The sequence below is a fragment of the Macadamia integrifolia genome, unplaced genomic scaffold, assembly GCF_013358625.1.
Source record: "Macadamia integrifolia cultivar HAES 741 unplaced genomic scaffold, SCU_Mint_v3 scaffold1881, whole genome shotgun sequence".
Classification (NCBI taxonomy): Eukaryota; Viridiplantae; Streptophyta; class Magnoliopsida; order Proteales; family Proteaceae; genus Macadamia; species Macadamia integrifolia.
In genome coordinates, this window is record NW_024868402.1 from 73,614 (window position 1) to 145,702 (window position 72,089).

The following is a 72,089-nucleotide window of genomic DNA, read 5'->3' on the forward strand; positions in this document are numbered from 1 at the left end:
AGATTGGGCCGAAGTGCACGGGGCATGGCCAGTACGGGAGGGAAGGCAACATGCACAAAGTATGCGGGAAATGGCAAGAGTGTGCGGGTACTGGGGCATAAGTGGGCATAAGTTGGGCATATAGGTGGGCATAAGCTGGGTGCAAAGGGGGTACGGGTAGTGGGGCATAGGTGGGTAGAGGCTAGGCACAAAGGGGTGCGGGCAGTGTGACATAAGTGGGCAGAGGTTGGGCATAAAGGGGGTGCGAGTAGCATGGCACAAGTGGGCACAGGCTGGCCTGTGCGTGCACATGGTGTGCATTAGTGGTGCGCGTGACGTGCAGCAATGGTGCGTGTGAGGTGTAGTAGTGGTGTGCGGTGGCTCACACAGGGGTGCACAGGGGAGCGGGCAAGGGTGCACGGGGGTGCCCGGGTGTGTGGGGGGCGCGTGCAGGGGTGTATGGGGGTGCGGGCAGGGGTGTGTGGGGGCATGGGCAGGGTGAGCGAGGGCACGCGAGCATGCGACGGGGGCTCACGGGCATACGACGGGGGTGCACAAGGGTGCCTAAGGGTATGGGCCAAGGTGTGTGGGGGCACAGGGTGCTGGGCTGCATTGCTCATGGCTAGTCGGGTGCAGGCTGGGTGCAGGCTGGGTGCATGGCAGGGGTGCAGGGCTGTGGTTTATGGCTAGCTGGCACCATATGCTGTAGTACATGGGCAGTAGCCATGTGCTACAGCCATATGTAGCAACCATGGGCTGTGGCCATGGGTAGCAGCCATGGGCAAAAAGCAGGCACGTGGGATGGCCAGCTGGCTAGCGCGAGCAGCGTGCACGCGATTAGGGGTTTTTTTGGTGACAATTACTAGATATCTGTTGGTTTGATTTTGGCATGCCATTTATCATTGGAATCGTATTTTCGAGCACTATCCATCTGTATGATCATCTTGATTAGATTCCTTCGTATATAAAAAGTAAAAATTAGACCATCTTTTCTCCTGCGCATGGGTTTCTAGGGTTTCAGGTTCGGGAGTGTTTTTGGGTTATCTGGATAGGTAGGGGATGAATTTTAGGGTGTTTAGGGTAGGTAGGGGATTTTTCCAGGTTTCCAATGGGATTTTTCCAGGTATCCTGCTGGAAAGTGTGATTTTTTGGGGATGATCGCGGGAGATCTATTGGTTCGATTTTGACGTGCCATATATCGTCGAAATTGTATTTCTGAGCACTATCCATCTGTATGGTCATCTTGACCAGATTCCATCGTATATAGAAATTCAAAATTGGACCCTCCTCTCTCCCACTTGGGGGTTTCTAGGGTTTCGAGTTAGGGGAGTGTTTCCATCATCATCTCCATTGATTGAAAGTCGAAAGTCAGAAGTCACATCTAATTTCCATATTTCATCATAGAAGGAGGAGGGTGACAAAATTGGGTGTCTACAACACCGGAACCAAGCCACCAAAAACACTGAGCCTGCTTCTGGTGGGCTATTTTCGGTGAGCCCCTGAGCCCTAGGAGCTCTCTGCCACCATCAACGGAAACAACACTGATATTTCTGGTGAGAAGTGTCTATTTTCGGTGGGTGTTTCCAGTGACATTACTGTCACCGATGGATCTTGTCTGTACCCTTTGGGGGTGACCCATATGGGCCCCTCCCGACGTTCCTGACATGTATTAATGTACAATTACCTTTGTATCTAGGACAGTGACGCACACGTACCCTGGTGTCGAAATTAAGTTAATTGACTAGTGGTCGTACTTGAACCCTAACACACACAAACATAAACCAAGTGAGAGATGGTTGCTTTATTTTTGGGATTGTTTTATTATTATAGAACTGCTCACATGTGTAGAATTATACATGATTATTAATTGCTCAAATGATAATGGTATGCTATCATATGTTACATTTTTACTGAATTTATATGAAATGTTGTGGAGATGTATGGCAGGATCCGGTGTGGCCGAGGTGTTACCGGTACCGTGATAGTCTTGTGTTTGTTGTGTGTATGAGACAGAATCCGATATGGCCGAGGTGGTATAGATACCGTGATTGCTATATACTTGTTGCATTCATGCATTGATTATGTGCATTAGATTCAGTTGTAGTCACGAATTATACGTTGTGGCCGATGTGTTGCCGGTATAGTGTACTCTGGGACTGCATTTGAAAATGGATACGCTTTGTGGCCATGATTGTTACTAGTGTTGTGAAGTCCATACTCAACTATTATATATATGCTAGATTAGGTAAAAGGTCATGGGTTACACTTTGTGGCAAATGTGTTATCGGTATTGTGTACCCGGGACTATATTTGGAGATGGATTACACTTTGTGATCGAGGTGTTACCGGTATCGTGTAATTCATACTAACTATATCATTATGAAGGCATATAGCATATATGTGGTTAGGTATCACTCCCTATGCTATGAACCCTTGCCAACATGGGTTAAGGTGTTGGATAACCCATTATGGTATGTTTGATGTCCTTTCTAGAATGCCACACCTGCGGTATGATATAATTGTTACCGGAGGCGAGAACTTGTTAGGCATGGCTGATAATTGGTACTGATGCCATGACAGCCAGGTGGGGCTTATCAGGGGTTTGCTGGGTGACCCATAAATGTATATTGGGACTGACAGACTTCTATTCTTGGCTAGGGTTTGGATCCCTGCGTAGTCGATGGCGGTTCCAAGACAAGGGATACAGCCTAATGTGCCCTAGTAGCATTTACCAAACTTAATTGTATTGTTAAGTGGGTAATAAAATAAATGAATTGCATCACGAGCATCATGGACTATGTGTTTAATTTCTATTTTCATACATCATAAATTATTACTGCGATTATTTTGCTTGGGTGTGCTTGAAACCCAGCCCTCACTGAGCGAGTTGGAAAGCTCACCCCATGTATACACACTTTTTAGATGATGATGCAGGTACGGTCGTGCCAATGACTAGTGACTCTCTTTCCTCCGAACCCGAGTACGAAGTGAGTGACTGGAGGATGCTAGAAGTAAAGGAGCATGGCCAGGACTGTGGTTGTGATTTCTGTGCATACGCGGTACCATGAGGTGTTCAGCATATTTTTTGGTGATTTTGATACGAGTTTGAAGATGGTACACTTTTGAAATTATTATATATAAGTCATGGATGTTTGTAACAAAATAACTCGGTTATGGACAATATTTTATCATTAGACATTTCCCCATTTTATTGATGATTCTGCTATTATACTCTGATTTTGCTACTTTTAGTTGGTTTCTGATGTGAGATTGTGAAATGTTAAGGTACTGCTATCAGAGATCCTGGTAGGTTTGTAAGACAGGTACATGTCTTACTCACACCACCGGTATTCCTAATGGTAAGTTAGATCTACTGGAAGTGGAATGTGACAGAATATATTATCCATATAAAGTTAGGCTAACTTGTCCATAGAGTAATTAGTCCTTATCGGAATAAAATGAGCAGTCTTGGTAACCCTATCAACTACCTCCCAAATTGCATCCATTCCCTTGGGTGTATGGGGTAGTCCTGTAACAAAATCCATGGTGATCCTATCTCACTTCCACTCCAGTACAGAGAGTGGCTGTAGAGTACCATACAGTCAATGCCGTTCTACCTTGACCTTCTGACACATGAGACATTTTGCTACATATAAGGCAATAGTGGTCTTCATTGTTAGCCACTAATAGTTGTGCTTAAGATCTTTATACATCTTCATACTTCTAGAATGAAGTGAATATTCAGAACTGTGTGCTTCCTTCATAATCTTATCCCGTATCTCTATGTCCTAGACTAGTAATGCCCCGTCATTGGCTAGTGTGAAGTCAAGGTCATTCATTGTCTGCTCTTGAATTTTTAGCATGATCCTTTGTAGCTCCGGATCCAATAATTGTTTCGTTATCACTCTTGTCTGATGGATGGATGTACCTGCAAGGCTGACAAGGATATAATCAACTGCTTAACATCATCTGGCTGATGCTCAAGCTCCAATGTTGCTCCCTCATATAGAAGAATTTCATCCATCAACATCGCCTCTTGTATCAGTTGTGGACTGACAGTTAAGTACGAAAATGAAACTGTCTGAGCCTTCCTACTAGGAGCGTCAGCCACCACATTAGCCTTCATAAGCTCAAGCCATTTTCTTTGCCTCATATTTAAATCTCATTGGGTGAAGAAATATTTAAGACTCTTGTGGTCACTGTATATTTCACACTTCTCCCCACATAGATAATGACATTAGATCTTCAAGGAAAAAATGACTGCTGCTAGCTCTAAATCATGAGTGGGATAATTCTTCTCATACTCCTTGAGTTGCCTAGATGCATATGCTACCACCTTGACATGTTGCATGAGAACACAGCCCAACCCTATTTGGATGCATCAGGATAGACTGTCATTCCACCTGTATCATTTGGAATGGTCAATACAGGAGCTGACACCAACCGTTTCTTCAACTCTTGGGAACTACTTTCACACTCTTCTGACCATTCAAATTTTACACCTTTCCTGGTCAACTTAGTTATTGGCGCAAAAATACGAGAAAAAATTTCAATAAAGCACTGGTAATAGCCTGCTAAACCCAAGAAGCTTCTGATCTTTGTTACATTTTTGGGTGCTTCCCACTCTACGACAATTTTTACTTTGTCTAGGTCCACCTCGATCCCATTCTCCGACACCATATGTCCTAGGAATCCAACTTGCTTGAGCAAAAATTCACACTTGTTGAACTTGGCATATAACTATTGTTCTCTTAGTCTTTGCAGTACCATCCTCAAGTGTCTTGCATGTTCTTCTTCCATTTTCGATTAAATCAAGATGTCATTAATGAAAACAATGACCCACTTATCAAGGACATCATGAAATATCCCATTAAATCCATGAAGGCAGTCGTTGCATTGGTTAGCCCGAAAGATAGCACCAGGAATTCATAGTGACCATATCAGTTTCTAAAAACTGTCTTTGGTATATCACTACTCTTTATCTTGAGCTGGTAGTAACCTGATCTAAGATCAATCTTTGAAAACACCTTAGCACCTTATAGTTGGTCAAATAGGTCGTCGATGAGTGGTAAGGGATACTGGCTCTTAATGGTTAACTTGTTCAGTTCCTGGTAATCGATGCACATACGTAGAATACCATCCTTCTTTTTGACAAATAAGACTGGTGCACCCCAAGGTGAGACACTTGGGCTTGTAAACTCCTTTTTCAAAAAATCTTGCAACTGTGTCTATAGCTCTTTTAATTCGGCTGGTGCCACACTATACGGAGCCTTAGACACTGGAGAAGCTCCAGGAATTAGGTCAATGGCAAACTCCAGCTCTCTGTCAGGCAGAAGCTGAGTTAGATCATCTGGGAGGACATCAGGGAATTCCTTGACTACCTCTAATTCCTCCAATGGTGTAACCTTTGCATCCACATCTAGTACTGATGTAAGGTAACCCTGACATCCATCTTTTAAAAACTTCACCACCTGCAATGCAGAGATGACAGTCAATCTAGGTCACCTTGACCTTTCAGCTTGATACACAAACTCTACTCCTTCGTCATCCCTCATCTAAACTTTCTTCTCAGCACACATCACATTTGCTCGATGAGCTGACAACCAATCCATGTCCAGAATGACATCAAAATTCTGTATATTGAATTTGATAAGCTAGGCATCCAGTTTCTTTCCATTAATCTCAACTAAACATGGCCTACACACTTCTTCCATTAATCCATTACTTTGTCTTAGATGGCATATCAAGCTTTCTAGCAAATCCTTAGACACAAATGAATACGAAGCTTCGGAGTCGAATAAGATATATGCAGGTATACCTGATACAGATAAGGTACCTAGCACTGCATTGCATATAAGTATAACAGGTTACTCAAATTTTTTGCATCACAAGGACTTTTAATTAAAGTATACCTGCTGTAACTTCATTACTGGCTTCAGCCTCCAAAAGCTCTTAGGGCATACATCCTTCCCTGAGGCTGGTTTCCCTGAGTCAATGCAGCTCTCTGGATAGGGGGCCAAATAGGTAGTACCGCTCCTGGGTACTGGCAATCCTTGGTGAAGTGCCCGTATGAATGACAATTATAACATCGGCTTGGAAATGTCTAAGCCGGAGCGGGAGCTCTCTGTACTGATCTGGTGCAGCTGAAGGATGAGGGGGTCTTAGAGTCATAGGCACCACACTAGTATTAGGGCAGAAAGATGTAGTGCTTGGTCCACTAGCGGGTCATGAAGGACAACCCGATGGCCTATAAGGCTGCCGATAGGAGGGACCATAATAGTATGACCCACAAAAGCTCTTGCTCGGGCTACCCAAATCAGCATATGGGTTTTCCCTCTTCCACAGTCCCGATGTAAGGGGTGGCCTTCTTTCTGCTTTTCTTCCATTGTCTTGGCTTTTTGCACAATCTGTGCATATTCAGTTAGGTCCAACACCTCCAGCACTGTAACAATAGATGTCTTCAGCCCCTTCAAAAATTTTTGGGCTTTTTCCTCAGCCTACTTCATATGGCGATGAGAAAAATAAATTAAACTTTCAAACTATTACTAATACTCCAGAACAGTTTTGCTTCCTTGAGTTAGTGCCATAAACTCCGCTTCCTTGCGGTCTCTGAAACCTTTGGGATAGTAATTTGATAAGAACAATTCCTTGAATTGTTCTCAAGTAGGGTCTGGGTGAGTTGCCATCAATATAGGCTTGGAAGCTTTCCACCAACAATCAAATTCATTTATAAGTTGCAACCCAGCACACATAAGCTTTTGTGCTTCTGTGCACTCTACAATATCAAATACTTTCTCCAACTCTTGGATCCACCGTTCCAGCTCTAATGGGTCATTACCCACCTTGGTAAAGATGGGTGGCATATACTTCTTAAAAGACTCCACCACCTTTGTCGTAGTGGTAGATGGCGGATGATAAGGTGGATAAGTCGGTAGTATAGAGGCATCATAAATGGTAAAGTGCCATATGGTGGAACCGAAGGGATACTTCCCGGTTGATCTTGAGGTACAACCTCAGGCGGTGTTCCTCTGGATTGCACTCCAATATCTAACCCCATGGGAGTATCCTGTGGAGTAACCCCTCTAAGAGGCTGACCCTATAGAGTAGGGTTCAAGTATTGTTGCATAGCAGCCATGAAAGTTTGTTGCTACTGAAGCAACTGTTGTTGGAAGGCCCCTTGCGACTGTTGTATAAGGGTTGCCACATCACCAGGAGTGATGACATGATCCACTTGTGGTAGTGGATGTAAGGATTGCCCCATGGGTCGAGGACCACGGGAAATGGGTGGTCGACCACGAGAGGTACCATAGGCACGACCACCGGATCTGGTGCATACCATGGTGTTTTGAACCTAAATTATTCCAAAATGTAAGCATTGATTGATTGCCAAAAAATTTGTATATATATTCACAATGAAATGCATTTTATATCACAGGCTACATTGATACACCACACCACCTAATCCAACACACCTGTAATTATTTATTCAATAAATAGTCGGGTTTCCTAACATTGACTAACTATACGGCGAAACACCCATAATGGCACCTAATTGGGGACCACTAAGCACGAAACACTAAAATTTTCAAACACAGACCATTCTGGGCCTTGGTACACAAATCGGTGGGCAAAACCAGTGGGCAAGGTCAGGCAAGGGCCCACCGATCAGCAGCCCCCCCGGTCTCATCCGAGACCATTTTAAAAAGGGGTTTTAAAACCCTTTTTCCCACTTCTTTTCTCTATTCTCCCCAACTAAAGGCTAGGGCGATTTGAGGGTCCATTCCAAAGCTCCAACCCGTGATTCTACTCAACAACTCACCATTTCAACTCCGCTTCATCTCCTCAAATCCACAAGTAAGTTCTCTTTCTCTCTCTTCTCTTTGAGAATGATGTTTTTGGTGTTCTCTCATGGTAGAATCTTAGAATCTTGGTCCCATTTTCTTCATGGAATGTTTGTTTCTTGCCAATGTGGTGTTTCGTTTATGCTTTCCATGGTTTATTGGCCTTGATTGACCGATTGTAGAAAGGAATCTCAATTTCTTGCCCTAATTTCTCTATTTTAGGGTTTTCTTCTCATTTTTTTTTCTATATTGCAAATTGATGGTTCACATGCTATTCTTCACTCTCAATGCACACACACATTGAATTGCATTTGGGTCTTAACTAGGTTCTCACACTCATTCACTTCCTAATTACATATTTCAATTCTTTCCAAGTTCATCTCCTAATGTCCTTGCATTTTGATATTTATACATGTACTTCGGGGTTCTCTCATTCATGTCATTTCTCATAAGGTTCATGTAACCCCCCAAGCCTCAGGTAACAGGAATGGTGCTGCCCTCACGGGCAATGATAAAAATATCATTAAATCCAGAATTATAGTTAGACCTTACCAAAAACACATCAAAATTTTCCGTTCATCTATCTATAACACCTCAGATATTAAGGATAATAATATTAACATTTCCAAATAACAAAGTACCGGTGGCTATTGACTAAGGAGAACATTTGTTAATTATGTCTACTGCATTTGACTTAAAATTCACTATTACACATAACAAGTTCTCACAAGTACCAATTACAACAAAATATATACATCTCTATTGTAGTTCCAAAAAGTAAGCAAAATCTGCTCAAGTAGCTCTCCCTCTGAGCCATGCCACACCTCTAGTGATCCGTGGGGAAATAAATAATGGAGTGAGCTATACAACCCAATAAGATAGAACATGGCATAATCACAGACAATACAAAAATATAGGCATCCATAAATCTTTCAAATACATAATTAACCTTTTGTTGATTTAAGACATAATAAGTCAAAGCATTTATGAACTACTGTAAACATTTTAGGGAGTATTTGAGAAATATTCTTCTTAACTTTATAACCAAGATTTCCTCCTTTAAGTCATTGAGATATACTACCCACTGTAATCATAGAGGCATCTCATATATCATAGAGTCATAATCCAGCCTCATAACCATGGGCTAGGTGGCATACATACGCGAAACCACGGGCTAGGTGGCACGCATGATGAAATCATGGGCTAGGTGGTACATCATATCTCATCCCATCCCAGATGGGGCATTCCGCTGGCTAGGCGGAGCATCCCGCGGCTAAGCGAGGAACATTACATAATCTATGCCTCTTCCAACACATAACTCATATTGGCAAGGGTTACAGTCCTATCACAGTCAACCATCATTTCATTTATTTTCATTCCATTTCTTTAAATGTATCTCTGCAACATTATCAAATACAATTCTCAAGTACAATCATAACCACTTTCTGAACTTTTCATCTATACAAATCATTCATTAAATTAAACCTCATCCATAGAAGCATTCCATATTATCATATCACTATTCAAATTCATTTAAAATAAATCCATACATGAATTAACATGAGGAAATAGGTGCATAAATACATTAGTGAAATATGTCAAGTTCCACTTACCTTCAATCCACTTATTCGAAAATTTTAATAGACGATCCACTCACCCAAGAGTACCATTACCTATACATACAAGGAATAATTCTTTTAGCATTCCATTTTATTTAGTAAATTGACATTAACTCTAACCCTTCTATATTTCCCTTAAATACAAATTAATGATTTATTTATTTAACTCATTCTCCAAGTCTCCACACGTGTATAGGGTTGTTCCCTACTTTCTAGGAGCTTCCCACTATAAGAAACCCAATCGGTTTCATTCTCTTACTTTTGTTTGTATTATTTTATTTTAATCCTTTCTTATCTTCATTCCTATTTTCTCTCAACTTCTTCAATCAAGACAAAAGAACAACTTCTCTCTCTCTCTCTCTCTCTCTCTCTCTCTCTCTCTCTCTCTCTCTCTCTCTCTCTCTCTCTCATACGATCGCACCCTCCCTTCTCTCACACTCCTTCTTCCTATTTTCATTCCATATATCTCCTTCTTTTCCCTCTTTTGTTTTATTATTTTATTTATTTATTTATTTATTTTTAAGCTAACCGAATATTCTCTCTCTCATTCCTTATTTTCTCTCTTCCCTCTCTTTCCTATTTTCTCAATTGTTTCTTAATAGATTAAAACTAAATCAAAAAAATATCAACAACTTACCTAAATTGTCCTCTTCTGTCTCCTTAAATATCTCTTCTTCTTCTCTTTTCTTTTTCCACGGCTCACTCTCTGTTCCTCTTTCTATCTTCTTTTCCTTCTTCTGCGAGAGTTAAAGATTGCCTTTTCATCTATCTTATAATAAACCTACCACCACCTCCTTTAAATGTGGCTTTCAATCCCTTCTTTATCTCATCTCTTCTAATCGCCTTCTTCAATTTCAATTGTTGAAGATAATTATTAGAATATAATAATTATATTTATTAATACTAATATGTTATTACACCCCATAAAATTCCATATTCATGCATAGGTGGGGCATTACAGTTCATCTCACCCCCCCCCCTTTTTAAAATATTACTTACCACATTCTTTTCATATTCCCTATTTATTTCACTTACACATCTCCCTTGTGTTTTCAGGATGTCTTCTAGGAAAAGCAAGGAGGCAGCCTCCTCCTCGAAAAGGAGGAAAACTACCACATCTAGAGGGAGAAATGCAGTTCCCAGTTCCTCTACGTCACTGGCCTAACCTGCGAGGGAGGCCTCTATTGACCCATCAGACTTCGATGAGAGCCATTTCACAGCCCTGCAGAGGCTGTAGCCTGGTCTATCTTCTCCAAAAAGTCAATTATGATGGAGAAGTTGGCGGTGACTGAGGATTTCGTAAATTACCAGATGTTCGAGAAATTCACCTCTCTAGGTTGGGATCCCATGCTTCATCCTGACGGTCCTTGCTATGAGGATCACGTTCGATATTTTAATTGCAACTTGGATGTGTCCTACGAGAATGGGGAGTACTCTCTTACCAGTTTGGTGAAGGGGGTAAATATTATTTTGATTGTGGAAATGTTGGCAGCCATCCTAGGCATCTCAGCTGAGGGTGCCCATTTTTATAATCCCCCCAGGATCAAGGCTATGGGTCCAGACTTGAGTGTTGAGATGTAAGAGCACATCTATAGGACCATTTGCAGTAGGAAGGATTGTCTGTTATATGAGGTAGCTTATAATGCAGATGCCTGAGTGTTTGCATGTCTGGCCAAGTTTAACCTACTCCCCAGAGCGGGTCACAAGAACCAGGTATGCTTCATGACCACCTATTGCATTTTTATGGCCTTGGGAGAGGGTGCACCTCGTCTTTGCCTCCCCTATGTTATGATGAAGACCATGGAGTATCACACTACTCACCCCAATGACTCCAGTTTCCCTTATGGAAGATCACTTACCAAGGAATTTGAGTACTGCCAAGTGGATTTGTTGAGTAAGGAGGGGAAGTACCCAGGAGATAAGTTCACTAAGGAAAACTTGAGGAGGATGGGGTTGCAATGGTAGTGGGGGCATCACATGAGGCAGAAAAGTAAGGGCCAGTAGACATAGAGGCAGAGTATGTCAGTGAGGAGGATGAGGATTATTTCCCTCATCTGGATGAGAAGGAGATCGATGAGGAGGATATCCTTGAGGAGGAACCTGTGGAGTCCCGCGCTACTGATCCACACTTTAGAGATCCACCATCTTCAGGTGGGGCTTTTGATTTTCAGAGGCTTATGGATAGCAATGGTGCCCTGAAAGAAGGGAAAGATCCGATCTCTGAGTAGGTAGAGGAGAGTGTCGCCCTGGAGTTGGTGATACAGCGTAGACTGGGGAGAATGGAGACTGATTTTTAGACCCTAACAAAGGACTAGGATAAAGTTTTCAAGGGTGTCACCGCTAATTTCTGACAAGTGTAAAAGGAGCTGGTCCTGATAAACGATCGATTAGACTTTTTCAACTACTAATTCTATTACAAATTGAGGCCCAAGCGAGGAAGTTCATCCACCACGCCCAAGGACGATTAATATAGAGGTAGATCTTCCTCCACATTCCTTCTTTTCTATCTTTCATTCCTTTATGTTTGATTATGGCGATTGTATATTCTAATACACTTTTATGGGTTGGCACTTGGTAGAATTCTATGGATGTTTATAACTTTTGGATGGTTTTACTTATTTTGATTTATTCTGTTGTGGTTTGGTGGTGACAGTGTGTCACCCCAGTTTGTGATTATGTTTATGTGTGTGATTATTAGCTGACTTGTGCAAAATTTTTGAAATTTCAATATAATGCTGTTATACTGCCAAATTTTTTATTAAATTTTGAGTAAATGGTTTATGGACTTGACCAATTAGTCCTTTTTTAGTTCTATACTCATGCATGCAATGAAATGCAAATATTTAGAATTTTTCATCTTACTAAAGATTTTATTCCTTTCAGGCTTTTATGTTTACCCAACCGTGGGGTCCTATTATAAGACTCTATGTGTTCTAACTTGTATGATGTGAGTGAGTAGAGGATCACGCTCTGATACCATCACTTGTCACACCCCGTTCCATACAAAACCAGACTAGTGACCGAGTTAACACCTATTAACCCAAAACTTGCCAGGATCATCTGATACGGTAACCACAGCACAACATACACACACTCTAAACCAAGAAGATTCTGTATTTCAGAGAAAGTCTTACATGTATTTAACTGTAAATACCCCAATACTCTCGATACCCAAATTATATTACATAATACCTTTACATGTGAGCTCGTAGGCATGCTATATACACAAGAAATACAATTTAAACATCTAGAACACAAAAGGGGTAACATTTCAAAATAATAAAAAAAAAAATCCTAGTATGGTATCAATGTTACTGACCCGTAACACAGCTATCGCACGGACACTCGACCCCGTGCCCAAGATGTTCATGGATCCACCAATCCTCAACTGGAAACTCCATAGTGGGTCTCGGCTCTAGCTCTTCATCCGGATAATCTATAAGATCATCTAAAAATGGTGTACACGTGGGATGAGCTCACTAGCCTAGTAAGTGAAAGAAAGACTAAACAAGCAATCACAACACAAATGAACCTATATGCATGCAGTTCATTTTATTATCATAATCCACCTAGATAATAATTATAAGACATAGGTCAAATGCTACTCGCAACCATAGTGCAAGTATGCTCCGGGTACGAGCCACGAACCCCATCTCGCTATACGCCCATAGGGTTGTCGGAGAAGGCTAGCCGTGGGTACTAGAAAAGTAAATTGTTGTTCCTCAGCGACATTAAAGTAAATTGTTGTTTCTTAGCGATATTAAAGTAAAATGGGCATTGCCCTGCATTAAATTAAAAGCAGTACGATTGACCCTCTTATTATATCACTAAAGTTGCCAACAATCCTAATGATTATCCTAGCATACTTCTAACGACCACCGTTAGTGCACAACCTTGGGCTTCCCCTTAGTGATATATTCAACACCTAAACCCCTACTGGGAAGGGTCGTAGCACAGGGATATATCTTCCCTAACAGTATGCTACTATGTGAGATAGTACGACTACATAGTGCCATCGCGTCCCATTCCATAGGCCACCAATGCATTGGTGTCCAAGCCGACTACAGCATTTAGTCTAGCAAAGCATCATATTCAATAGTTTAAAGTCATCCATCTCATATCACAAGCAAGAATAGGCATTTAGCAATTAAAGATAATAGCATGTTAAAGCATGCAATGAAATTCATAATGCACACATCAATGCATGTAATGAAATTCATAATGCACACATCAATGCATGCAATGAAATTCATAATGCACACATCAATGCATGCAATGGCACTCGTGGATGACTAGTCTACACAATAATAATTTGATGACATGGCTAGTCTACAACCAGAATGAAATGATGCAAAGTCCTCTTCCCACTTACTTAGTTGTGTACGAAAATCACCCTTAGTACGAGGAAGATCCAATGTGCGATGACACAAGTTTCTAGTACTACCTATAATAAAAAGAGTTGGGTTTAATATATCTCCACTTTATGCTCATAACCAATGTGGTATAATGATCCCAATGTGTTTAGAACACTAGAGAAGGTTATCCGATAAATTTGGGTCCAATTGGGACTCGAGGAGTCGGATTGGTGGGTCAACCGATGGGCAAGGCACCCACCAATCCTTGCTCGCCACTCGACCCAGGGACTCTGCCTGGACCGATGGGCCAGGAGTGATGGGTCAAGTCACCTATCGGTCTTGCTTACCGATTGAGCCAGCAGCCTACCTAGGACAGGCAAGAGTTGGATTGATGGGTCCGATCATTCCCAGGCACCCACCAATCAAAACTGGGATTTTGCTATTCTCTCATATTTTTCACCCCGCCCTGGGGAAACCACAACGGGTCAATTTGACCACATTTTCTATAAATATAAGGCTTTAAATCATGATTCCAACCTAAATCTAAGGTCAATCCAAAGTCTTGAGCGTGGATCTTACCTCTTTTCTCAAGAACACCTTAAAACCCCAAATCTTTTCTTTAGCTCAAGAGATTAACAAATGCTTCACAAATCTTGTAAGTCTTCCTCTAAATCCTTCATAAACAACATATAAGACCTTTATTAAACCTTAGATTCATATTCTCAAGAGATAATAACAAGATCCAAAGGATTGATACCCCAAATCGAAAGGTTTTAGTTAGGGTTTCATATAGTTTTAAGGAATATAAACTTTACTCACATCAAATCGTAGATCTCGTGATGAGGATCGTTAATCCAATGTCAAAATCAAAAGATTCAACCTCGGCGACGCACAACAAGCATTTTCACCCCCATTGTTTCCTTCTTCTTCCCTTCTGTCTCCTTCTCTTCTCTCTCTTCTTTACTTTTCTCACCCACTATGTACAACAATAAATGAGGAGAAAGAAAAGAAATAAATGTTATTTATAGTGGGGTCAAAATATCTAATGACCAGAGTGGTAGGTCACAGTGGTGGATCCGACCCATCCATGACCACCTATCAATAGGCCAAAACTTAGCCTAAACATCCGGACTTTCAATAAGGTTCGGCCCCGACAAGTATTTCACTCTCGGTAATCGATCAATACGCGTACTTGGTATAAAATATGGCTACATACATTTATTGTGTGTACATGGCCTCGTGATACGCACAAGTGCACGGCTTGGGTACATGGACTTCACTAGGCATTGACTCCAACTCATTTGGCCAACCTGAGTTCACAGTTACCCTTGCCATCATGTTCCATAAGGTGCATGCCTCGGCTCGCTCGGGTTCAGGTCCTGCAAGACCAAACTGAACCAACCAAGAAATTAAACCGGGTTTAGAAAGTAGGGTATCACAGTAACACTAAAAAATGAAAATAATGTCCAGTAGACCCCTCACTTTCATATATTTATATCTAAAAAACTCATTCCGTTAGATTTTAAGGTGTTAAGTGATGACATCATCAGTCATTTTTTCACTAAATGGCCAATATACCCTTATGGGTATGTTAAGTTACTATAATGAACTTCGTCCCCAATTAGTAAAGTAGAGTTTGGGAAATACTTTCCCAAAATCGACAAACACTACTCTAATATCCCTAACCTTGGGTAGCCGCTGCACTGCTCTGCTCCGTTCACTTGTGAAGACTAAACGAAGGAGGAGCTTAACACCATGAACAAAACGAGCATGGAGGGTGGTTTTCAATCGCATTCGAGAAGCTCTCATGCTTCTTTTGGCAGGAAACCTTGATGATAAGAATGTTGATCTCATGATGGTTTGGGGTTGGAAAGAGGTTGAAGAAGAAGTAGTAGTTAGAGTTGATGCAGAAGAATCTACGTGGTTGTTGTTGCTGGACAAAAGTGAAGGAAGGAAGGAAGGTTATGGTACACAGGAATCCCTCTTATGGGTCTTAAGAATCCAAGCTCTTGGTAAAGTTCTTGCTGTTGTTGGTGATGAAGAACTTGATGTTGTTGCCATGGCTTTGTAGTAGTGGTTAATGAATGAGATTGCTACCATGGCCAAGGCCATACCGAAGAAGATGATGAAGATGGTTGGAGTTAGAATCTAAAGAGGAAGAAGAAGCACTTGGATTCGCCAAGGAAAACTTGAAAGAAGTATCGAGTTTCACCGCCATCATCGTCGTCAAACCAATGGTGTTACTGGAATCTAAAGCTCTCCTCCAGAAACCAAACCCATCTCTTCATCTGTTTTCCTCCAAGCTGTGGTGGATTTGGTGTTGGGAAGACTAATTTGAAGAGATAAATCAGGTTATGCAGGGAAAAGCTCCATCATATGCCCAAGGGAATAGAGAACTCTGAAATCTTTTTTGCCCCTTTTTAATTTCCTTCCCTCTTCTTATCCTCAGCTAGCTAGCTTCCCTTCCTCCTCTTACATCACTTGTGTATAGATGAGAAGGGGTATTGATCTTGGGCAGTTTCAAAGGTGCCGGTGATGTGATTTCATGGAAAATTTTGGTTTTGTTCAGATGGGTTTGCTGCTAGGGGCTATTCACCGCAACTGACGCAAGCTGCTGCTATGTCGGTGTGATACCCAACCTTTAAACCTGGTTTACGTACATGGTTGACCCGGTTTAACCATGCAGGACCCGAATCAGAGAGGGTTAAGGTAGGTTCCCTATAGATCACAATGGCAAGGGTGACTTTGAACACAGGTTGGCCAGACAAGTCTGAGTCAGTGCCAAAGGAGACCGGTGTACCCAAGCCATGTACATGCACGTATCATAAGGCCATGTACAGGTAATGCTGATATGTAACCGTATCCTAAAGTGTATATGTATTATATATCTTGTGCTGAGAGTGAGATACATGCTGAGAGTCGAATTCCATCGAAATCTCAATTGTTTGGCTAAGTTTTGACCAACAGGTGGGCGGTCATAGGTGGGCGAACCCACACACCAGTGTGACCCACCCATGTGGTTACTAGATATTCTCTAGTATAAATAGTACTTATTGCGTTTTTTCCTTTTTCTCATTTAATGCAATAAAGAGTGGGTGAGAAAAGTAAAGAAGAGAGAGAAAAGAAAGGAAGAAAACAGAACGAAGAAGAAGAAAGGAAAAGAAAAAGAGGAAGAAATGATTTTAAACGACGCCGAGGTTTGATCTTCTCATTTCAGCACCGAAAAAGTGATACCCAACACGATACCTACAATTTGAGGTGAGTGAAGGTTATACTTCTTAAACTTTCATAAAACCCCAAGTGAAATCCTTGATTTGGGTAGAGTTCCTTGAGATCTTATTAATCCCACTTGAGATGACGAATCTAAGGTTTGATAGATGGTCTATATGTTGATTTTGAAGGTTTTAAAGAAGTTTTTGCAAGATTTGAGAAGCATTGGTGATTTCTTGAGTTTAAGAGGTGATTTTGGGGTTTTAAAAGAGTTCTTGAGCAAAGAAGGTAAGATTGTTTTTCAATCCTTAAATCTAACTTAGATCTAGGTTAGAATCATCTTATGAGACCTTAGATGTGTGAAAAATGTGATTGGAACAGCCCCATTTGGTTTTTCCAAGATTGAGGAGTGTTTTAAGAGAGAAAACCAATTTTCGCACCAACAGGTGGGCGAAGACCGGCGGGCGAACCCACCCACCTGTAGGGGCCCACCTGTTGGGGCAGAACTTTAATTCCAACAGGTGGGCAAGCATCGGTGGGCTATCTGGCCCGTCTGTTGGCCCACCTGTCAGATTTTTGACCCCGAATAGTCCCAAAACGGGTGGACAACCTTCTTTTATGATTTTAAGCATGATTTAAACATCAAACATCATTAGCTTTGACCCCAAAGTGGTGAAATGCTAACCTCATTCGCTTATGATAGGTTTCACTAAAAACTTACATTTCTCACACCGGATCTCACCTGTTCCAAACGTGAGCTTTTGTACCCAACAAGTAAGTGGGGAGAGGACATTTAACTTTATTTCAAGGCATGTTTTTACATCATTAAATTATATCTAGACTAGCCATGTCATCATGCAAATTATGTATAGATTAGACATTCGCGTATGCCATTCGCACGCAATGCTTGTGCATTCTAAACAAATGATTTGTGATATGTGTATTGTGCTTTACATTCTCAATGCTAAATAATTGATGTGCTATGTGATGAATGGTTGGATTACTGTGCATGATACATTATTAGACTAGACGCCGTAGTCGATTTAGAAACGAGTGCATTGGTGGCCCGTGGTATGGGACGCAGTGGCGCTATACAATTGTACTTCTCATATAGGAGCATGCAGTTTAGGATTATCATTCCCTGTGCTACGACCCTTCCCAACAGGGGTTGAGGTGTTGGGTTATCACTTGGGGGGAATCAGTGGTCGTGGTTGTCGGGTCACTGTGGCAGTTAGACATACCCCCGGTTGGTCATTAGGACAGTCGGTAACTTCAGTGGTATATTCAAGAGGGCCAATCGTACTGCTTTTAAATTATCGGGGTCAGCACCTTTACATTTCTATCATTTACTTTTATGTTGAGAGCCAGTTGTCTGCATACTTTACTTTTCTGAGTACTCACGGTGGGCCTTCTCCAATAACCTTATAGGCGTATCACGGGAAGGAGTTCGCGACTCGTACCAAAGGAATACGCGCACTGTGGTTGTGAGTAACACATAACCTAAGACTTAGTAATGTTGTTTAGGTGGATAAGATTAAAATGAATTACATTGCATATAGTATATATGGATGTGAATGTTTGTGTGGTCTTTCTTTTCACTTACTGAGCTAGTGAGTTCATCCCATGTGCACACCTCTTTTAGATGATTTTACAGGTCACCCACCTGAAGATCAAGAGTCAGGCCCCACCGTTGAGTTTCCTGTTGAGGATTGGTGGATCCCTAAGGAGTATGAGCACGGTACTAATTGCATATGCGAGGGCTGTGCTGCGGGACCGCAGTAATGACACCGTACAAGATTTTACTTTTTGATTTTTGATGACCTCTTCTTTTTGTACTTGATATGTAAATTATTATTCTTTTTGTGTAAATATCATGCCTATGGGCCCACATGTACTTAGCTCTATACTACAATTTAGGTATCAAGTATATTGGGGATATTTATAGGTAATTTAAGTTTTCCGCTGAACTTTTGAACACTTATCTTAGATGTGGGTATGCTGTGGTGAGGTACTGTATCAGATGATCCTGGTAGGTTTTGGGTTAATCGGAGTTAACTCAGTCACCGGTCCGGTTCTGTGTGAACGGGGTGTGATAATGGTGGTATCAGAGCGTGATGCTCTATTCACTCACAGCATACCATTTAGACTCCATAGAATCTATAATAGGAAATGGGGTTGGGTAATGTAAAACACTTTAAAGAATTAAAAGCCAAAAAATTATTTATTGTATTTCATGGCATGCATGAGAGAAAGTTTGCTCGGAATAAATAAAATATTAGTTATTTGATTGCATAACCCATCGAGTACGGATTTAACAAAATTTTAGCAGCATAACAACGCTAAAACAAGATTTTCCAAAATTTTCAAATATAAGCACCTGATAGACAACATACATATATGAATAAGCATAATTAACAAAGGCTAACTAACGTTGTTACAACCAAATTACAATAAGTTTATCAAGCAGAAAAAACTAACCAAAAGTCATCAGCAACATCATAACACCATACTAGCAAGTCCAAATTCAGAGAAAAGTACAAAAAAAAAAAATAGTGCACCATAAACACATAAATAACATAGAGACAAGTAAAAAGCTGATTAGGATAGGCAAGCTAAGTCCTTAGAGACCTTCGTCATCATCTAGCTCTACTACTCCATCCCTCCTACGTCTCGATCTAACATTGAGCCAATGGTCGTAGTATTCAAACCTCGTATTCACTAGTTACACATCCCTCTGAAGTCGGGTGAAGTCCACTAAAATAGCATTGGACGTTGCGTCCAAATCCTCGCTCAATCTTAGGAAGGAATTCTCTAATGTAGCATGCCTTTCTAAGATATTTTTCTCTCTAGTAGCACTCTCATCTAGTCTTCTCAAAAGCTGATCTTGCCCATCTTTTAAGGCCCTCATGTTGGTCATCATGCTCTCAAAGTCAAATGTGCCACTCTCAGGTGGTGGGGCTCTATGTTGTGGGTCTGTAGCCCTAGCAAAGTCAGGATCAGCATCTCTCAAATCAAGAGGCTCCTCCTCGAGGATATCCTCATCCAGAAAGTCCTCCTCCTCGAATTGAGAAACTTTTGAGACATCCTCGTCCTGCTCACTATTCTCCTCCTCCATATGGACATCCTCCCTGTTCCTGCCTCCTTGAGCTCCTGCCCTCTGAGGTACATCTATAAGAGCTTGGAGACCCATCCTGCGTAGGTTTTCCCTGCTAAATTTGTCCGCTGGAGTCTTTCCCTCCTCACCACTCAAATCCACCCCAAAGGACTCGAAAACCCTAGTGAGGGTCCTACCATATGGGAAACCTCCATCTTCAGGATGTGTGGCATGATGCTCTATAGTCTTAAGTATAATGTAAGGCACGCATAAATGCTCGGCACCTCCCTCCAAGGCCTTGTAGATGCAGAAGGCTATGTAGGCTGCCATGAAGCTCACTTGGTTCCTATGACCTCATCTAGGGAGCAAATTAAACTGAACCAAGCGACCAAATACACGAGCCTTTGGGTTGTATATTGCCTCAGAATTCGGATGCACCTTGCGGCGACTAATGGTCTCGTAAATGTGGTCCTGCATCTCCAAACTTAAAGATGGGCCCAGGGGCTTACTCCTTGGGGGGCTATGGAATTGATGCCCAACTAATGATATGTCTAAAATACTAGCAAAAATGTCCACAGTCAAACGAATGTTCACCCTTTTTACCATGCTGGTGATTGAGTACTCCCCATATTGGTAAGAGATCTCCAAATTATAATAAAATCTTTCAATAAGGTGTTCATAGCGTGTGCGGTCAATATTAAGGATGGACTGCCAACCCAGTGCAAGAATTCTCTCCTGTAGTTGAATCTTGTTGAAATCACAGGCTACCACAGTTTTTTCCATCATTACAGACCTTTTTAGGAAGGTCTGCCAATTCGTTGCTGCCCTCATACTCCGGAAGAGTCTCTCATCATAGTCTAGAAGATCTATGGGGGCATGTCCTTATTGTCTTGTGTGAATAGCTGAGGAACTAGTCCCTACACCTTTTCTTTTGGAAGTTGTGGCCCTACATCTATTAGAAGAGGATGCGGGTTCCTTACCCTTGTGAGAAGACATCCTATTAAGAAAAGAGAAAAAATAGTGATAATTAAGAATGTTGCATTACAAAGGAAGTAAACAGGAGGGTGAGCAAGCACATGTAAATGCACCCAAATACATAATGTGGATCATTACAAAAAGAGGGGTGGTTAAACCATGCAGAAATGAATAGAAGGAAATCCCCAAACATGACATCCACTAGCATGTTGCAAAATAGAAGAGTAACAAAGGAGTATAAAGCATGGCAAGTGAGAACTGATGGAAAGCCTCATAAGAATTTCCTCAAGTGGGATAATTGGTGTCAAATGGTAGAAAGCCCCCAATTTCAATGTACAAGTTCAATCTAAGAGAATGAAAATCCTATAAAAGTGTGGAACTTGAAGCTTACATGTCAATGATAGTAATACCTATCATTATACAACCAAGAATATGCAAAAATTTCTATTATGACATTGAAGTGTAAGGAAAGAGAGAGAGATTTTCAATTTTGGAAAGAAATAATAATAATAATAGTAGCAATAATAATAATACATTATTAACAATAATAAAGGAAATAATAATAACAAAAAAAAATCGATCAGGGGGCTACCCCCCCTACACCCCCGCTATGCAGGGGGGCCTCCTGCCCCCTTGCAACCCCCACGGCCCGCTAATCGGCTAGTGGGACCACCGTCCTACTTGTCGAAGAGCTAGCACAGTACTCTCGGGGCTAAGTTGTGGCTGGATGCAAAACATCATACACTATAATACCCCATGTTTTGGCATATGATTATGTGCTCAGGTTGAAAGTTTAAGGTCAATCTAAGAGTGTATGAACCATAGAGTGAAATTGATTTCGTGGGCTATGTCATAGAATGGGAAATGATTATGTGCTTATGTAAATTCTAAGGTACTTGACCAATGTTTTGTGCACGATATGATCTAGGTGCAAGGACACGATGGTACATACTAGATCCGGTAGCAGTGCTCGAGGCACTTCACGTGTCTTCGTCCTATCAATCGACCAACAAATCCTCGAAGGTCCCGCTCTGTGGGGTAAACCCCACTTCCACAATCTCAAGAAACCCTTGACCAGGGTGTAGCACAAAGGGACCCAGCTGTGACTACACTTTTAGATCCTCCACCTCTCATCACTCCGAGTGATGTTACGACTATAGTTTAGTAGTCATAGCAAGCCTTCCAACAACAAATGCTCCAGCAGCAGCAGCCATTTATGGCTGTTATATAGCAACAGTTAGACCTTCCTCAACCCGGTCAAAATCCTCGGATAATTACTCCACAAGACCCACCTATAGGGTCTGGTATGGGACCACAAACTGGAGGAGCACCACTTGGTATGACACCACATAAGCAAGCAGGAAGTTCACCTCCAATTCCGCCACTTGACACTCCTTTATATATGGTGCCCCTCTGTACCCTTACTATCCGGCATATGCACCAAATTACCCGTCGACAAATAGTACGACAAGGGTAGTGGAATCTTTCAAGAGGAACTTACCACCTGTACTCTCTAAGGTGGGGAGTGATCCTTTAGAGCCAGACCAGTGGATCCAAGAGCTAAAAAAGATATTTGAGGTAGTTGAGTGCACTGAGGCGTAGAAGCTTATTTGTGCAAGGCTGCAACTCAAGAATGAAGCCAACTCTTGGTGGCAAGCCTCTAAGCCCATATTGTTGGCCGCGCATCCGGAACCCACCTGGGAATAGTTCAAGGAGCTGTTCTTGGCCAATCATTACCCGCGTAGCTTCAGAGACCGTAAAGAGACGGAATTCATGGCCTTAACTCAAGGGAATAAGACTATCCTTGAGTATCAGCAGCAGTTTGAAAGCTTGTTCCATTTTCCCCCTAGGCATATGAGGTCAGCTGAAGAAAAGGCTGCAAGATTTCTGAAGGGATTAAAGGCATCCATTGGGTCAGTGCTTGAGGTCTTAGATTTGACAGACTACGGCCAGATTGTGCAGAAGGCTAAGACCATGGAAGATAAGCAGAAGAGAGAACAGTCTCTCACACCTGGATTGTGGAAGAGGACTAATCCATTTCCGGACATGAGCAACTTATCCAAGGTATACCATGGGTCGTATAGTTCTGGGCCTACATACAAACAACCCTATAGGCCATCTAGCTACCTTCCTCGACCAGTTGGTAGTCTGGGCTCTACATCTTTTCGCCTGAACACTAGTACGGTGCCTATAGTCACAAGCTACCCCGTCCCCGTCTATATCAGGTCAAGTACAAAGGGTCCCTGCCCCAGTTTCGGTGCCACAGAGTCGTTGCTTTAATTACCACTCTTATGGGCATTTTTCCAAAGACTGTCGAGTCAGACCAGCCTTACTATCCAATCAACCCTCTATGTACAGACCTGCCTTAACTCGAGGGAATCGACCGCAAGGAAGAATGTATGCCTTATCAGTTGAGGAAGCTAAGGCCAGCACAGAAATGGTAACAGGTACATTTTAATTTAAGATTTTCCTTATGCTAAATTTTGATGACTTGCTATACTTATATGCATTGTTGCACTAGGTGTTCTACCTATATCGGATATACCAGCCTATGTCTTATTTGATTCAGGAGCTACACATTCGTTCATATCTAAGAGATTTGCTGAGAAACTTGGTATGTCGCCCAGGACACTAGATCATGAGATGATTGTTAGTATGCCTACAGGCAAAGTTACACAGTTGAAGAAGGTGTATGGCCATGCCCAGTTGAAAACAGTGGAAAGAAATTGGATGCACAACTCATCAAATTCAACATGCAGAATTTTGATGTTATACTGGGCATGGATTGGTTGTCGACCCATCGAGCAAATGTGATGTGTGTCGAAAAACTAATTAGGGTGACAAATGATGAAGGGAAAGAACTGATATACCAAGTAGATAAAATAAAATGGGCTAGAAAGGTCCTTGATCTTCAAGCGGTAAAGTTGTTGGAAAGTGGATGTCAGGGTTACTTAGCATCGATACTTGATGTTGATGCAAAGGTTACACCTCTAGAAGAGGTAGAGGTGGCTACCGACATCTTTCCAGATGATCTGATGCAGCTACCACCTGATAGAGAGTTAAAATTTGCCATAGACTTGATTCCTGGAGCAGCTCCAGTGTCTAAAGCTCCATACAGGATGGCACCAGCCGAATTGAGGGAGTTATAGATGCAGTTGCAAGAATTATTGGAGAAGGGGTTTATTCGCCCAAGTGTTTCACCTTGGGGTGCCCCAATATTATTTGTCAAGAAGAAGGATAGCAGCTTACGTATGTGCATCGATTATCGGGAATTGAATAAGCTAACCATTAAGAACCAGTATCCATTGCCACGCATTGATGATTTGTTTGACCAACTACAAGGTGCCAAGGTATTTTCAAAGATAGACCTTAGATTAGGCTATTATCAGATCAAGATAAAGAGAGGCGACATACCCAAGACAGCTTTCAGGACTCGGTATGGTCACTATGAGTTCCTAGTGTTATCTTTTGGGTTAACCAATGCACCGGCAGTATTCATGGATTTAATAAATCAAGTATTTTCATGATGTCCTTGATAAATAGGTAATTATTTTTATTGATGACATCTTAATCTACTCTAAGACAGAAGAGGAGCACACTCAACACCTGAGCATGGTATTACGAGGCTGAGAGAACAACAATTGTTTGCCAAATACAGTAAGTGTGAATTTTGGCTTAAGCAAGTTGGATTCCTAGGACACGTAGTGTCTGAGGATGGAATCCAGGTGGATCCTGATAAGGTGAAAGCAGTAGTAGAGTGGGAAAACCCCAAGAACGTTACAGAAATTAGAAGTTTCTTGGGTTTAGCTAGGAACTACCGGCGCTTCATTAAGAATTTTGCTCGGATCTCAGCACCAATGACTAAGTTAACCAAAAAGGGGGTAAAATTTGAATGGACAGAGGAATGTGAGAAGAGTTGTCAGGAATTGAAGAAACGGTTGATGTCAGCCCCTATGTTGACCATCCCTGAAGGCACAGGTGGAATGACAGTCTACACTGATGCTTCTAAAGTCGAGTTGGGTTATGTTCTCATGCAACGTGGTAAGGTGATAGCATATGCATACCGACAACTAAAGAAATATGAGAAGAACTACCCACTCATGACTTGGAACTTGTCGCACTCATTTTTGCCCTAAAGATTTGGCGACATTATTTGTATGCGGAGAAGTGCGAGATATACAGTGATCACAAAAGCCTTATTTTTTCACCCAAAGAGATTTGAATATGAGGCAGAGGAGATGGCTCGAGGTCATGAAGGATTATAACTGTGACATTCAGTATCATCCTGGCAAGGCTAATATAGTGGTAGATGCGTTGAGTCAGAAGGCACAGACTATGTTACTCTCACACTTAGCAGTCAGCCCACAACTCGTACAAGAGGTGATGCTAATGGATGAAACCCTCTTATATGAAGGAGCAACCTTAGAGCTTGAACATCAACTAGAAAACATTAAATGGTTAACTGTATCCCTGGCAGCTCTACAAGTGCATCCGTCTATTAGGCAAGAGGTGATAATGAAAAAACCTTTGGATCCTGATTTATAACAGATCAGAATTAAGACTCAAGAGCAAACAATGAATGACCCTGATTTCGTTTTAGCCAGCGACGGGGCATTATTGTTTTGAGGTAGGTTGTGTGTGCCCGATGATTTGGAGATACAAGATAAGATAGTGTAGGAAGCACATATCTCTGAGTACTCACTCCACCCAGGAAGTACAAAGATGTAGAAGGACCTCAAACAAAACTACTGGTGGCCAAACATGAAAATCACAATAGCCCTATATGTGGCGACATGCCTTACATGCCAAAAAGTAAAAGCTAAGAGGCATCGACCCTATGGTACTCTTCAGTCACTCCCAGTACCAGACTGGAAGTGGGATAGGATTACGATGGACTTTGTCACCGGACTACCATGCACACCTAAGGGGATGGATGCGATTTGGGTGATAGTTGATCGGCTTACTAAGACTGCTCATTTCATTCCCATTAGGCCATTAAGACCACTTACTCTATGGCTAAGTTAGCATAACTTTATATGGATAACATAGTGCGCATGCATGGGGTTCCAGTCAGCATTGTGTCAGATAGGGACCCAAGGTTCACTTCCAGATTTTAGAAAAGTTTCTAGCATGCTTTAGGATCACAAGTGAACTTGAATACTGCTTTCCACCCACAGACTGATGGTCAATCAGAGTGAACTATACAGATATTAGAAGCTCAGGGCATGTGCAATGGAAATGAGTGGTATTTGAGAAGAATATATATCCCTTATGGAGTTTGCCTATAACAACAGTTATCAAGCTACAATTGAAATAGCTCCATATGAGGCATTATATGGTAGGAAGTGTAGAACTCCTCTGTATTGGAATGAGGTAGGCAAACGCCGAATGTTAGGACCCAAAATGATACATATGACATGTGACAAGGTCGATGTTATTCGAGAAAGGATTAAGGCAGCTCAGTCACGTCAAAGAGCTATGCAGACACCCGTAGGAAAGACATTGAGTTTCAAGTAGGAGAAAAGGTGTTTCTCAAGATTTCTTCTACTAAAGGGTTGCATAGGTTCCATAGAAAGGGCAAGTTGAGCCCGAGATACATTGGCCCATTTGAGATTTTGACTCGAGTTGGCTCAGTAGCCTACATGCTTGCTCTTCCACCTTCGCTCAAAAATATTCATAATGTATTCTATGTATCCATGCTGATCCGTACGTTCATGATCCATCGCATGTGTTACCCATGGAACCAGAATATCTAGAAGCTGATATGACCTATAAAGAACAGCCAGCCAAAATCTTGGATCGAAAAGTGAAAATCCTTCGCAACCGCTCCATTTCCTTTTGTAACGGTGCGATGGGCTAACCATTCACTTGAAGAAGCGTCCTGGGAGAAAGAAGATGAAATCCAAGCCAAGTACCCTCATATTTTCGAAAAACCAGGTATGCTAATTTTGAGGACGAAATTTTCAAAAAGGGGGGGGTAAGTGTGATACCCTACTTTTAAACCTAGTTTACTTACACAGTTGACCCGGTTTAACCATGCAAGATCCGAACCAGAGAGGATTAAGGCAGGTTCCCTATGGACCATGATGGTAAGGGTGACTTTGAACACATGCTGGCCAGACAAGTCCGAGTCAGTGCCAAAGGAGACGGGTGTACCCAAGCCGTGTACATGCACGTATCAGAAGGCCATGTACGGGGTAATGCTGGTATGTAACTGTATCCTAAAGTGTATACGTATTATATATCTTGTACCGAGAGTGAGATACATGTTGAGAGTCGAATTCCATCGAAATCTCAATTGTTTGGCTAAGTTTTGACCAACAGGTGGGTGGTCACAGGTGGGTGAACCTGCCCACCAGTGTGACCCACCTATGTGGTTACTAGATATTCTCTAGTATAAATAGTACTTATTATGTTTTTTCCTTTTTCTCATTTAATGCATTAAAGAGTGGGTGAGAAAAGTAAAGAAGAGAGAGAAAAGAAAGGAAGAAAAGAGAACGAAGAAGAAGAATGGAAAAGAAAAAGAGGAAGAAATGAGTTTAAGCGACGCCGAGGTTTGATCTTCTCATTCCGGCACCGGAAAAGTGATCCCCAACACGAGACCTACGATTTGAGGTGAGTGAAGGCTATACTTCTTAAACTTTCACAAAACCCCAAGTGAAACCCTTGATTTGGCTAGAGTTCCTGAGATCTTGTTAATCTCACTTGAGATGATGAATCTAAGGTTTAATAGATGGTCTATGTGTTGATTTTGAAGGTCTTAAAGAAGTGTTTGCAAGATTTGAGAAGCATTGGTGATTTCTTGAGTTTAAGAGGTGATTTTGGGGTTTTGGAAGAATTCTTGAGCAAAGAAGGTAAGATTGTTTTTCAATCATTAAATTTAACTTAGATCTAGGTTAGAATCATCTTATGAGACCTTAGATGTGTGAAAAATGTGATTGGAACACCCCATTTGGTTTTTTCAAGGTTGAGGAGTGTTTTAAGAGAGAAAACCAATTTTCGTACCAACAGGTGGGCGAAGACCGACGGGCGAACCCACCTACCTGTAGGGGCCCGCCTGTTGGGGTAGATTATTAATTCTAATAGGTGGGCAAGGACCGGTGGGCTATCTGACCCGCCTGTTGAACTGGTGGGCGAAGAACGGTGGGCTCTCTGGCTCACCTGTTGAACCTGTGGGCGAAGACCGGTGGGCTGTCTAGCCCACCTATTGGCCCACCAGTTAGATTTTTTAACCCGAATGGGCCCAAAATGGGTGGGCAACCTTCTTTTTTATTTTGAACATGATTTAAACATCAAACCTCATTAGTTTTGACCCCAAGGTGGTGAAATGCTAACCTCATTCGTTTATGATAGGTTCCACTAGAAACTTACATTTCTCACTCCGGATCTCACCTATATCGAACGTGAGCTTTTGTACCCAACAAGTAAGTGGGAGATGACATTTGACTTTATTTTAAGGCGTGTTTTTACATCATTAAATTGTATCTAGACTAGCCATGTCATCATGCAAATTATGTGTAGATTAGTCATCCTCGTATGCCATTCGCACGCATTGTTTGTGCATTATAAACAAATGATTGATATGTGTGTTCTGCTTTACATTCTCAATGCTAAATGATTGATGTGCTTATGTGATGAATGATGGGATCACTATGCATGATGCATTACTAGACTAGACGTCGTAATCGGTTTGAAAACGAGTGCATTGGTGGCATGTGGTATGGAATGCGGTGGCACTATGCAATCATATTTTGTCATATAGGAGTATGTTGTTTAGAATTATCATTCCCTATGCTACGACCCTTCCCAACAGGGGTTGAGGTGTTGGCCTATCACTTGGGAGGAAGCAGTGGTCGTGGTTGTCGGGTCACTGTGGTGGTTAGACATACACCCGGCTGATCATTAGGATAGTCGGTAACTTCAGTGGTATATTCAAGAGGGCCAATCGTACTGCTTTTAAATTGCCAGGGTCGGCACCTTTACATTTCTGTTATTTACTTTTATGTTAAGAGCTTGTGGTCGGCATGCTTTACTTTTCTGAGTACTCACAGTGGGCCTTCTCCGACAACCATATGAGCGTATCACATGATGGAGTTCAAGACTCGTACCTAGGGCATACTCGCACTGTGGTTGTGAGTAGCACATAACCTAAGACTTAGTAATGTTGTTTAGGTGGATAAGATTAAAATGAATTACATTGCATATAGTACATATGAATGTGAATGTTTGTGTGGTCTTTCTTTTCACTTACTGAGCTAGTGAGCTCATCCCACGTGCACACCTCTTTTAGATGATTTTTATGTCAACCACCTGAAGATCAGCAGTCAGGCCCCATAGTCGAGTATTCTGTTAAGGATTGGTGGGTCCCTAAGGACTATGAGCACGGTGCTGATTGCATGTGCGAGGGCTGTGCTGCGGGACCGCAATAATGACACCGTACATGATTTCGCTTTTTGATTTTGATGACCTCCCCTTATGTACTTGATATGTAAATTGTTATTCTTTTTGTGTAAATATCATGCTTGCGGGCCCATATGTACTTGGCTATGAACTACAATTTGGGTATCAAGTATATTGGGGATATTTACAGGTAATTTAAGTCTTCCGCTGAACTTTTAAACACTTATCTTAGATGTGGGTATACTGTGGTGAGGTACTGTATCAGATGATCTTGGGAGGTTTTGGGTAAACCGGAGTTAACTCGATCACCGGTCGATTCTGTGTGAACAGGGTGCGACACCGGAGTCGCCAGATCTACGCAACGCAGCTGCAACCTTCTGTTGTTAATGGTATACACCTCTAATATGGGAATAAGATGATCTCACTATATAATTACATGAGGAAAGCCATACTTATTAAATAAATCAACATGCAATGGGTTAGTGTGTTGCAATGCTTAACAAGGATGGAGCATCACGCATGCTTAAACAGAAAGACTATACTTTATTCCCCAAGTGATTAAATCATCTCAGAAGACAAACCAGTGTCTTAAAACTCTTCACTTTCAATAAAGACTATACTCTATACCCAAAGTTGAAAAGCGTTGCATTTGAGAACTCCATTTCCTCCTCTCTCTCTCTCTATAACTTTCTTTCCGTCTTCATATGTTCAATGTTTGAGTGAGAAATTTCATCAGAGGGCTTCACTGACTTGTGTTTTAGATTGCTGATTCAGGTTGGAGTTCACCTTTTCATCGAGTGTAAGAAACTGTAGAACCGTTTTATCTCCCTCCATGCTATGCCGGAGTCACCAAATCTACGCAATGCAACTACAACCTTTTGTTGTTAATGATATACTCTTCCAGCTAAGGTTGTAGCTGAGCACTGGGTGAGAGAGAGAGTATGTAACGGTTTGAAAGAAAATGGTTTTTTTTTTAGAGTTTAAGTATAAGAGTAAAATAGACATTTCTCACTTTCAATAAATAGTGTTACAAATTAGGGGAGTGGTAGACATTATTTTTATTTTTGGGTGTTACTCTAAGTTATTTTCAATTTTAAGGGTGGTACCAGATAATTTTCCAATTAAAAATATCTATGAGGATCCAAAATTTGATTGGGACTGATGGAATAAAATAACCAATCAAGATTATCTCATATGTGCGACTCATATCACTAAAATCCTAGTTTTTCAACGATGGAGACTCCTAAATTTTCTCGCCGTAGATCCCACGTAATATTGAATAGAATGGGTCCCCCAAGAGCGTAGTATACTAAATAGCATCATCCGCGAGTGAGGGTAACATTTCCTTTCTCGTTTTCTTGATACTATTTTCTGTTACGAATTATTATCGGTTGCGTTTCACCTTTTCTGCACTAAACACTTCGAGAAGTAAAATAGTGTAAGCAGTCCTCTTGCCTGGTGGAGGTTAGTCTTTGTACAGTGGGGTAAGCTGCACGGTTCCCAGAAATTTCTTCCTCAACAAGTAAAAAGGACATCAATCATCCTTCTCAGTTCTCTCGTTCTTCTGATCAAAGGTATTTTCCGATCGATTTACTTTCGATTTCGGACAGAGGGGATTGAATTCCTAATTAGGGTTCTTGAATTTTCTTTTGTGAATAATTACAATCGACCTTCATCCTCTACAAACGATTATCGATTAGTGTAATCGATAATCGTTTGTAGTTGTTTGGGTCGATTTTCTGTTTGGAAAAATTACAGAGTGGCACCGGGTGATCGTCTCCTTTTTGAATTTGGGTGTCCATGGTTTTGTAAAATGAAAATCGAGGAACTAGGAAAGGTTGATTGTGATAGAAAAGATCTCCTTTCACGGGGACAGATTGTTCGCGTTGATGCAAAAAGAGCGTTAGTTGGAGCAGGGGCGCGGATTCTCTTCTATCCGACTCTTTTATATAATGTGTTTCGGAACAAGACTGAAGCGGAGTTCCGATGGTGGGATGAAGTTGATCAGGTTTTGCTTTCCTTCAATTTGATCTTTCCCCTTTTTCTCTCCCCCGTTTTCTAACTTTTCTCCATATGCTGGTTTGATGCAATCCTTGTGAAGTTAGCTGTTTATACCTGAGAATCAGTATATATTTATACAAGTTGCCAATTTCCCCTCACTGTTATATCTATTGTTTAACTAGCATTTATTTGTTCTTGAGGTGCGAGTTTCTCTCTTAATTGTTCTTTTTTCTCGTGTACCCTTTCAGTTTCTTTTGCTGGGGGCTGTTCCATTTCCCAAGGATGTTCCACGCTTGAAGCAGCTTGGTGTTGGAGGTGTCATCACTCTCAATGAACCATACGAGACTTTGGTTCCTACGTCCTTGTACCATGTGTGTAATTTCTGGAAATTATGATGATTTTGTGTATATGGTTGAATGTTGATATGTTTTTTGAAGCTAACATATTTTCGCAGGGTTTTGGAGCTTTTTGGTTATTCACTGATTGTGGATTATATTCTTCCCATGAATTCTCACCATCGATATATATATATATATATATATATGTACATGTATATGGATATGGATATGGATGTATATATATCTCTTTGAATTAAATGCATTTGTTTGTTGAGTATTTCCGTATAAATGCTTTTTACGTGTTAAATGGATCAGTGTTTACATTACTTCCAGTATAATCAGCAGATTCAACGCATGAGTTAGCTTATCTTATTTTCTAAATAGAATATTATTCTTCTGTTTTCTTGTGTTTCAATTTCCTTCATTTGGTTGGAGATTTTTCTAATTTCATTGATGTTGATTTATGAGAATAGATGAAATATCTGATTTGCTCCCTGTGAAGCTTACTATGGATCCCAGTAAGAGTTTGATTTCCAAGTTTTCTTCTGTCTATTCAGCTATTCCATTTTATGATTTTCAGGCATATAGAATTGACCATCTGGTGATTCCAACAAGGGACTACCTATTTGCCCCGTCGCTTACAGATATTAGCCGAGCTACTGAGTTCATTCACAGTAAGTGAATCTCTTATGACCTTAATGTGGACGCAATCGAGCCTTTGCTGCTGTGACATGTTTTTGTTTTAAATTTACTTAATTCCGTTAGATCAATGGGTTATGCATGACGAGGGAAAGGTGATTCGCAATGAGTGTATTTTTATTGGCCTTCTGTTGGTTTCTCTCCTTCCAACTCCTGGAAAGTGCTAAGAGAGGTAACCTGAAGGGGTGGGACAATGGCAATATGCCATCAAGTTTATCCTTTGGATGCACTGATAGGGATTTTCAAGTACTATGCGTTAATTACATGGCTCATTCCCTCAAGGGACCTTTCCCCCTGTTTGGTCACTCCATCGCCTCCCCCCCCTCTTTTTTTTTTTTTTTTTTGTAGTGGGAGGAGGTGATAAATTTTTATTTTAGTCTTCCCTATTCAAAATTTACTTATTTTTCATGCATATATGGCTTTCTTGTACTTTCAGACCTTATGGCTGGATTTTCCCATTAGAAAGCTGGTTAAATGGGTCTTGCGTCAAAGCATAGATAGCTTTCACATGTGGCACAACCTAAAAAACCATAGTGCTTTGGCATTCGGTGGCTTGAACTGCTGATCTACCAAAGCTGAGCTGATTTACAATCAGCCTGGTCTACACAACCACGCTGCGGTTGAGCTGCTCATAGGCCACCCTCTCCCATTGGTCAACCTGATCATTTTGATCTTGAACACGAACTGATGCCTAGCTGTCTGAATCTCTGCTTCCTTCTACCACCAGCAAGCTAACCTTACCTTAGTTATGATTTGTATATCGATCCCTTGGTACACTTTGTTTGGCTTAGAGAAGACCGGAGCCTTCTGGTTTCTTGCCAAAAAAAAAAAAAAAGAAGCTTTCCAACCAAGCAAGAAGACGAATGTGGTTGCTTATGTGTAACCTCTTTGCGATATGCACTATGGAGTTGATGGGTGTGACAAAAAGCACTTACAATGAGTACCATTGACAATTTATAGCTGTAAATGTACATTAGACTAGGATTTTTAGTTTGATTTTTATGTTTTCTCTTTTTCCTTCCTTATAAATAGGGTACTTTCTTAGAAACAGCCAGACCATGTAGTAGTGGGAGCCTCATGCACTAGGTTGCTTTAGGGTAATTTACTGCACCACCCCTAGAGAATACCACTATTATAAGCTCTGTAATACCAAATTAGACTCAGACCCCCTGCCGTTAGTCACTGTTACAGAATATACCTCATATGCTGATGTCAGCTACTATATTTTTTTTGAAATACCAAAATGCCCTTACTAAATGTGAAGTACCTAAAATACCCATCTAATATGTTAACACAATTGGATTTAAATAATCTGTGTATATTAATCTTCTGAATTACATAAAGAGAATATATATACAAGAGGTGTGCCCTAACTGGCTGGCCGTAATAGGCAACTACTAATATGGATACACAATATGAATCACGTAAAATGTAAAATCCTTCCACAAGAGAGGTGAGCATATCTTGAGTTACCCGATATGGGTAGACTCAATATTGCGTCAATACACCCCCTCATGCGGATCTTTAACTTGTCACGTAGGAACTGAAAGCGTGTAGTCGGAAGAGCCTTAGTGAATATATCTAGGAGCTGGTCCTTTGTAGAAACAAATTGCACAGGGAGCTGACGAAGTGCCACCCGTTCCCAGACGAAGTGAAAATCGATCTCAATATGCTTCGTGCGGGCATACAGAGAGATAGGTGGCCCTAATGTTGTCACACCACAGCACAGGGGGGCCAGGGAGAATCTGATTTCCTGGAATAAAGATTCCAGCCAAATGAGCTCCGCGGAGGCATCTGCGACAGCCTTATATTCAGCCTTTGTGGATGAGCATGCTATTGTACGTTGCTTACGAGCAGTCCAGGATATGAGGTTAGGACCAAGGAAGATCGCATAGCCTCAAGTAGAGCATCGGTCAGTAGAGCTACCGGCCCAATCTACATCACTAAATGCCTGAAGAGTGGGATTGGACGAGCACTCAAGAAGCAAGCCATGAGTGTGAGTGCCCTTGAGATAGCGACGTATACGCTTCACCATGGACCAATGATCCTCTGTAGGAGCATGCATGAATTGACATACTTTGTTAACAACAAAACTCACATCAGGACGAGTTAAGGTAATGTACTGAAAAGCCCCAACAATGGAACAATAGGTGGATGGATCAGACAATGGGGCACACCCTTTGTCCGATAGCTTAAGCGAAGTAGCCATTGGTGTCGGAATAATTTTGCAGTCATCCATACAAGACCTTTTAAGTAAATCATCCACATACCATGTCCGAGAGAAGAAGACCAGTCGATTGCTTGGTAGCCTTAATTTCAAGAAAAAATGCAGAGGACCGAGGTCCTTGATAGAGAACTCATTGGCCAGCTGTTGAAGTAGACGAGTTACCTGAGAGGGGGAGTTGTTGGTCACAAGGATGTCATCAACATAAATTAAAACATATATCTGAATGCCGTCGCGACAGAAAATAAACAGGGAGGGGTCGGTTTTAGAGCCGATAAAACCCAAATGAATGAGGAATTGTGTCAAGTGCAACCAGGCATGGGGTGCTTGTTTGAGTCCATATAGCGACCGATGGAGTTTGTATACATGAGAGGGCTTAGCACGATCGTGAAAACTAGGAGGTTGGAGCATAGAAACATCCTCAGAGTACTCCATGGAGAAAAGCATTATGAACATCGGAGTTGTCGAACTGGCCAGCCCTGGGAAGTAGCAATGGCGAGGATGGACCGAATAGTTGTGGGTTTCACCACTGGACTAAACGTCTCATTATAATCAACCCCCTCTTGTTGATGGAAGCCTTTGGCCACAAGGCGCGCTTTGTAGCATTCAAGGGTTCCATCAGCCTTGCGTGTGATTCGGAATACCCATTTGCAACCAACTAGGTTCATACTATCAGACCGTGGCATGAGACTCCAAGTCCTATTGCGAAGAAGGGCATTGAACTCGTTTGACATCTTAGCACGCCAATCAGGGATTTTGTTGGCTTGGGAGAAGCAGGTCAGTTTAGTGGGAGGCGAGGCGAGGCGATGGTGGTGAGGGCGCTGGGTCTGGGCTGTAGGGTCATTTTATGAACACGTCGGTGGGGTGCAGGGGGCTCTGGGATAGAGGTGAGGCCAAGTTCAAGATTTGGTGGGGCAGGGGAAGGGTTGATGGAGGACGGTTGGGTATATAGCTTGGATAGGGGCCTGGTTCGGTGAGTGGGAGGAGATGAGAGATGAGAGAGGAGAGGACAGTGGTAGAGTCGTTGGGGTGCTTGGGGAGATCGAGGAGCCATGTTGGGCAGTGAGGGCGTAGGACTTGTAGGACCTACGGGATGAGTGGGAGTATGAGGAAGCAAAGGAGGAAGTAAACCAATGGGGGCAGCAGCCCAAGGAGCTGAGGAACCATGGTAGAGGGTAGAGGGTAGAGGGTAGAGGGTAGAGGGAGAGGGAGATGGAGAGGGTAGAGGTATGGAGAACGGAAAGATGGCCTCATTAAGGCGAACTTGCCTTGCAATCTAGAGATGATTAGAGGCAACATCAAGGCAGCGATACCCGACATGGGAGTTGTTGTACCCAAGGAAAACGCAGGGAGTGGATCTAAAATCCATCTTATGAGCATTATAGGGACGAAGGTAGGGAAAACAATGGCACCCAAACACACGAAGAAATTTGTAATCAGGGGCCTTTTGAAAGACACGTTGAAAGGGGGAAATATGATTCGTGGTGCGAGAGGGCATCCGATTGATCAGGTACACAACCTTGTTAAAAGCATACTGCCAGTACCGCTTGGGAACAGACTCATGAGCAAGCAGGGTTAGACCAGTCTCAACTATGTGATGATGGCGACGTTCAACCGCACCCTGTTGCTCATGTGTATGGGGGGCAAGCCTTGCGATGGGCAATACCAAGAGGGCCACAGAAAGTAGGGAGGGTGCGGTACTCACCGCCCCAATCAGTTTGTATTGATTTTGACTTACGAGAAAAGTGGCGTTCAACCAAGGCCTGAAAGCGCATAAAAATTTCAAAAACATCAGATTTACGAACCATGGGATAGAACCAAATGTACTTAGAAAAGTTATCAACAAATATTACAGAATACTTGTGACCTTCTAGGGAGTGGGTAGGGGAGGGTCCCCATACATCACTATAAACTAGATCAAGAGGAAATAAACTAATAGAGGAGGATAGACCTAATGATAATCGACTGGCCTTGCTAAGCTGGTAGGCGCTACACAGATGACTCAGCTGTGTGGGCTGACACGGCAAATTATTGGTGCGTAGCATGAAATGGACGCTCGTGAGGATGTCCAAGGCAATGATGGCACCCATCAATGGCCGTTCTTTCGGCAATACTGGCAGAGGGTTTTTGGGAAGAGGGAGCCTTGAGCGTGTAGAGACCATTACTGCTTGGCCCGAAAAAAAGTGTCTTCCTATTGACCTGATCCTTTACAAGGAAATGAGAGGAATGAAATTCGAAGAAAACATTATTGTCCTGATAGAACTTTTGAACAGAGAGGAGGTTTAGAGATTGTAGGAACATGCAGAATATTGTTAAGTCTGAAATGAAGAGAAGAGGAGGGAGAAGAGATGGAGGAATGACCAATGTGAGTTATGGGAATACCCTTACTGTTGCCAAGATGGAGCTGATCATGACCAATGTAGGGATTATGGTGAGAGAGGGATTGAAGGTCAGGGGTAACATGGTGTGAGACACCTGTATCAGGGTAGCAGGAGATGGTGGGGGGGTAAGCCGGGGTTAGGAGGAGAGGTGGGTTGGGGTTGGTATAGTGGGCGGTTGGGGGCATCATGGGAGGGCGCTGATAGTGTTGATAATAGGTATTGGGGTAGGGTTGGGGTTTGTAGAAGCAGGGGGCGGTGTTGTGGTTGGTGCGTTGACAGATGGTGCAGAGGAGGCACCCTTGGGAAGAACGGCCACGACCACGGCCTGATCTGCCACGCCCCCCACGTCCCCTAATAGAACCTCAACCAGAAGAGGTAGTCGAGTCACCAGTGGAAGGGGGGACCGTTGAGCAGTATTGGCAGTTGGAGCAGCGGGAGTTTCACCAGAGTCAGAGGCAGAGAGCTTGCGAAAAGCCTTTATGCTTTTGTGGCTGAGCAGCAACCCGTGTAGTTCATTATAAGAGGGAGTGACCACATGAGTAAGCAGAGAAGGGACAATCTCCTACAGATCTTCGACAAGACCACTAAGAACATGAATGTTGAAATCCTCACGGAGGAGAGGCTTACCAGCAGGGGCCAGTTAATCAGCAACGGATTTAGCCCTCTGAAGATAGAGGGTGATGGTCTCATTTGTTTTATGACGAAGGTTGTGCATGCTGAGATTGATGGACATAAGCCGAGTGGAGGATGTAGATCCATAAATTTCATGAAGGGTCTCCCAAATATCTTGACTCGTCTCCTTGTCCAAAATAATGGGAACAACAGCCTTAGAGAGTGAGGCGACAAGCAAACTAACAAGCTAGGAGTCCTGTTGTTGCCAGGTCAGTGCCGCCGTAGGGTCGGTGGGACAGGGGTTATAGCCATCAATAATGCCAAATAGGCATTGGCCACGGAGAAAGGGTATCAGTTGTTTCTTCCAGAGAAGGAAGTTGGTGGGTGTGAGTTTGATGAAGAGAAGGTGATGAGGAGAAGGTGAGGGGGAGGGGGAGGGCGATGTGATGGAGGGCGTGGGAGTTATAGCGGTTTGAGCAACCGCAGGGAGAGATGGGTTGAGGTTGGCGGCCATAGATACCAGCTGGGGTAGATGGGGTGCAGCAGCGTGGAGACCAGCAAGGGAGAGGATCGTTCTACTCGGAGTAGAGAAGAGAAGAAAAAAAGAAAAGAAAAGAAAACCTATGCTCTTGATACGATGTTAACACAGTTTTGGATTTGAATAATCTATGTATATTAATCTTCTGAATTACATAAAGAGAATGTATATACAAGAGGTGTGCCCTAGCTGGCTGGCCACAATAGGCAACTACTAATATGGATACACAATATGAATCACATAAAATCTAGAATCCTTCCACAAGAGGTGAGCATATATTGAGTTACCCGATATGGGTAGACTCAATATTGCGTCAATATAATAACTCCCCATCCCCATCCCCATCACCATCCCCATCCCCAAGTCGATAGCTTTTATACCTTGACCCAAAATCAAGACTTAACTTTTCTCCCAAATCAATACCTTCACGTTCGGAGCACCGACGATCACGGCAACAGTGGCGACGAACGGCGTCGTGAGGGACTCACTGACTTGCGGCGGAGGCTTCTTCTTCCCCAAATTGAAATAGGGGAAGAATCAAAATTGTAATTATCGTCTTTTCTTATATGCTTTTGGTTTCGATTGCGGTTCGCCTGTGGTCCATTTTTTTTTTTTTTTTTTTTCTTTTTTCTTTTACTTTCATGGGTTCTATTGTAGTGGAAGGGGATAGCGAAAGAGGAACGGAAGAGTGTCGCCAAGAGGTGAGCGATGCTGAAATCTTTTAAGAGAACTCCAAAGAGCTCTTTTTCTGCAAATGGAAAGTTTAAACCTTTTTTTTTTCACTTCTTTAGAAGCCAGATGTAGGGTATTAAACTTTGATTTGGGGAAGAAGATGCACTCCTTGCCGCTCATCATCAGATTTTGATCCAAGATTTGTGGTTGGGGCGACTGATGTTACCTTTCGGTTTTCGTCTTTGCTTTATTCTCATTCTATTCCTGTCATGAGAATTGCCATTATTTTGCTCAAGCCGGACCTTAATCATAAATTCCATTACTGTGTTGCTTTTCTTCTTCATTTCCAAACCGTCCCATTTCTGCTTTCGATCGAGCATTTGAACTGTGTTTTCTTCTCTCAAAGTTGGACTTGGACCTGTGTTTTCTTAGCTCAAAGACAATAATTACAATTTTGAATATCTGATTTAGAAGATTTCAGATCAGAAAATCAGACACATATGAGTTATAAATTGAAGACGATGAATCAATCAGAAATTCTTCCAATTAAATTGTTACAAACAATAGAAAAGTAGGCACTTGAATTCTTACTTGGCCATATCATACAGAAGGGGAGCAAGAGTGGAAGAGAACGAGTTGGGGGACTGAAGTTTGAATAGGGTATAACGGTCATTTAACACCTCACTTGACAGCGACTGACGGCAGGGGGTTTGAGTCTAATTTGGTATTACAGAGGGGGTGTTCTTATAATAATGGCATTCTCTAGGGGGTGGCGCTGTAAATTACCCTATTATTTATAAATAGGTACTTTCTTGTGGTAGTCAAACAGACCCAAGTAGTTGTTGGCGACTCACTAGTGATTGTAGAAGATGGGTGTCTTGAATTTGATTATGCCATTTGTATTTTCTGATCATGATTGTGGGTCTTGAATTTGATAATGTTTTTCTATTTTATTTTCTGATCATGATTGTGGTCCTATTTAGAGAATGCATCATGTGGAAAAACTACTTATGTTCACTGTAAAGCTGGGCGGGGTAGGAGTACAACCATTGTCCTCTGCTATTTGGTAAGATCCCCATTCCTAAACTTTTCAACTGCTGTCCTGGTTATGTTCATTTATATCTTCCAGGGCCAGGACTCAATGCCCTCTTGAAATTATAATATTGTGCATCCTAAAATGTTTATTTCACCTGCAAGAGGTAGCCAAATGACAAGCTTGTTTTCATTGGTTTTGGATAGATTCTGATGTTGTATCCATGTCAATGTTGATGATGTTGTAGGTGAAGTATAAGCATATGACACCTGCTGCTGCATTGGAATATGTGCGATCTAGAAGACCTAGAGTGCTGTTAGCTCCTTCTCAATGGAAGGTATGTTATGTGTCATCTTCACAACTGTGTCTTGTCACTAGAATAACCTTAGGATTTATTTAGTCCTCTTGTCAGTGAGAATCTGTTGAGTCTTATCTCATTTGGTGAGACATTAACTCTGCTCCAGTGTGGCTGTGGGTTCCAGTAATTGGTAATTGCAACTTTGCATATAAATGTTTTGTTGTCTTTCTTTTTGTTTGTTCGGATCTTGAGTGATGTAGATCTGAGGTTTGAAAACCGGGCTTGGATTGCTTATGGGCCCACCCAAATGATATGACTCAATCAAGTCCACAACCAATGGTAATTTTGTAATGTAAGGGAACTCAACTAACAAGAGAAAGGGAACCAAAATGGACTTGTAGTTGAAAGGGAAATCTTGGAACCAAAGGTAAAATATGGGTCAAGGATGAATCAACCGAAAGTCTAAGGGTATAATGGGAGACTAGGTGATTAAAGACTAAAGAAAAACCTGCAACTTGGGGGTTGAGATTGTCTTCAACCTCAAGACTCGAACAGTGGCAGAAAACCCAGTTTCGATCTTGCGAAAATCTCCATCAAGCCACCATGGATCAATCTGAAACTCAAAGGGAGGAATTGCAACTCACAGTCCTCTTGAATGCACTCGCTACCCAACAAATCATAGAGGTGAGGGTTATGCGATTCTGCAATAGCCCTGTGACAATTTAAAACTTGAGAAACCAGAACCAAAGAAGGAGAAGGAGAAGAAAAAGAAAAAGATGAGAGAAACCAAGAAAGGGGAAAAATGAGCTGTACGATAGAAGATGACCCAACTATCGTCCCAGCCTGATTATTTATTATAGTAACTGCTAAAAATTGAATAGCCAAGCTGAAAGTCTAACATAGAGGAAACAAACATCTAAACCAATATCTAGTTACAATAGGAAAGAAATCTAGACTATGTAGACTACACCTAAGTACCCAACCTTATATTCCCATATTCCCACGGTTTGGAAGTCCATGGACCCCCAACCGAGATACAAACAATCTAACACTACCCCTCAAGCTGGAGTATACATGTCAAAGTCTCCAGCTTGGAACAACAAAAATAGATATTAATGTGGATTATGATAAACGTGCAACATCCAACAGCTATATCATAAGCTCTTCTCAAGGAAGGCACTCCAACAATAGGGCAACAATAACATGATTAGAGATTAATGTAGAACTAGAATCAACAAGGCAACCTAGTTCCAAGACAGCAGGATACTCTCAAAGAACACCCAATCAATCACCAAATAACTCAACAACAGTATAATGACAAACTGAGATAACTAGACAAGGAACAGCTCAATCGATCTCAATAATTCAGAAGTTCTGTAACTGAATAATAACCAAGGAGTTTAAGGGCTTGAATCACCAACTAATGAGATTAAATCAATGAAGAATAAGACCAGCATCCAATCAGCAACACTCAACACAAATGGATTCAAAATTCTGGGCAGAAACCAGAATTGGCCAGAATAGGGAAAAGTCTCATATCATCTGATTGGCTCCAATTTAAGATTGAACCACCCTCTCAAGTCTCATTAGGCCTAACACTCGACCATAATAGGGAAGCCATCAGGTGGCTGGTTGGTCAGTTCAGTGAAGGGTTGGTAGGAGAAATCTGAGATTCTTTAAACCAGAAATAAGAAGAGACCAGATCACTTACCTGAGATGGCCGAAGAAAATAACAATAAGAAGAGTATCCACCCAGGCTTCTCACCGTAGAGGGTCGACCATATCAGACACCAGTCCCAAAACCTTGATCAAACACAAGGTAGTCTCGACAAAGACATAGTGGCAGTAGCAAACTTTTCTTTTGTTTTATCAAATCATACTTCCTTTAGAAGCCTCCTCCTCTTTATTTATAATGTTGATGGGGAGAGAATTACAAAATAGAAGGTTCATCAAAAAGGAAACCAAGTATTCTCCTAATACAATAGTTAATAAAAACTGAAATTAGAAACTAGTTGAAAAAGGAAACTAACTACTAATGACTTAACTCAACTAATAACTTGACTCCTAAAGAAACAAATATAACTCAAATCAAACTCAACTAAAAAGGAAACTAACGAAAAAGGAAAACTAGTAATCCCGTATGCAACCATAAAGCTCATCTTTTAGGTTTCTAAAAGTGACCCATTACATTCCAAACCACATGGACTAAAGGCCCAACACATATACAACCAACCCTAAACTTATTCTTAATAAAACAAGCCTAGTTGGGTGAATAATTTGCTTCAAAGATTTGATTAATAAATATTAGACTTGGTCCTAGGCCCCAACAGACGTCTCAGATAAAATTACAGCAGACAACAGAAGGTTGTTGTGAACTAGACGGCATGAGGTTGTTGTGAACCAAATGAATTGCATTATTATTGAATACAATCTTTGTAGATCAAATTGTTGCCAAGGATAGAAGCTGATAAATAATATTAAAAATATTTGACTAAAATAATCTTGAATAGATAATAGTTCCAATCACTGATGACTTGAGCTGAGCAAAAAATAATCCCAAGCTGAGTAGATAATAATCTTCAATCTCCCTCTCACGTGTAGCATTACACGTGGATAAATAATGCAGAGTATGTAACAAAAGAATATCCCATCACTATAGATCCCAGTAATCAAGAGCAGCCATGAATAAAATCCAATAAAATAATCTCCAATCTCTCCCGTGGTAGCAAATAATCTCCATGCAAGTACCAATCTTAAGAAATTACAAACCCAAACTGATGTGATTGAGGGCCTACCATAGCAATGATATGGCAAATATATAATCCCAGTCGTTGCAAATAAGGACCAAGTATTTAATAAACAATGTGCAACAACATGACTCTATTCAAGTACCCATCTATCAAAAAATTGCAAATCCCATACTAATGTGATGTTGCCCACTAAAAAGCAATAATCTGCCAAATATATAAGCCCCATGGCAATTTTGTAAATTCTGGCCACACTTATGAGCACATTCATGCAATCAGAATGCGTCAATAAACAAGAGATAGTGGCAGTTTGGTAAATACCAGACATTTTAAGGGGCCACTTGGTAGGATAAAGGGACAAAGACACAAGAAGGATTTGTAATCATTTAATCAGGGAAAACTTGGAACAAAATTAAAATCTGGGATTAAAGTGGATAAAGGTAAAAGGGAAGGGTAGTTTTGGAAATAAAGAAATAAAATAGTTTCAATTCCATACTGAGAATTTGGAATCAAGTTGTGGTAGCTGATTTATATGCTTCATCAGCTGATTCTACAGTGGCTGCGGACCAACAATCCAGTAAACAATGGCCTTTTGGCCCACCATTTAGAGTAAATAAAGCGCTAATGCCTGTTTATATACTTGTAGGCCTTTTCTGTTGGGGTGCTAGCACGCCCTTTGTATATACTAGTAAAGCCTTTTCTTCGCTGGCTTCTGGATTTCTCGGCTTGGTATCCTGCATCTCGTGTTCATGATATCTACATTCAATTGTGCTCCGGATACATGGTTGAAGCACGCCCATCCAGTTTGCTTCTTTCATGATATGCTCTAGTTTCTTGTGTCTTCCTATGGTCTTCTAGCGTTAAAATAAATAGAAGAATAGTGTCATCTTCCTGACCCACGATAAAGTAGAAACCCAATGAATTCAAGAGAACTACTTCGAGTTCGAATAGGAGTTCTTCTTCTCTCAAACTGATCTGGGGATTTAGGAGGTGGTTCGCAACTACAAAGACAACAAACTCAGCCTTATCCCAACTTAATGTGGTCGGCTACATGGATCGTGCAAAACAAAATAGGAAAATTTGAAGTCAAAACAAAATGGGAGAAAATAGGAGAAATGAAAATAAAAGGAAAGAGGCACAATCTAACAAACAAGGAGAATCTCAGCTAAATGGGGTTAGCTACATGGATCCTTGCCCTCTAATTGTCTCTATTTGAGGTTATACCTGAGATAGGACCTAGACTATGTATGTCATTCCTCACTACTCTTATGGTCATTTTAGGACTGCCTCTAGCTCTTTTGGCTCCTTCAATCGGAATCAGATCACTCCTCCTTATTGGGGCATCCCCCGGCCTTTGTTGAACATGGCCATGTAACGTCAAACGACTTTATTGGAGCTTGTCATTGATCAGGGCAACTCCCAAATCAGCTCTAATACTTTAATTCCATACTTTATCCTTCCTAGTTTTGCCACACAACCATCTTAACATCCCCTGCCCAATGTTCCACGCCATACATTATAGTCGGTCGTACAATAGTCGTATAGAATTCTCCTTTAAGCATTAAAGGAACATGTCGGTCTGACAACACTCCTGTCACATCTCTCCACTTCCACCTTCTTACTTTAAAACTCTCTGAAACATTATCCTTTATGCACCTTTTATGTTTCGTTGACCTCAGATATCTAAAATAAGTTGGATGCCTTGGAATATGCCTGGTGCACTAGAAGTTGGACTGGTGTGTTGCATCTGATCTGATATCTGGTTGGAGATGAGGATTGGGAGGGGTAAAGGTCACTGGTGTTTTTTTTTTTTTTTTCTCTATTTGGGGGGCTGGGGAGGGAGGTGGTCGGGTATGTGTTATCAATGGATGGGTAAGTCCTCTTTTATTCCCTTCTACAGACTTCTATTCCAAGTTTTGTGCTCATAGTTATTGTACTTTTACTGAGCACAACTCACTACTGTCCCCAGTAATGCAGTATTGAAGTGCAACCAGTTATATTACTTTCTGTAGGGATTCTAAAAAAATGTCCTTCAAAATTGTAAATTCGATTGTAATCTGTCCAATGTAAAATTTTCATAAATTTTCAATTTTATTTACTATTTTACTCGGATTTTCTCATTTGCTGACCAATGCAAAACCTGAGATTTTCCTTCAATGGAATCTTGGATTACATGCCTGCCAAATGCACTTTCTTAAGGTTTTTTTTAAAAAACTATTCTCTTTCAAAATTTTTATACATGAGTCTTCTATCTAACCTGATTTTACCAGATTTTTAGTATATTATTTCCATTCTCTACCGATGGATTTCTCGTTGTTTCTACTTCTTTTTCAGCATATCTGTGCATTACTCTTATTAAATATCATGTTTAAATGTTTTTCTTTTCTAGATGTAATGACCCCCAACTCCATGTTCAATTTCAATTATCATATGCCTCATGAGATGAATGCTAGGGCTGGTTGTCTTTGCTTTCCACTCTTATGCATGTCTACTTTACTTTCTGTATAATAACTGTGTAGAGCAGCTGGATATGGGTATATTGATTTGAACTCCTCTTTTATATCGTCGGTTATGATTTTCTCTCAAAGCATGTGTTTATTCAAAACTTGGACGGCCCAACCAATAATTTGTGTATCAGACCTAACGTAGAAATCCAGTTTTTACCGGGTGGACCAAGGTGCCTAACCCCTCGGACTGCAACCTAACAAGAACCATAACACTTGGTTAGACAATTCAGATGGAGTCACTTTTTCAATCTCAATTTCAGTTGGACCAAGGTGCCTAACCCGTTCCTCAGATTGCAGCCTGACAAGAACCCTAACACTTGGTTAGACAATTCAGATGGAGTCACTTTTTCAATCTCAATTTCCATTTCAATTAGCAATGGGTCCTAGACCCTACTAGGTGGTGACTCCTATTCAATAGAGACCGATGGTTTCTCGTAGATCCAGTCTTACAGGGGGTGGGTTACATTGTTGATCTATGTGCCACTAAATTTGATGTGTGGCCCATCTAAGGAACTCCTCATCTAAGTCCGAGGTGTCAACCTCCCTATGGATGGCTGGATCACCTGAGGCGACGCCCCTCCCTGGGGAGCTGATCCAAACTCATATTCTTTTTTTTTTTTGGGGGTGGTGGGGTGGGAGAGACTACATAACTTTTTTTGGTAAGTACATCATAACTTCACATGGCAGAAAAACAGTTGGCATGTTGGAAATAAATTCTGTATTTTTTTTCCCCTTTTACTTAATTCCTTTAGCACATGATGATATGCAGGCTGTCCAAGAGTATGGAAGGCACCACCGAGATGTTTCTGGACACTCTCCAGTAGGGGATGAGGTTCTGATAACGAAGGCAGATTTGGAAGGTTACCATGGAACTTGCAATGATGCTACTGGTAAGGAGCTGATCAGCAGCTGCGGGGCAAAGAGAGCTAGGCCCGTGATAGCAAGACTCTGTTGCCTTCTTGCATCCTTGAAAGTTTCAGGAGGCTGCACATCGAGTGTTGGAAGGGTGCCACAGATTCGTGCTTGTTAGGCCCCAAGAAAGAATGATGATGGGGAGGAGAATTCAGCAAATTTTGATTTCATTGGATTTTCAGTACTGTGACAAAAGAAAGGAGACCTTCAAAGTTTGTGTATGAATGAATATTTAAGTGGAGAGTAATGAAAAATTTGTATGTAATACTTGCATCAGATCTTTCTTATTTGGTTAAATTGCTTGTAAATATTTTAGCGGTTCAACTTTAATATTTCTGCAGTGTTTGATTCTCTCAACATTTAGTGAACTTGCTTCCTGGCGTCTTCTGTTGGTGTGTGTTTGTGTGTGTTGGGGGGGGTGGTGGGGGTTCGTCAAGCAGGGTGGGAGGTGCATATATATCTATTAGTTACATCAACTCATCGCAGGCTGCGTTGGAAAGTTGGTAAAAGAGTTTTAAAACGTGACTATGGCTAGTGAAAAGTAACACATTTAGAATTTTATCAAAAAGAAAAAAAATCAAACACATTTGGAAGCTTTAGAGTTCAGAGAGAGATAGAGGGGTATTTTTTTCGCCCACCCAGGGTGAAGAGTGAATCTTTTCATCTAAGGTGATTTGATGCTATAACTGGACTTTAAATTGGTGAACATTTTCACGAAGATTGGAAATACTTTTCCTCAGTCCAATAGAGGGAGATGGATCCCATGGAACAGTTTCTATTCAATGTGGGTGAAGGAAAACTCGGACCAATGAGATAATTGTTGAGTTACTGAGGCTTTAAGAAGGCATGAAACACAGCAGCTTTTGCAAGGGCTTTGGTTATCTGGGCTAGCTGATCTTAAAATAGTTAAAACACACAGCCTGTGGTTAAGCTCTGGTCTTGCTTGTAATTATTTGATGAAACAGAAAAAAAGGGGGGGGGGGGGGGGGTTGGGAGGTACAACCATATACTCCTCTAGTCCGTTGTATTTCTCTCACAAGTACCTTCAACTGACTGAAGAGGCCATACCCTTGCCATGGTTAGGGGCTTAGGGCTGTGGCCTGTGGGTGTTCAACACTGCAAGTGGCCCAGTGGCCCAATTTCTAAGCCTTCGACTGGGCTCTAGGACCCAGAATTCTGATTGAGGGCCAAAAAGATTGGGCCACTTAAGAGTAATCTATGTCATCTGAGCCCCCCAACAAATTCCTACAGCTAGCACACCTTCATATGAGGAAGAAGCTAATGGTTACAAATTTCAATCTTGAAATTACAATCAAAAGGTCACCACTTATATGGAACTGATATCAGTCTTTCCCTCTTCCTTTTCCCCATTTTTTGGGCCCAGAAAGTATGAAACAATGGGAATCTCTGTTACCCAGTGGACAACACTTTCCAAGTCTATACATAGTACAAGTCATGGTAAAAAAGCATAAAATGAGGGTATAATTCAGAAAATACAGTTGACATATCTTTTATAATCAAAGCTATTTTTGTTTATTTTGTATTATGAAGTGAGATTGAGATTCCCAGTATATATAGTTGCTGGAAGATACCTCCAAATCAGGAGGAGCAATGGAGAAAATTCCTATTTGGTCAAGCAGTGCAGTATTCTCCAGTATCCACAGTTATACCAGCAAGCATCTACGTACACTACTACTACTCTTAGTACCTAATGCCTGATTGAGAATCATCATCATCATCATCATGGATACCATCATCATGGATCATCATCCTTTAACTGTGGGAGTTGTGATTCTCACAAGTGTAATTAAATATCCAATGAACCCAGATGCAGAATATCTTTATAAGGTTTTAGAATTGAGCTCATGCCTCACATAGAAGCATATAAGTATAAAAAGGACTTGACAAACAAAGTAAGACAAGAGGAAGGTGAGCAGCAGCAGAAACAGCAACTAGCTAGCTAGCTAGCACTAGGGTTGTTTTTGGTTGTCGAATCCAAGATGGAAAAAGGAGAGAGAGAGAGAGAGATTAGAAAAAGAAAGGAATTGAAGGCCATGAACCCCATGTTGCTATATTCCCACTCCCACTATACAATATTGCAATTCCTTCTGCAACTTCTTTATGGCACCAAATCAGAGCCTCAGTAAACCCCTCCCCCCACCTCTTACAAATCCAAAGGTTGAACAATGAAATTTAAAAGGCACATCCGAAATCTTCCCATAAAGTGAAAGAAATGAATATCAACTTTTTAGGTTTATGAGAATCGCATAACACTCTTCTCTCTCTTTCTTTACATTTCTTTTTTAAGTAGTTGCATGTTGAAAAAGACCCTTACCCTCCCCAGTGCACCCCTCACATTCCATTCTATTCAATATTTCCTATCGACAAAAACCCCCCACATTCCCCTTTTGAGGTTCTTTCATTTAAATAATTTTTGGGAGAAGATTTTCTGGTCTAACGGTGCAAAGAAAAGCCATAGTCTGGTGCATGCTTTTATCATGTGGAAAAGTGGGTTGAACTGAAATTTTGTGGATCATTAGACCCCAAGGTTCCTTACATGTTAAGTTTCTGTTCAAAAGGAATTGGCCATGTAATGAAGCTGATGACAGAATTTGCTATGGCTCCACTACCAAAAGGTGGAGTGGATAAAGACAGTAGAGAATTGCATTATATGGGCACAAGTGATCATCTAAAATTTGACATATGGTCTATCTTTTAGAACCATGGAAAATCCCACATTGCTTGGCGATGTGCAATGAAATGTACATATATGAAACAACGTTATTTTAAACCGTGAGATCCACCTACCAAAGTGGACAATCATGTCATAGGTTGGTTAATCTCCTCACGCTTCACATCTAGACCATCTCCTAAATATCCAATGGTCAGATTCACCATTTAGTGAAATTGTCCCTACTAAGGGACCCTTACCTACTATGCCTGAGTTGGGAACTTTTGCTTAAGTTTATTCCAACTTATATGACATTAAAAAGTTGAATATAAATCCAAAGCATCTGATACCCCAGTTCCCGAATTCTCCTGCACACTGTGAAATGACCAAAGACTCCTCATCTCACCTCAGGTTAGCATATAAGCATATTACTTGATTGATAATAATCACTCTGCATGGCTTGTCTTTGTCCTAGTAGATAGCTTCTCTATTTCCTGGTATAGTAGTAAGGTCCTTACAACGAAGGTTGTCACTTGTGACTTGTGACTTGTGACTACACGCAGACACAGACCGCGCACCTACCCTAGCATTTGTTAGCCCTTCCCTACTTATCTAGCTCAAGGGTCGGTCGCCAACAGGCAACAGCCATGAATCTTTACCTACAACCTCTTCAACAATGAACCCATTCTAATACCACCCTCCTCCTATCTTCTTTTTTGGTTTTTGTATTTCGGAGAGACAGAAAAAACTGGTTTTAATTACTTCTATAGAATAAGTTTCATTGAAGTGTGAGAAGTTGGTCATTTCCAAACTTCTACATTGTTCCTCTCCTCTGTTCCTTTTGTTCCCTTTATTCCCTTTAAGAAACTACAATGAAGTTGTCTCTCTCCCTCTCTACCCCCAATGTTGATCTTCCTTTTATTTCATGCAAGTCCCATATTAGAAAAGCTAACATGCTCTCTCTCTCTCTCGCTCTCTCTCTCTCGCTCTTACTTTTATCTTATAATGTAATAATAGTAGCAAGTAACAGACTTCACACTTTAAGTCACTCATGTTCTCTGTTAGCACGGAAAGAGAGGCTCTTTGTTGCTTTATTCCCCTCTAGATACGAGCTCTTTTAGTAGACAGAGTTAAACCCACTTCATTTCATTCCTAAGATGAGAGAGAGAGAGAGAGAGAGAGAGAGAGAGAGAGAGAGAGAGAGGGGTATTCCAAAACAAAAAAGTCCTAAAGCCACTTTAAAACCAATTAAGACGCTCTTCAAAGGCATGAGTAGATGTAAAAATTCTATCTAATCAAGGATTGGCCTACTCTCGCTCGTGGTCAAAGCAGAAGAAACATTACCAATTACCAAGACAAGCTTGGTCTGTTCAGTCGAGGGGACTACTTGTCCTACACCAAAGAACCTGAACCCAATTTGATGTATGGCCTTGGAGACATGACTTTGACCGGAGCTGAGTGACCCCAGAAGCCTTAACGTTTCGGGAAACTGAACAAGAGGATGAGGGACCCCTGAGAGAATGGAAGTGTCAGATCCATGCAAGTACTTGGGACATGCATAGCGCACTTGGTGGTGTTTCATGTTTCATATTTGGGCCCTACCATTTCATGCTGCTTCCCTGTTTAGCAGGTGAGTAACGATCAAGTCCATTAGCTGAACTGGGAAAGTTAATTTTTTCACTTTCTGATCAGTTTAATTTACTTGCACAGTTGCATCTGCATTTTGAAATTTGATCTTCACACCAATCAATACTCAATAATTCAGTTCAACCATAACCCTTTTCAGATCAACCACTACTTAATAAGGTCATTCTAGGATTTCAAGAGGAGATTTCCCTTCTATGTACAATTGACTTCTGGCTGATGAGTGATGACTAACTACTCTATTTTAAAATTTTAATTAATTAATTAATTATTTATTATTATTTTTAATTTTTTTTTTTGGTTGTGGAGCTACATCTTGTGAAGTTACCCTAGGTTGGAGCGACTTGTCTCTCAGGTCACTGATCTCCCATGTTCAGAATAGGATCATGACTCTCACATGGAGATGCCAGCATATATAGGAGTAGGTGCTAATTAAAGATGTTCATAAGAGGGGTGGAGAGAGATAAACACATGGAGATACTAGCATATGCTACACAACTTGAGATTGATATCCTTTAAATGTCAATGTGAATGGTGAAAGGGACGATAGCACACCAATCTAGAATGGCAAAAAGCTCTATCCACGGCTCAATAATAAGGCCTTACTATGTGATTCACCTAATTTATACCTTGTGGAAGGGCGATGTGGTTATTCCCTCTATTGGATAAAAAAGGTTTGATAGGGGTTGCACAACACCTAGGAGTCCCTCTACCTATCAATTCGAACCTTTGAGATGAAAATTTTACATGGCATTAAATCAGGTTTTGATCATTACATAAATCCACAGTACATCGTCACACACATATCGACTACTAGTTAGCCTACTTGAACTTTTGAGACTTACTTGGCTATAAACTTTTGGTCCGATTTAACATTAATGTGGTAAATATTTAGGCTGTACAGAAATTTTTAGTCTTCACATTAGTGCTCACTAGGGTCCATATAGTTACAAGTTAAATCAGAAAAAAAGTGGTTGTATTTTTCAACCCTTTTGTTTTCCAAATTTCACACTTACGCTTGAAAATGAAATCAAAGAAAGCAATAGTCGGTTGAAAGATGTGCTAGTCAGGGGGGGGGGGGGGGGGGGAGGCTTAGTTTCGTTTCAAAATTTATATAACTAAGGTTTTTCTTTGCAACATTTTTAAGTCTTTAAAGTTCTCTTCGTTTTTTTTTTTTTTTTTTTTTTTTTAATATAAAAGGCAACAGTGAATATTTTTATTTTTTTATTCTTTTTTAACCTTGGGGAGAACTGTTAGTCAATGATTAGAATATTTCTGCTTATTTTGCATCTTCATGTTCTTTTACTAAGATATGTATTGACTAGGGATCTCATGGTCAACAAAGGAAAAAAAAAGACTATTGATCTCATTTGAATAAATCTGGACCCGCCAAATAAATAAATAAATAAAGGAGAAGTGAAAAATGATATGTACATCCTGATAGACCAATTGTATTAATTTTACAATATTTTCATGGAACATTAAACATGGGAATTCTACCTTGAGCAATTTGTTCAAATCCCCTTTTTTGAGAAATGGCTTCCCCAAAAAATTTGTTAGGCCTTCATCTATAAGGCCTGGTACTCGAAAAATGTGGTCTTTTATATCTAGCAAGGAGAGATGGATAGTGGGAAATGGGAAAAAAATCAACCTCCGGAATGCAAATTGGTTGGGAGATGGCTCCATTACAGAAGCATGTGGAAATGCTCTATCTCCCCTCAAGAATTCCATGACCAAAGTTTCAAACATTATCTCAAATTTTAGATGGAACATTCCTGAGGTGAGTTCAAGTGCTCTGAAGAATGTCTTCTCTGCAGCCAAATTAATTAGACTTCCACAGTTTGATATGGATGATCAATGCTTCTGGAGCGGCTCTTCTTCAGGGGCTTTCTCCACATTCTCTTCTTGGAATGAAATTAGAAGACGGAACCCGAAGGTTCCTTGGTTCCCCCTTGTTTGGAGCAAGGCACTGCAGCTGCGACAATTTGTATTTGGTTGGCGATTGATGCACAAAAAGATTCCCACAGATGATATCATTTCTCACAAAGGTATTCCCTTGGTCTCAAAATGTAATCTCTGTGGTTTGGATGTAGAATCGTTTAACCATATTTTTATAAGTTGCAGCTTCTCTGTGGCCCTTTGGAAGCAGTTTATGGACTGCTTTGGTATCTTGTGGCTAGACCCTAGTGATCTCCATCAATTATCTTTATGGTCGATTAGAAAAAGAAGAATTCTATCTGTTAAAGACCCTTGGTCTGTGGGTTTTGTTGTGGTAGCTGATAATATATGGAGGGAGAGGAATGAGAGGCGTCATGATGGCCCTTCAAGGTCTGTTTCCCATGTTTTTGAAAAAATAAAATGTGATGTTCAAGATGGAAAATTTAACCTCCAGGGAATGATAAAATAGACTATTGACCTCCTTTGTTGTCACCAACTTGGGCTAAATGCTCTTCCAAATAAAGACATCCCCATGCTTGAAGTGATTTGGTGTAAGCCAATGCGGGGCTGGACCAAGCTGAATGTAGACGGATGCTCTCTTGGGAATCCAGGACGAGCTGGTGCAGGAGTGCTAAGAGATCACAGGGGAAGCACTGTGGGAAGCTTTAAAAAAATTTTGGGAGTTCAATCACATTATTATGCGGAATTCATAGCTCTTCTTGAAGGCATTCTGTTGGCAAAAGGGAAGAATGTGAATTGCCTTTGGATTGATTCAAGACTCAACAACAGTTGTTTTGGTAGTGCAAGCTCGCTCTATCCCATGATATGTTTTTCAGGACTGGATCTCATGTCATGAATATTTAGACTCCATTAGCTGGAAGATTACTCATTGTTTCAGCAAAGCAAATGTAATAGTGGATTACCTAGCCAGAGAAGCAACAAAGTTAGGAGTTTCTAGCTTTCATGCCACTTTCCCTGCTCATATTAGATCAGAGATAGCTATTGACGTGGATTCTAGACCCAAGTTCCGATTAATGTATTTGTAGATTTTTCTTCCCCAGATAATGGCCATGCCAAAGGTGGGGGTTTTTAAATCTTTGAGTTGTATTCCCTTCTTTTCTTCTTTTTTAATAAAATTTCTTGAATCTTTAGCGAAAAAAAAATAGTATTGTTGCTATCATTTTACTTACTTTCTTATACATAAAAGTAAGATTTGTTTAAAAAAAAATTGTTTATTTTTATTAGACTCATTATTAGAGGTAGTTTTTTTTTTTTCTTACCAAAAATAGAGGTAGTTTTTCCCCCTTTTTCGCTTTACTTAATCCACATATACTTTCTTCACTTGACTTCTGTACACTTGTGACTAAGCAGACTTGGGCATAACCATTAGTTAACCAATAATTAGAATATTTACGATTGTGAAAATAGCTTCATGTTTAGTTACTAAGAAGTGATTTCATTTGAATAAATTCATTATTTGATTCAGAAAAGGAAAAACGGAAAAACAATGGTATGTACATATATATAGATTTTGTATTAATCTTACATTATTCTGGTGGCATAGGATCATTCCTATTTTCTTCTTTTTTTATTCTATATATATATTTATTTATTTGAAAATTAAAATTTTTTTTTGGCAAGGTTTTGGTCTATTTTCAATCATTTTTATCATCAATAAATTTAAGGAATTTATAAAATAGTTTTGATCCTACATTTTTTTTTTTAAAACTTTTGGTGCAATAATCTTGAAAAATCTCATTTTTAAAAACTTGCATCGTTTATCTAAGCCAAATGACCACCAGTCATAATGTGCAAAGTAGTGCCAAAGGTTTTCCCAAGTTTGTCATATCTTATTCCTAGTTTAGAAAGTGTGCAAAGTCATGCACCAAATGAGATTACCAATCCTAATCCAACAAATATAAATAGATAAATGAATAAAGGATGCACCTTGTTGTCATATTCCCAAAATTTATTTAACTTAGTGGTAAAAAAAAAAAATTGAATTATATCATTATTCATGTGATCTATCCTCATTAAAAAAAAAAAAAAATGTATTATATTAAAAGGACAAAAAAATTACAATTTCTTTTTCAACAAATTTGAGTACAACAAGATTTTTCCATAAATAAAACATAAAGCAGATTTCACTTACCTCAACAGGATATAAAATCAATCAAATTCATATTCTAATGACCTTAGAAACTTCACTTAGATCCATTGTCTATATAATCCGAGAAGTGAAAATCCTATTTTGTTTTTTGGTAAAAGACAAGTGACAATCACAAACAACTATAGAAAGATTCTTTTGCACAGTCCCTTCGGTTGTTGCCTTTGGTAAAAAAAGAAAAATTATATAAAAGATTAAAAAAATAAATAATAAGAATAGTGTTAAAGATCTTCCTGTAATCATGATGGTGATGATTTTCATGCATGTCTTGTTTGCTTTGGGGCTTTGGTTCTCCTTCCATTGTCAGCAAGAGCAGCCTTCTTTCTTTCTTGCCTTTTCTTTCTCTAAGGAGAGGTTCCCTTTTCTTCTTTCTTTACTTCTTTCCAACATGGATTATTGTACAGTTAGTATAGATCAACCATCAGAACTTGTCCAAACCCCAGGGAGAGAAAGTAAGAAAGGAGAGCAAACCCTCCCAAGTTTTGTTGGTTTCTTCTGGAAAAGAGCTGACAGGAGGGATTTCAGTACTGATGAAGATGATCAAAATCTTGTCTGTTAGGTTTATTTCTTTTGTTTTTGCTCTACCCATGATGATCCGGGTTGTCAGGGTCAGGCCAGAATGAGTACTTTAGCCATTCTGCCTCTTGGGGGTTTGTGATGGATGACTCCTGCAAGAACAAATGAAAAAGAATAGGGTTAATTAGGTTTACATTTAACCCATTTTAGTACATGATTAACCACATAATGTAAAGTTTTAGTCCTTGTCTAATATTTCTTTTCTTTACTTTTGGTAGACCTAGTCCAATTAGTTTAGGGTTTATTTTCAAATCAAGCTATCTTCTAATGCCCTTTTTCTTTTTATGAGAACGAAAAGTCCACAGTCCAGTCCACACTTGTGACTTGACAGAAGATCTCCCTTATATATATATATATATATTTTTTTTTTTTTTTCTTTTTTTTTTTTTTTTTTTTTTTTGAATTTCAGTTTCTCAACTCAAAAAATGTGCTTGGGTTTTCAAATTTTTTTCTTCTTTCTCTTGGGTTTTTTTCCTTTTTTTAATGGGAAAAAGCTTCTCCTCTCCATTGTCTTTTTCTTTTCAATTCAAAATACTAGTTGGTTTCAGTTTTGATCTTTGGTTTGAGTTCCTGAGTCTAAAAGAAGAACAACCCATAATGGGGATGTTAAAGCTACAGTTTCCACCTTTTGGTTCTTTAAGAGTAAAATTATATAAAGGAAGGTTCTGTTTCTATCTTGGTCCAAAATTGACGGGCTCTGCGCTAATATTATTGCTTTTCTTTCTTCTTGACTGGTTCCTAATTTTGTTTTATGATTTCATATATACTTAATTATTTCATTCAATTTTGCATTTACTATAAATTATTATTATTATTATTATTATTATTATTATTATTATTATTATTTCAAATTGATATCACACTTCATACCACCAGATTATGCATGGAAATTGACAGACAAAGAAGAAGAAGAAGAAGAACAGTTTTCCAAGTTCTCTTTTTAAATAAAATATTAAAAAGAAATCAATTTTTATGTTTTTAAAGTTTGATAAAGACAGCTGAGCTGACACATAAGGGTCATGGATTTCAGAGGCAAAAAGGTTGAACTTACTTCTTTTATGTCAGTTGAAGTGCAACCCATCAACAATTCCTCCAAACCAGAAGAAGACCTCCCCCCCAGTTTTTGATGCTGCTGCTGCTGTTGCTGTTGCTGTTGCTGTTGCAGTTAAAATCATTCATTTATTAGAAAGAAGAATTCTAACTGAAAATTAACAACTCGGAGTGGGAGAACTCACCCCAGCGATTCGACTCAGCTTGCCAAACTTTTGACCTTGAACCCAAATGAACTTACCTGAAACTTTTCATTTTGGAGAAGTATTCCTGAAACATGGTAAGGGTCTTCATCAAGAACAATGGAGGTGTGATGAAGAGGAGGAGCAATGAGTGTAGAGATGGGATGGGTAGGCCTGCTGACATGGAAGGCCGTGTTTGCCATCTGGTGATGGTGATGATGATGATGCTGATGATGAGGATGATGTTGTTGTTGTTGTTGTGATTCATGGGCCATGTGATGATGTGTTCTTTGGTGCTCGGGTTCTTCATGCTCATCGCACGTGCCAGATGTGGATGCTTCTCTTGCCTTTAAAGCTTCTCCCATTCTCACCTGTAACAAACAATGCCAGTTTTAATCAGTTGCTAGCAAGTCTATTTCCTTCCTCCTCCTCCTCCTAATTCCCTTACCTTATTTTTCTTTCTCCCTTTGGTTCTCTTCTCTTATAATTTTAATTGATTTCAAGGTATCTCTTTCATTTAGTCGCTTAATTGGTAAAAACAAACTTTAGTTTAGGTTGGATGATAATGATAATGTAGCTATTCTGATAGAGCTTGGATGCTGCATATGCAAGCAACTAAGTGAAAAAATAAATAAAACAAATATTATTATATTTTTTTTTCCACTCTCTCTCTCTCTCTCTCTTAGTATGCTTATTTTTGGATTCAGAAATAAATTTAATTTGGAGAGTTACAGTCGTATTCATATCCATGTAGAGCAGCAGCAGCATCTTGAGCATGCAATAATTTTTATTCTTTTCTGTTTTTACACATTTTATAATGTCCAATTAAGGAACTATATCTTCTTCTTTTTTTTTTTTTTTTTTTTTAAACTGACTTAGATTATACCATATTTATAGATTATTGTGGTTTTTTTCTTTTAATGAATAGAAGAATGAAGTCCATTATTGTTACTATTTTCTATTTTTCATAATTTCTCTGTGGGGGAGGAGGTTGCTGTACTTTTAAATTGATCTAATATTATAAGGAGAAGAAATGTGGTTAAAAGATGCATTATGGATGTTTTTATGGTAGTGATGAGAACAATTTGAATTAATAATAATAATATCAGTTTGTACCTCATCAAAGCTTTTTCTGAAGGGAACAAAGCTAAAATGGTCAGATTTCATTTGTTGAATATCCATGGCAGTGTAGCTTGATATTGCAGTCCCAGCACCGCAGAGTTGATCATCTCTTTGATGAGTACTAACTTCTTTAGAAGAACAGCTCCCACTGCCACTATCTCTTATATTATTAGGCTGCTCGCCGCTCCCTTCGCCTGTAGTTGGACTCCGATCAGACCAATTACATTGTCTAGGTTGTGTCTGATAGAATATCTTTGATACAACCAGCTCTCCTTCTTTCTCTTCTTCAAGCTGACCCAAGTGATATTGGTGCATTACCCAGTTGGTTTTCTCTGGTTTCCTTTGTTTGCCAAAGTTTGTATAGAGAACTAAAATCTTCTTGCACCCCTTCTGTTTCCCATTAACCATCACCGGCCTTGTCTTGCCGGTCTTGTGCCACCGGGTCTCGCCACCTTGTAGATCACAGTCAGTCTGTATTTTCCTTCTCTTTCTTGTTCCTGTTGTGTAGGCTTTGGAGGGTCTATGGAAGAAATGTCGACTTAATCCATCTTTCGTGACTCCTGATGAAGCACAAAATCAAAGTTAGGTTAACTTAGGTGTAACAACTCTTCATTGTAGAAGAAAGAGAGACACACCATAAATTAATAGGCTACTAGCTAACACAGTATATATTGACTGTCTCTTTATAATAACTATCCTGTATTAATATATATCCAATCCCATATGTTTTTGTCCTTACATGATAATATCTTAGAGAGAGAGAGAGAGAGAAACTATGTTGGAAGACTTCTAACCTGGAAGCTTTTCAGGATGGGTATAGCAAATACCATCTTCTCCATCAATGGTGGGGATGAACTCATTAATCAAAGGGTGTGATCTAGAGTCTTTGTCTTCAATAACCTTGGCTTCAAGGTGCTCTATCAGTTCTTGGTCTGTTGGATCAAATTTCACTCCTGCTGGAAGACCCAACCAGTCCTGCAAATCATAATTAAATACAAAGGATCTAATAATAACAATTAAGAGCAAAAAAAATCTATTTCATTTTTCTTCTTTTGCACTACTCATCATCATCATGATGTTATCTATCTTTGGAGAAAAGGTTGTATATCATCAAAGAGACAAAAAATTAAGAGAATTGATTCCTTTAAAGAAATCTTTCAGTTGAAGCCAAGAATTAATATTATTTCCATTCATTCATTCATGAGTTGTGGTATGTATGTACGTACCGGTTTTCCTTCAAACTTGTGTCCACAACCAGGGCACTGCCTTGATCCACACATCTGATGCTCTTCAAGCTTTGCATCAATTAGATCAGAACTGCTGATGGAACCTATCTGCTGCCCTTTATTCATGGCTCTTTAGTTGTCTCCTCTCCTGCTTTTCTTTTCCAACTAAATGGAGGAGGAGAAATCTCCTATAAAATTCTGTTCCTATGCAACAGTACTGCACTCATGTCCTCCTGATTCAGCTCTCTACAGTACCAGTTTTCCAGAAAAGAAAAACAAAAAAAGTTGAATCAGAGAGAACTACTACAAGAAACCAAAGAAAAAAAATCAATAATTTTGTTGGGTAGGTTAGAAATTTTGAATCAGAAAATAGAAAACCCGAATGAAGGAAACTGATTTTTTTCTGATCTTCAAATTAAGAGGAATCAAATCAAGCAAAAACAACCCACAACATATAAGAGAGAAGAAGAAGAAAAAAAAAATAAATTCTTGAAAACTTCAACTTCTGTGCAACGAATTCAATCCAAAACAGGAACTTTAACAAACAAAAACCAGAGATGGTGAGGAGAAGAGACAAAAAATAAACATTAATAAGAGGACAAACCTAATCTAAGGACGCAAAGAGAGAAAGAAAGATGGGAAGAGAAGAAGATAAGGAGAAGCAAATAAGAGGAAAAAAGAAGAAACTGTCACTGTGGGATTGAGCTATAAACGGCTTTAGCCCCATGGAAAACACCAGAATTCCCTCTCTAGCTCTCTACTTTATCTGAAGCCGATGACAAAAAGGAAAAGGTGTCGCAACATACCAACTTTAACTCTGCTGATTTAAGTAGCGCATGTAGGCGGTTAAGAGAGAGAGAGAGAGAGGAAAAAAAAAAGACTTATTCGGTTTTGTAAAGCTTCATAGCTTCCACACACCTTTGTTTTAGCTTGACTGGTAAAGCAAAAGCAAGAAACGGCCTTCCTAGCTGTTACTGAGAAACGCATTCAAAAGCTTAGCATAAACCCATATCTGTGTATCTATTTAATTAAATATATTGGAATAAATAACTGGCAATTAATTAGTGTGTATTGATAGTAGCAAACAGTTCATATATGGGGCTGGGAGGCAATACTTTATATATATGGAGAAGAGTCTCAGAAGAAAGGTTTCATTCGTTTCCAGGAGGGATCCCCCACTTCATGAATTTAAGTTGGTAAACCACTGAAATTATTGAGACCAAATCAGAAAAAATCAACACTTTCCTCTTAAGTAAACAACATATTATGAATAGGAAGTTTTGTTTTGTTTAAGCCTAGAGAGAGCAGAAAGCAGAGAGCAGAGAGCAGAGAGATAGAGAGATAGAGAAGAATTTGAGAATAGGAAACTAGAGATGAAAGGAGATAAAAACTCACATGGGTTATGAGGTAGAGTGCTGAAATCATGATTCTCTTGCCATGAGAGTTGCAGATGAGAGAGAGAGAGAGAGAGAGAGAGAGAGAGAGGTGTGAATTGCAAAGTTGCTTGATATGCAAGGCAAATAAGCATTACACTTGATGGACCCCCCACCACTCCCTTGTAAATATATATTGACAAGACTTAGGCCAGAAGCACCGTTTTTTCAATACTAACGGGTAAAATACTAAAGAAGAAAAGCCCAAATTCTTTAATTTCGGGGAAGTGTTTATCATTTGGGTAACTTGGATCGTTTTATATTTTTATATGGCATATTTCTGTTTTCATCAGACGATGCATAGGGCAGACGTAGGACCACCCATCCTATGGGCCCCAACCTAAGAATGAAAAGCAATTCAGACAGAGAGAGAGAGAGAGAGAGAGGCATGGTGGTATATTGGTAGATATGTATCGGTATTAGTACCGATGGTATCAGCCTGCTAAAAGTAGTTAATTTTTGAATTTGTGCTTTGATACGGATACTGGTACTTATACCTATCACATTGGAAGAGAGGATTTCTATGTCTGGATTGTGATCCTAAGTACTTGAGATGGGATCAGGTTCAGTCAGCAAAGGGAGGTTTTGCCATGTGAGGACATTAGAATTGTGAAAGAAGAATAAATCTCAAAGTACTCTCCAAATCCAGCTAATAAATCTAATCTTGGTATGGAGTCGGTTCCTCCATTGTCTTCTACTGCACTCTTCTTCTCTCATTAATTTTAAAAAATTAATTGAAAATTTTCCTTTTTGGAAAGCGAGTGATGTGGCTAATATAAAACCCTTTTGATTAAATGTCATTACGAGGACTACTACCTAGCGAAATTGGTGGAGATTGATGTAGTAAAGTCGATCCTCTCAAAAGGTCTTGGGGTGCATGGCGTACACTAGCTCTTCCGTGTGTTTATTGTTCTTCTCCCATTAGGGTTAGATTTATCATTTCGAAGGAAGAAGATGACCTACGGTTAAGAAAGGTCAAAGAGGTCAATCAATAACTCTCCAAAGGAGCTTGATCAAAGCAGCCATGTTTACATTAGTAATTCTCCTAATACCAAGACCCCCCTCGACCTTTGGGAGACAGATAGATGGCCAACTACAGTTTGAGCTCTCCTAGCCTTTCCATAGAATGTAGCACATAAAAAAATCCTTTTTTTTTTTTTTTTAAAAACTTGGATCAGAAGACACCAGCCCTACTTAAATATGATGCATGCTTGCATGAAAGACCTAATCAGTTCCACTCCATACCATAAGAAAGCAGTATGCTCTTTCAAAGCTGAAGTCTCTTACGAAACTTGGCGAGGATGGGCATACAATGAGTGGTGCACAAAAATCTTCAAGGCAATTTAGAGTAAACCAAAATATTTGACTAGGAATTTGCCCAAGGAAAACCCTTGCATTGTAGATGGTAGACTTTTGAGGACCCAAAAATCCCTTAAAACTCTACAAGAGAATCCATTATAGAGACCATGGATCCCAAGGGAGTTGCTCAGTTTGCAATGTCCAACACCTCAAAATTAAAAGGTCATAGTTCAACAGTCCCTGAGGCCTAACTATCAGGAAAAAATAAAATATATTATAATGACCATGGAATCCGACATAGCTTCTGAGAAGACCATCACATCATCAGAAAATATAAGGTGGGTGAGATTCATAGTCCTAAACTTTCTCGAGGGCTATAGAGAGTTTGTCTCAACCCAAGGATGAAGACTTGTGAACAAACGTCCTTCCATGGAAATTGTAAAAATGAGGGGAGAGAGAGAACACCCTTGGTAAACCCCCACAGGGGACTCAAAGTAACCAAGGTGGAAAGATAAGCAATGGAGGACTCAATGGATAAAACAAGCCCAAGAATCTATGAACTCCAAAATACTTTTTATGTATTCCCATTTAATGTCAAAAACCTACTGGATATCCAAGCAACTTAAGCATACTACACGGTGAATTTTCTATCAAACCTCTAAGGACTTTACGACCAAGGAAAATATGATCCATAAAATTCTTCCCAAGGATAAAAGCAATTTGATTAATACTGAAAATATCACGGACAAACCCTCATCACCTTGTCATATATATATTGATAAATTTCTACCTATATTAATTACTTTTCAGAGTATAGACCACAAGTCAATTTCCTAGCATTTTTTTTTTCAATAACTTATGTCAAACATTTCAACAGAAAAAATAGAGAAAAAAAATTCTCCCACTATCTACACGAGGTATGCCCACTTTCAAAGCCTTGTTTTATTCATTTTTTTTTTTCTTTTTCTCTTTTTCATGACCATTGTGGCCCCTTATGGATGATACCATTGATATAGTATAGAAGATTCGTCCGACACTGGCAACATAGGGAACCCTCTCCCACAAAAATTGGAATATAAGACTAATGAACAGTGGGTTAAATCTCACCGACAAAAGAAAAAAGGAACAGTGGTTTATATGACTTTGTACGGCTATGATCCGCCCCCTATCCATCCAAGGGTCAAAAAGTTCATGTCAAACATTTCACCACCTTCCATATCAGAAAGGGTGGGGGATCACTTCAACCTTTTATGGCTGAAAACATGAGTATAGGATTAGAAGAAAAAGAATTAGATGGACAGACATTAATTCCTTGGATTAAACTACAAAACTCAGATTAGTATGAGTCTATGAGATTAGGAGTATAAAATCTGGATTAATGAAAACAACCCATGAAAGAAATTGATATGGCAGGTGGCACAAAGCCCACCATTTGAGGATGATGATTAGAAGGTTGAGGTTACACAATACAAAATATCCAACAGAATCGGATTTTCTCACCCATCCAATCTTTACACTTTTGTTTTCTTTTGGTTCTTTCTCTCTCTCTTTTCCTTTACTTCTCTTCGTTTTCTCTTGATTTCAAGGATGTGTCAAGTGTCAAACTCCCAAGGAAACGAGTAATAGATACTCTAGCCGTTGAGGGTCTTTGAGGGATCCGTCTTTGAGACCCATCTGAAGATTTTTCACGATAACAATTTTTGAACATCACATCCACATACAAATTCTTCTTAGCTGCGGATTCTAAAAAATCCTAGATTTTTAGGAGGAGGGCTTATAAGAATCTGTAAATATAATTTGGAATCCAGGAACAAAGAATAATCTGAAAGAAGAATAAACTTCTAAGGTGGGTTCTGATAGTTTTATCCTCCAGTTTGAGAATCGCTCACCACAGTTTATAGCTAAGCCAAAAGTGACCTTCTAGTATTGATGAAGCCATGTACATCAAAAGCATCTCTATTCTAAAGTACACAAAATCTCTTTCACTGTAGAGTGGATACCATGCCACAGTAATCCAGTTAATTTATTGTTTGGGTGCAAGTAATACTATATCTCTATGAGATTTCACAATCCAAAACACATTAATTGTTCTCAAACATGTTGCCAATCTATATATGATCAATGAGGGCAATCCTAAACTTCCTACTTACAGCAACTTTTAAGGTCTCTTCATTACCTCTTGGTCTACGAATATCATGAAGGCCACTCTACATAACGTGCTTCCTCCATTTGTTTCCTTGTAAAATCTGGAAAAGGAAAAAAAATAAAAAAATAATAAATAATAAAAAAAATAATAAAAAATCTAAAGAAAATAAAATTTTTTTTTCACATAAAATTTTAATAAAAATAAATAGAGATAAAACTCTAAAAGTGTATTCAAATAAAGGCCTTCCTTTCAAGAGGATTTTTTCCCCAAGGGAAAGGAATAATGGCTGTGTAGTTCTTATGATTATATGTAGAATTTTCCTCTTAAGCTTAAAGTAAAATTCTACATGACAATCGCAAGATCGACTATGATGTATGGGACAGAATGTTGGACAGCCAAGAAACGTAATATAGATAAGCTGAATATAGTAAAAATGAGGATGTTGAGATCGAGGGGCGGCAAAACTAAGAAAGATAGAGTAAGGAATGACTGGATTATAGCTGATTTGAGAGTTCTAGTTCAAGAAAGCTCTGAGAATTTCATTTAAGAAGTCTAGCCTGGGATGCCCTAGTAAATAAGAGTGATCAAATTCAGATGGAAGGAACTAAAAGAGCTAGTAGGTGCCTAAAATGACTATAAGAGAAGTAGTAAGGAAAGACATGTGAGTCTAGGTCTTGAGTGTAGTACGACCTCAAATAGGGTTTTTTGGAGGACAAAGATATATGTGGCCGACTCCTTCTAGGTGGGATCTTCCTAAAGTGTTTTTTTTTTTTTTTACCCTCTCACAAATTCATGTATCCGACCCCATTTAGTTAAGAAAAAGTTGAATTGTTGTTATTAGTTCTTAGGTCAATAAGAATAAATTGAATGATTTTTATTTTTCACTGTAGCTAAAGAGAATATGACCATTAGGGTGTCATTATTTCCCCTAGCTTTTATTATATGAAAATCAAAATTCCCACGTCCTTCACACTATTTCAAGAGTATCATCCAATCAGGAGAACCAATAGATTAAGAGATTCTCCCTTCATTAATCTATTCTTCTTTTCTTTTTCTTTTTTTTTTTTTTCTGACACAGAACGGATATTATTTACTACTATAATAGTAATGAACTTAATGGACCATGGAGTTTATACTTAGGGTAGGGAATTCTATGGATTTTTGTTTGGCACACAGAAACATGTAATCATAAGAAAACTCTTCCCTTCTTTCTTTTAATTTTCTTTAGATATATCTTGTGGGTCCACTTAATTAGCCCAAAATTAGATAATGTTAGGTTTATCTAATTCTAACACATGCAGGCTTGATTGCTTCTCCCATACTCTACAGCTACTAGTAGCGTCACCGCAACCCCCAAACTCCATTATTTGGTGGCCATATCTCCATTTCATTGCCGGATGGATCAACTAAGCAGGCCATGTTGAAGAAAGAAAAACGGCCAGGACCAGACATGACAGTTTTATAGTTTCTCTGCACGCAAGACCATGAACATATATATATTTGAGAGAGAGCTCTAAGCTCATACTTACGTTTACGTCACATTTTTTCATGATCTATAGGGTAATATCATATCCAAGACAATTTAGTGATATGCTAAAATTTGGTTGCCCAACAATCAAGACCATATATAGTTAAATTGGATAAGGCAAAAAAATGTATTTGGGTTTAAAACAGGTTTGAATTTAAATAAAATATATACAATTCGATAAAATATTTTGAAAATGGAAAAAAAATAATTATAAATGTCATAAATGTTAAGGTTGAAGACAATTACTTGCTCGGTTGATGCCTTGCATGTAGAGGGTAGGCTCCTAGAAGGTCAAAGGTTCGGCTTCACCTTGTGCCATAATGTTTGATTTGGTAAAAAAAAATGAAAATGTATATATATATATGGAAAATAGAACGCTATCCAATGGTATTGGGTATTACCAGACACATGAGGAAGTGAACCTAGATTCCAAGAAGACGACCATGCCCCGGCTCCACCTCCTCATGTGTACTGGTGGCAACATTATCGGGTAATGCTCTTTCTTCCCACATGCACACGAACACGCACACGCACATGCACACGCACATATTACCTACAATAGAGAGAGAGAGAGAGAGAGAGAGAGAGAGAGAGAGAGAGAGAGAGAGAGAGAGAGAGAGAGAGAGAGGAGTCCTAGCCTTGTAGGAGTTTCATCTGTTTTTAAGACTCCTTTTATAGTTATTTGAGAGAGTTGGGCAAGGTGCTAGTTTTCCTAGAGTTATCGACTCAACCAATGAGAGAATAAGATAGAAGAGACATTTGAATCATTTCCAAAGAGTAGCAAAATAACAGAGTGACATAAGTTGGACAGCCCAACAGCGTGCGGCCCAGCCTTTTCCCTATGGTTATATACCAACTGCTTTGATTAAACTTTATATGCCATTTATAATTTGTTTTGGGTAGGGTGTCAATTATAATGTTTAATAGTTCTGGACTTTGGTGTTTTACTCTATATTAAAAACAATTAAATCTGGAAGGAAAAACTTATCATCTACACTTAAGTTCTTGTCAAGCAGAATTGCCAAAATTGGAATTGAAGGTGACCTGAGTCTCTATTTTTTGGAGAGGGGAATCGCTTTCTAATGTTAAATTTCTTTTTTTTCAAAAAAGTTAAATTAAATATGAAAAGTAAGTAACCATTTGAGACTGTCAATTGCAATTAATATTGTTTGGTGATGTGGCCGAGTCATCGGTAAAGGGTTGAGATAACAAGGAGCAAAGGTAACGGAGCATAAACAAGGTATCAACATGTTCAGATCTTACGTGGTCTTTCAAGTTTTGAATGCTCAGCATAAGTATTATAGAACGTTACCTCATAGTGTACCTTACGCCCATACATAAGGGAAATTGGAATCATGTTGTGAAAATATGTCCATGCCTTGAATCCACTTCTCTTTTTGTGTGGGCACAGGGTACATAATGAGGTAACGTTCTTTTTCTCATTATCATTTTTTTCTTAAAAAGGATGAATAAAATTTATTAAAGAAAAAAATGAACAATATAAAGAGAGCGGCAAGCCCTACCCCTCCCTCAACACAGGCCACCCAAGTAGCCTACAAAAATAAACAAGAGTGGCAATGTACTCAACAAAACAAATAATAATAACTTATAATAGGCAATGGAAGAATTCAATCAAATATGAGAATGTGTCATCCAAAAGCACTAGTTTGCTGAGGGATCATTGGCTCTGATACCAGATTACAGGATCGAGATTTGCTAAAATCCAGGGAACTAGTGATCTCCTGGTTCTGTATAGCAATCAGAACGAGATAGGTGCAATACCTTACTCCGATCCAGCAAGGAGACAAAACACTGAGATGAGTGCAATACTTTACTCAGAACTAAATTTGTGCTTAAATAAAATAAACAAGCAGAGAATAAAACCATAGACTGGAATAAAAGATATGGAATTGCAGAAAATTAAAAAGCTGCTTAACTAGATCTATTTCTTGGAATCAAGAGGCTCGACTGTAGGCTTTGATCCAAGGATAGAAGAAGAAGCTGCTATGCAGATGCGGATGAGAAAAGAAGCTAATAATGCAATCAAAGGAAAATACTTTGAAATATAATTTTGAAAGTAAAGATTACAATATTTGGAGATATATTTTTGATCCAGAGTTCTTGAGGCTCTGGATAGGCTTAGGACGGTTTGGGTTAGAGGGTTTGAGAAGAAGAAGGTTGGGTTGGCTTTGAGCTGTAGGTAGCTAACCTTTGATGGACGATCCGACTTGGGATGATCGGAGTATTTTGAAGTCCGGCGAGATGCTTGGAGAGATCTTGGAAGAACTTGTGGAAGCACAACTTGCTTCGGAGCTTCTCTCTCTTAATCTCTCAATTTGGGTTTCTAATTTCAAGTTCTTTGGGAGAAGGGGAAATGCTCCTTTTATAACATAAGGAGGCTCATTTGGATTACATTTGGATTTGGGTTGCATTTGGGTTTCATCTGGAACTGTACCAAATTAGGTACTATTTGACATTTCATTTGACACTATTTGGAACTGTGCACTTGAATTTGCATTTGAGATGTACAGTTGCTGCCGACACTCAGAGGACTGTTGGCGCCGAAAGTTGGAGTTACTGTCAACAAATGATTTGGAATCTTTGATTTGGACTTTGTTGGCGGTTGATTTGGAATCTTCAATGATCTTACCACGGCATTCCACGTGTCAGGGACACTGTTCTCCGTATTGGTTTGATCAAGAAATTTGTATCCTATTTATTTGAGCCAGATATTGGCCGGACTGTCCTATAACCTGGGACAGTAACAGTACCCCCTTTCCTTAAAGGTCGTCCGGGGTTAATTGACTAGGTGTAATTTAACGACTACACCTCGTCGGCTAATTTATAACCGTCTTAGCAGACGTTTTGGACCAAAATTATTTGGTCGAAGAGGACTTTGCATTAACTGTCCGTCGAGACCGCCGGGAGGTAACTTCTTTGAATTTGCTGGAGGAAGACGCCGAGAGACTGTCAGGGACGAAGTCAGGATCTACCTCATATGGATCTTGCCCATAACAGAGTTCATGGGCAGGAACAGATCTTTGCATAGATTTGAGACTGTAGGCATCATCACTGGAGCCTTCATTGTCTTCATTATCTGAGTCGGAGCCGAGCTCTGCCAGACGAGCGCGAAGGGCTTCCTTCTCACTTTTGGTGCTTGATTTGGAGGAGGTTTGGATTTTTGGAACAGGTTGGAGACCTGTGAGGCTTTTGATTAATGCATTTTTCTCACATTTGGAGACATCACAGTTGTCCCACCATTTGATGTTGAATGACCGACAGAGGACTGGGGCAATCCAGTCATTTACCTGGTAGTCATAAATTTGGTATTCCCAGAATAATATCCATGCGAGACGGCAGTGGAAAAAGAATCTGAGAAGATTAGGTTGGTGAGGTTGGGGTGTTGAGTTTTGAGAAAATATTTGGAAGGAATCTTGGATTTGTGGGGGTAAGATTTCTTCCATGGGTCCATATTGGTCCCACCATTTGGGAAACCAATTGGGAGTTTGATTGTTGAATTTGTATTCAAAACAGAAAAACCAAGAGTGGCGGTTAGTTCTATTTTGAAAGGTGAAAGCTTTGAACCAAGCATCCTGGTAATCTTTGTATGTATAATTTTGTGGGGAAAAAATATTTGAAAAGTTCCTTTGGTTCATGGGATGAGTTCCCCAATCTTTGAGAGACAGGATTTTGCAGATGGTTACAGTTGTATGTGTAACCAAAGTTGGGTCTGTTCTGTCATAATTGAGTTTGAGCCTGACAGAATCGGTTTCGACGAGAATATACTCGTAGAATTCTTGATTTTTTGCCATGGAGTCGGAATGGTGATTCCATCCTTTGTAGAAAACTGCTTGTGCCATCATAATTGGTGACTCAAGATATTTGTATAAGGGCTCTTCAATGGTGAAGAGGTCTTCTTTGCAAGGCTTTTCATAATATTGGCTTTTGAGTTTGGAACCTTGTACTGTTTGAAGAGGTTTGGCTTGTGTAGTTTGGAGGCTGGTACTGGCCTTATTTGTGGGTTGGATGGGTCCTGCGGTAGAGCCTACTACCACAGCATGGGAATAAGGAAGTTTGGTGGTAGCCATTTGAGTCTGACTACGGGCAACAATTTGGTGTGATGGTGCAGCAGAAGCAGCTGTAGCACCATAGTTTGATTTGGTTCTGACAACAGAATTTGATGAAGCGGACTCCTTAGGAGGAGCCATTCGGATAAGGTTAATTTGAGGAGTCTGGCCCTGTAAGAATTCACGGGTAAGAAAGTCAGGGACAGAATTGGATTCTCCTTTAATATATTCAATTTGAAATTCAAAAATTGATAATAAAGCTTGCCATCGGGCAAAAATTTGTTTTGATGCAAGATTTGAAACATCATTTTGTAAAACATATTTAGCTGCACTGCAATCAACACGAACTAAAAATGGTTTATTTAATAATGTATTTTGAAATTTTTGAATGCAGAGAACAATCGATAAAATCTCTTTTTTGATGGTACTGTAATTCTTTTGAGCAGAATTCCAAATGCCAGAAGTAAATTGGACTAATTGTTCTTTGTCATTATCAGAGATTCTTTGTTTAAGAATTCCTCCATATCCAATATCAGAGGCATCAGTTTCAACAATTTTAAATGCCTCAGGGTTTGGGATAAATAAACAAGGAATTTCTTTAACAAGTTTTTTGATAGTTTGAACGGCAGTTGTTTGGGTTTGAGACCAGGGAGTTGGTTTCTTTTTAAGCCGAAGATAAAGCGGTTCGGCAATCTTACTAATTTGGGGAAGAAAATCACGAACGTAATTTAGACTTCCTAAAAATCTTTGTAATTGAGTTTTATCAAGGATTTGATCAGGGAATTTTTCACCAAAGGTAATGGCACGATCAATGGGGGTAAGAGTACCCTTTTCAATCAAATGCCCAAGAAATCTAACCTTGGTAAGAAAAAATTCCATTTTCCTTTTTGATAGAACAAGACCATTTGATCTAATGATTTGATAAAATATTCTTAAATGTTTGAAATGCTGTTCAACGGAATTTGAGAAAACCAGGACATCATCAATATAAACAATAGTGAATTGTCCGTAAGAATTGAATATGTCATTCATGATTTTTTGAAATTCACTGGGAGCATTTTTGAGGCCGAATGGCATAACGTTCCATTCGTAAAGGCCAAAGGGTGTTGTGAAGGCGGTTTTATATCGATCCTTATCATGGATTTGGATCTGCCAGAAACCAGACTTCATATCAAATTTGGAAAAGATCTTAGCTTGATAAATTCTTTGTAAAAGATCCTTTTGATTTGGGATTGGATATCTGACCCATTGGAGGGCATCATTTAAGGGTTTGTAATTAACTACCAACCGATGAGTACCTCGTTCAATTTCAGCAGCCTTATTGATGTAGAAGGCTGTGCAACTCCAGGGTGAGGTACTGGGTCGGATAAGTTTTTTGGCTAAGAGATCATTGATCTCTTCTTTGCAAGTTTCTAAAAGAGTTTGATTCATTTGGGCAGGTCTTGCCTTAGTAGGGATTTGAAGATCTGAGAACCCAGTAACATAAGGTAGAGTAACCATATGCTGCTTTCGGTACCAAAAAGCATCAGGAACATCAGAACAAAGATTGGATTCAAATTTTGACTTAATTTGATTAATTTGTTGGATAGTCTTTGGATTTTTAAGATGATCAGAGATTCTTTCATGAAGAAGCTCTGTCTTGAGAAAATTTAATTGTCTAATTTTCCTAATACTTTGGTCATTGGTATTTTGGGCTTGTATAAATGGGAAGACAATTTTTTGTCCTTGAAACTTTGTGGAAATTCCATCTTGGGTTATTTTGAATGGTTTGATTTTTTCTAAAAATGGTTGACCAAGGATTATGGTTTGGTCAAGATCTTTAGCAAGGATAAAAGTTTGGGGAAGGCAAAGGCCTTGGTTGCAAACATGGGTGTTTGAAAGTTTATATTGGACATTCAACCCAGATCCATTAGCCGTATTAAGGCGTTGGGTAGTTCTTTCATAGAACTGGGTTGGAATAGCACCTTCGTTGATACAATTAGCATTTGCGCCAGAATCAACTAAAGCGATAGAAGAAAATTTGAATGAAGCATTAATGACCAAGGTTATGCGAACATACCAATTTTGGCAGGATATGGTAGACACAAAACCAGGGATAGTAGGATTTGATTCATCAAGCTCTTGCGTTGCAAAGGGGTTTATTAATGGTTCGTTGTTTGAAGTTGAAGCCTGTTGGTTTTGTGGTCTACTTAAAAGGGCTATTTGTTGCTTAATTTGTTTTATTTCATACTGCAAAGATGCAGTAGTGGTTTCAAGGGATTTGATCCGACCAGAATGATCAGGAACAATAGGTTTTGATATTTTATCAAATTTTTGCATTATTTGATGGAGATTGTAAGGTTGAGGAGAGTTTTGGGTAGAAACATTGTTTCTGAGATGCTCAAGGCAGGCCTTCTTATGATCTGGGTCTGCTAAGCTATCAATATAATCAAAGATGTTTGAGTTTGGTGATGCACGAAGCATCCGGATAGATTTGGGAACACAGTCTTCACAGCTAAGACCAATAATACAAGAATCACAATTACATGCTTGAAAATTCTCATTATTGGAAGAACTGGAAGAATTATGTTCAGAGGCTTGAATTTGGTTAAGCTTATGATTTTCA

The 72,089-nt window shown here is 39.8% G+C and overlaps 3 protein-coding genes and 1 pseudogene across 14 annotated transcripts; 2 read left to right on the forward strand and 2 right to left on the reverse strand.

Moving 5' to 3' along the window:
* Positions 1 to 15,393: 15,393 nt before the first annotated feature.
* Positions 15,394 to 16,167, reverse strand: LOC122065120 (annotated as a pseudogene).
* Positions 16,168 to 30,858: 14,691 nt separating this feature from the next.
* Positions 30,859 to 46,792, forward strand: LOC122065122 (phosphatidylglycerophosphate phosphatase PTPMT2-like). Of its 2 annotated transcripts, none has more exons than XM_042628929.1 (7): positions 30,859 to 31,047; positions 31,174 to 31,481; positions 31,723 to 31,845; positions 32,393 to 32,486; positions 39,922 to 40,004; positions 40,219 to 40,308; positions 46,293 to 46,792. In XM_042628929.1, exons 2-7 carry the CDS (start codon positions 31,287 to 31,289, stop codon positions 46,551 to 46,553), a joined length of 846 nt encoding a protein of 281 aa, XP_042484863.1. In that variant the 5' UTR covers positions 30,859 to 31,047; positions 31,174 to 31,286; the 3' UTR covers positions 46,554 to 46,792. The 2 variants fall into 2 exon arrangements, with proteins under 2 accessions (XP_042484863.1, XP_042484864.1); XM_042628930.1 differs by having other exon boundaries at positions 31,232 to 31,481.
* Positions 46,793 to 50,446: 3,654 nt separating this feature from the next.
* LOC122065118 lies at positions 50,447 to 54,680 on the forward strand. The gene is made up of 2 exons (XM_042628927.1): positions 50,447 to 50,736; positions 52,568 to 54,680. Exons 1-2 carry the CDS (start codon positions 50,661 to 50,663, stop codon positions 53,155 to 53,157), a joined length of 666 nt encoding a protein of 221 aa, XP_042484861.1. The 5' UTR covers positions 50,447 to 50,660; the 3' UTR covers positions 53,158 to 54,680.
* Positions 54,681 to 54,836: 156 nt separating this feature from the next.
* Positions 54,837 to 60,537, reverse strand: LOC122065116 (NAC domain-containing protein 75-like). Of its 11 annotated transcripts, XM_042628919.1 has the most exons (8): positions 60,127 to 60,368; positions 59,930 to 59,985; positions 59,012 to 59,257; positions 58,580 to 58,760; positions 57,780 to 58,345; positions 56,723 to 57,034; positions 56,483 to 56,593; positions 54,837 to 55,523 (listed from the first exon to the last, which is right to left on the reverse strand). In XM_042628919.1, exons 3-8 carry the CDS (start codon positions 59,135 to 59,137, stop codon positions 55,437 to 55,439), a joined length of 1,383 nt encoding a protein of 460 aa, XP_042484853.1. In that variant the 5' UTR covers positions 59,138 to 59,257; positions 59,930 to 59,985; positions 60,127 to 60,368; the 3' UTR covers positions 54,837 to 55,436. The 11 variants fall into 11 exon arrangements, with proteins under 11 accessions (XP_042484853.1, XP_042484851.1, XP_042484850.1 ...); XM_042628917.1 differs by lacking the exons at positions 59,930 to 59,985; positions 60,127 to 60,368 and adding an exon at positions 60,407 to 60,537; XM_042628916.1 differs by having other exon boundaries at positions 59,930 to 60,368.
* Between the last annotated feature and the right edge of the window lie 11,552 nt (positions 60,538 to 72,089).

Excerpts from the sequence above, each read along its gene's own strand:
- LOC122065118 (XM_042628927.1), top strand. The coding sequence starts at position 50,661 with ATGCATAGCGCACTTGGTGGTGTTTCATGTTTCATATTTGGGCCCTAC. Across the intron at positions 50,737-52,567 it reads GCTGCTTCCCTGTTTAGCAG|CCAAATTAATTAGACTTCCA; the intron begins GTGAGTAACGAT and ends TCTTCTCTGCAG.
- LOC122065122 (XM_042628929.1), top strand. The coding sequence starts at position 31,287 with ATGAAAATCGAGGAACTAGGAAAGGTTGATTGTGATAGAAAAGATCTC. Across the intron at positions 31,482-31,722 it reads GGTGGGATGAAGTTGATCAG|TTTCTTTTGCTGGGGGCTGT; the intron begins GTTTTGCTTTCC and ends GTACCCTTTCAG. Across the intron at positions 31,846-32,392 it reads TTCCTACGTCCTTGTACCAT|GCATATAGAATTGACCATCT; the intron begins GTGTGTAATTTC and ends TATGATTTTCAG.
- LOC122065116 (XM_042628917.1), bottom strand. The coding sequence starts at position 59,137 with ATGAATAAAGGGCAGCAGATAGGTTCCATCAGCAGTTCTGATCTAATT. Across the intron at positions 57,035-57,779 it reads TCAGAAAAAGCTTTGATGAG|GTGAGAATGGGAGAAGCTTT; the intron begins GTACAAACTGAT and ends TGTTTGTTACAG. Across the intron at positions 55,524-56,482 it reads CTTCAACTGACATAAAAGAA|GAGTCATCCATCACAAACCC; the intron begins GTAAGTTCAACC and ends TTGTTCTTGCAG.